This window comes from Procambarus clarkii, chromosome 1 (assembly GCF_040958095.1).
Source record: "Procambarus clarkii isolate CNS0578487 chromosome 1, FALCON_Pclarkii_2.0, whole genome shotgun sequence".
In the NCBI taxonomy this organism is placed as follows: Eukaryota; Metazoa; Arthropoda; class Malacostraca; order Decapoda; family Cambaridae; genus Procambarus; species Procambarus clarkii.
Window position 1 is genome coordinate 50,654,545 of NC_091150.1, and position 72,089 is coordinate 50,726,633.

The following is a 72,089-nucleotide window of genomic DNA, read 5'->3' on the forward strand; positions in this document are numbered from 1 at the left end:
AATGTCGCCGGCCTCGAGGACATCAGACAGGGAGATGACGACACTCCCAGCTCCAGGAAGCACATCGCCCCCAACAGGAAGCTCAGGCACCACCACCACAGCACCACCTACTACCACCTTGGAAGCACTCGGAGCGGGATGCACCTTCGCAGCCACCGACTGCCGAAAGCTTGAAGCAGGGACCTCCAGGCCCGCGGGGCTATCCGACAGGGCAGACAAATCAGGGCCAGACAGAGAGACAGGCACAACCACTGTAGGAACAACACCAGACATATCCACAGAGCGAAGACTCACCGGGAAATCCCCACGCACACGCAAGCGGGGAAAATCATTCTCATGAAAAACAGAAGGCTCCTCAGTTCGAGGAACACTGCACCCGGCTGCGACGTGGCTCTCCCCACCACACCGGAAACATGCCCTGATAAAATACCCGCACGGAGAGCCCACAAAACGAAACTCGAGAAGGAATAGTACAAGTTATCTGCATGCGAAGCATACGTGCACCAGACGGAGCCCCTGAAGCCGCCCAGCACGCAAAGTGGTGAACCGATTAACCTGCTCTCGGACGCAGGTTCGAATCCTCGTCACTGCCCTTATGGATTTGTTCGTCTGGTGAACCGATGCCCCAGCACCGCACCAAACCTTTTAAACTTCGAACAGAGCTCCATCTCGGGGAAGTTCACCGGCACACAGTGCACACTCACATATGTCAAGGAGCCCCACGGATCCGAGTCCGCCACTGACACAGCAGAATCAGGAAGGAGAGACGACCTATCAGCCCAGCGTTGCACAAACTCCAGGTTAACAAGTGACGTGGCAAACGTCACGTCACAAGGGTAGGCGAGAGCTTCTCCAGGCCCAGAAGATCGGCGACCTTCACAAGGAACACGTCCAGGAGCGCAACCTCTACTAGATGCCAATCCACAGGAGCAGAGAAGTCAAGCCGCACAGTATAAACACAGCGAATCCGGCCACCCCCAGCCGCCGTCCTTGCCAACGGGCGCAACACACCACCAACAGCGAACCACCACCTCGCAGCACCAAGCAACAACTGGCAGCTCAAGCCACGACGTCTGCCTCCTCTGGTGACAGGGCAGCGAATCCAAGGCAGGTTTTATTCCCACTTACTGTCTAGAGTGAGGGGTTTTATTCCCAATTTGTGGCAATAGTGGAGAGATTTCATTCCCACTAAAGCCAAAAGTGCGGTGGTTGTATCCCCCCATTAAGACCCATTTGTGGGCTATTTTTATTACCACACCATGACAATAATGGGCAGATTTTTTTTACCTATTACGTGCCAATAGGCCATTTTGGTGCTGTTGATTCGTAATCTTGTTCAGTGAAATGTCTCATTTACTATTTTCAATGCGTAAAAGTCTCGGAGGATGAATCGTTTTTAATGTCAACATTGTTTCTTATTAAGGATCACAAAGTTACTCATTATTTTATAGTTATGTATATAGTTATACAGTTATGTATAGCGGTATCAGTTATTGGGAAAATATATCCAGATGGTAAGTTTTTTTTTATGATTATGATATTTTCTTCGGTATGGTGCAGTCAAAATGAATGCAATTGTTAAATTTGCTTATGTAATCTCCCTCAAATGTTACTACTGCAAGGACGAGTGTAAGTTAATAAAATCAAAATAAACAAAGCTACAAAAATAGAACAACTCAGCTGCTGAATGAAGGTATTAGTTCAGTGTTGTGCTTTCTCAGTGGTCCTCAGATCCCTGAGCCACTCCAAGTAGTACAATGAGGAAGGTCCAGCCAGGTATGATTGCTCCCTCATTTACCTGCTGGTAAACTAAACTTTAGATTCTAACGGGAAGAATAAATATTAATTTAATGAAGCAACACTGGTGTATCTATTTCTGTCTGGCCCTGCTGCCTATGTTTCAAACATTATATTATTAAATTGTATACAGAGTGTAATCACACTATTGTGATGTATCAGTGAGAAAATCCGTAGAGCTGGGATGAGTATTCGAACTCATGTGGTGGGTGTTCTCACGCACACGCCCTAGTCAAATATGTATTATTCACTTATAACACGAGCCCACCTTAATTATCATTGATGTGAATTTATTGAAAAGCGTGTTACTTTATATTTTAACAATTGCAAAATATCACTGTTAAATAATAATTAACCTAGCTAGTTTAATTGTTATTTGGAAAGTATCTCTTACTTACTGAGATGGGCTCGAAAGCCCGCCTTAAGACGGATCTACAAAGGAAAAGAAAGTTATGGCGTAGCTAACAAGAAAATGTGTACAATCCAGTGACAGGCTCACCACACACTCCTTCCTAATTATTTTGTTGGGATGCAAACCCGGAGTGCCCAGTCTGGCATGTGTGAATACCAGACTTCCTTATTTCTGTTAGCCAATTGGAGTACTTTTTAATGTAGTTAACTGCTGATGAGCAATGGCGAGGTGTTGTGCCATTTGTTGCAGTATTTGCGTCAGTCGATGCTGGCAGCTATTGTGGTCCACGTCACTGTTCAGTTTTAAGATACTAGGCATACTTATATATTTAACTTTCTTCCCTCTAAGCAAAGTTCGTCTATAGCTATGTTATTTATTTTATTTTATTTGCACCACAGAATCCTCATGAGTGATTAATCAGCTTACTCTCGTGGCGTCAAGAGCCCACTGTTGATTTGACGACATGCATTGAATTTTGTAACTAGCTCATCAAGATTGTAACTTCCTTAGCTAAATGAATTGTGGGGCTCAGTCCCTGAGCCCATTATCTGCCTCTCTAACCCTTTCCACTAATTACTAGTGGAGGTGTATGGGGTACGCCCACAACTTACAAGATGGGTATGGGGTGCATAATAAATGAACTAAACTAACTAAAAAAAACTCTCGTATCGTGGTCTTGTTGTTGTTGTTGTTGTGGGCGAGACTCCTCTGACCAGCCTATAGATGGCAGCACATGTGGCCAGGTGACTGCTGCCCGTTCTCTTTAAACTCCTGATTATTTACTTTTTTACCTGATTTTACCAGAGTTGTCAGCTAACTACCTGAAATATTATTTAGTTTACACTGTTACGTAATGTATGCCAATTTGATATATTTATGTATCCTGATAAGAACCTTTACTATCGCCTCTGTTTTCTGGGTGGAGGTTATATAGTTGAGAATTTTCCCCTGATCAAGTAACCTCATTGTTCTAGGGATCACTTGGCTTGGGTCTAAAAATAGCCAGACATGGACCAAGTGCTCTGTTCTATTATGCAATTATAGGCTGTGTATAACTAATATATATGCTTTATTTTATCTTAGCATAGGTGTTTATTTTTACACAGTAGTATCGTCCTAGGGCCGTCAAAATGAACTCAATATCGTCATAGTGCCGTCAAAATGAACTCAATATCGTCATAGTGCCGTCAAAATGAACTCAATATCGTCAGAGTGCCGTCAAAATGAACTCCATACCGCCATGGTGCAGTCAAAATCAACGCAATATCGTCAAGATGCAGTTCTAATGAACGCATTGTGATGGAGCAGTCAACATGAATGCAATACCATCATGGAGAAGTCAAATGAGCTCAATATCAGCATGGAACTGTCAAAATTATTGCTATATCGTCTGGGAACTGTCATAATAAACGCGATTCTCGACACGGAGCACTCAAAATGAACGTAATATCGCCAAGGTGCAGTCAAAATAAAACGCAAAATCGTCATGGAGCTGTCAAAGTGACAACTAATTACAAACAACTAATTACAAACAAGAGGAGATTTAACAGCCCATGTTTTCTGCTCACTAGGTATACTGCTGATCCAAAGAGTGTATTCACAAGTCATTGCTTTGGCAAGCGTCATATATGGACCGGTTTTACGTAACCAGAAAGGATGTAGTTCCCCCCCCCCTCACCCGCCCTTCCTCCCTCCTAGCCAATCAAGACCACTGCTCGTTAGTTCCAAATCAACGGCAGTATTCCGGTGACTTCAGTTTCCACCAATCCCGGAGTTTTGACGCCGTTGTCAATAGCGTCAACAATATGCGTGCACGCTGAGCTGGGACATGCTGGTATGACGCACTGTGAGATGGGACATGCTGTTATGACGCACGGTGAGCTGGGACATATACTGTTATGACCCACTGTGAGCTGGGACATGCTGTTATGACCCACTGTGAGCTGGGACATGCTGTTATGACCCACTGTGAGCTGGGACATATGCTGTTATGACGCACTGTGAGTTGGGACATATGCTGTTATGACGCACTGTGAGCTGGGACATGCTTATAACGCACTGTGAGTTGGGACATGCTGTTATGACGCACTGTGAGCTGGGACATGCTGCTATGACGCACTGTGAGTTGGGACATATGCTGTTATGACGCACTGTGAGCTGGGACATGCTGCTATGACGCACTGTGAGCTGGGACATATACTGTTATGACGCACGGTGAGCTGGGACATGCTGTTATGACCCACTGTGAGCTGGGACATGCTGTTATGACCCACTGTGAGCTGGGACATATGCTGTTATGACGCACTGTGAGCTGGGACATATGCTGTTATGACCCACTGTGAGCTGGGACATGCTGTTATGACCCACTGTGAGCTGGGACATATGCTGTTATGACGCACTGTGAGCTGGGACATGCTGTTATGACGCACTGTGAGTTGGGACATATGCTGTTATGACGCACTGTGAGCTGGGACATGCTTATAACGCACTGTGAGTTGGGACATGCTGTTATGAAGCACTGTGAGCTGGGACATGCTGCTATGACGCACTGTGAGCTGGGACATATACTGTTATGACGCACGGTGAGCTGGGACATGCTGTTATGACCCACTGTGAGCTGGGACATGCTGTTATGACCCACTGTGAGCTGGGACATATGCTGTTATGACGCACTGTGAGCTGGGACATATGCTGTTATGACGCACTGTGAGTTGGGACATGCTGTTATGACGCACTGTGAGCTGGGACATGCTGCTATGACGCACTGTGAGCTGGGACATATACTGTTATGACGCACGGTAAGCTGGGACATGCTGTTATGACCCACTGTGAGCTGGGACATGCTGTTATGACGCACTGTGAGCTGGGACATATGCTGTTATGACGCACTGTGAGCTGGGACATGCTGTTATGACCCACTGTGAGCTGGGACATGCTGTTATGACCCACTGTGAGCTGGGACATGCTGGTATGACGCACTGTGAGCTGGGACATGCTGTTATGACCCACTGTGAGCTGGGACATGCTGTTATGACCCACTGTGAGCTGGGACATATGCTGTTATGACGCACTGTGAGTTGGGACATATGCTGTTATGACGCACTGTGAGCTGGGACATGCTTATAACGCACTGTGAGTTGGGACATATGCTGTTATGACGCACTGTGAGCTGGGACATGCTGCTATGACGCACTGTGAGCTGGGACATATACTGTTATGACGCACGGTGAGCTGGGACATGCTGTTATGACCCACTGTGAGCTGGGACATGCTGTTATGACCCACTGTGAGCTGGGACATATGCTGTTATGACGCACTATGAGCTGGGACATATGCTGTTATGACCCACTGTGAGCTGGGACATGCTGTTATGACCCACTGTGAGCTGGGACATATGCTGTTATGACGCACTGTGAGCTGGGACATGCTGTTATGACGCACTGTGAGTTGGGACATATGCTGTTATGACGCACTGTGAGCTGGGACATGCTTATAACGCACTGTGAGTTGGGACATGCTGTTATGACGCACTGTGAGCTGGGACATGCTGCTATGACGCACCGTGAGCTGGGACATATACTGTTATGACGCACGGTGAGCTGGGACATGCTGTTATGACCCACTGTGAGCTGGGACATGCTGTTATGACCCACTGTGAGCTGGGACATATGCTGTTATGACGCACTGTGAGCTGGGACATATGCTGTTATGACGCACTGTGAGCTGGGACATGCTGTTATGACCCACTGTGAGCTGGGACATGCTGTTATGACGCACTGTGAGCTGGGACATATGCTGTTATGACCCACTGTGAGCTGGGACATGCTGTTATGACCCCCATGTGAGCTGGGACATGCTGTTATGACGCACTGTGAGCTGGGACATATGCTGTTATGACGCACTGTGAGCTGGGACATGCTGTTATGACCCCACTGTGAGCTGGGACATGCTGTTATGACCCACTGTGAGCTGGGACATGCTGTTATGACCCACTGTGAGCTGGGACATTCTGTTATGACCCACTGTGAGCTGGGACATGCTGTTATGACCTACTGCTGCTGGGACATGCTGTTATGACCTACTGCTGCTGGGACATGCTGTTATGACCTACTGCTGCTGGGACATGCTGTTATGACCTACTGCTGCTGGGACATGCTGTTATGACGCACTGTGAGCTGGGGCATGCTGTTATGACCTACTGCTGCTGGGTACCGCAGTTCATGGCTGGTGAGATGGCGATAATCTTTTCTACACGAACTCACTCTCTCTGGATCAGCCAACCGAAAGGAAACTGAATCGCCTGAACAAGTTAAAATACATAAACACATGAATGATATGCACATATATTTTGGTGTTTTCCTCTCTCTCCCTCTCCCTCTCTCTCTCTCTCTCTCTCTCTCTCTCTCTCACTCTCTCTCTCTCTCTCTCTCTCTCTCTCTCTCTCTCTCTCTCTCTCTCTCTCTCTCTCTCTCTTTCTCTCACTTTCCCTTCTCCGTAGCCCGTTCTCCTTACTCTGTCCCATGTCCCCTAGTTCCCTGTCATTACACATGTCCGTTATGACAGCCGTAATCTCCCCAGACTAAACCAGCTTATCTTTTCCGGCTATCATCATTATCTGCAGCACCTTGCAATCTTCCTCCCTCCCTCCATCTATTCCATCGTGCTGCCCTCCTCATCCATCCCATCTTTTCCTGCTATTATCATTATCTCCTGCACCTTGCATCGCCCCTCTCGCCTCTCTCTCTCTATATATCTCTCCCTCCCACTTTCCCTTCCTTCATCCCACCCATCCCCTCTCTTTATTTTTCGCCCAGTGTCTAATATTTATCTTTATTATTCATTCATCCCTTTCTATCCTTACACTATCCCTCTCGCCGTTCATATCTATCTCTCTCTCTCTTTCCACTTCTCTCATACCTTACCCATTCGTTTTTTCTCTTTATTTCTATGTCTGTCTGCTGACAAACAGACAGACTGACTGACTGACTGACTGACAGACTCACTCACTCACTCATTGACTGACTTACTCACTCACACTCTCTCTCCTTCTCTCTCTCCTTCTCTCTCTCTCTCTCTCTCTCTCTCTCTCTCTCTCTCTCTCTCTCTCTCTCTCTCTCTCTCTCTCTCTCTCTCTCTCTCTCTCTCTCTCTCTCTCTCTCTCTCTCTCTCTCTCTCTCTCTCTCTCTCTCTCTCTCTCTCTCTCTCTCTCTCTCTCTCTCTCTCTCTCTCTCTCTCTGTCTCTCTGTCTCTCTGTCTCTCTCTCTCTCTCTGTCTCTCTCTCTCTCTCTCTCTCTCTCTCTCCTTCTCTCTCTCTCTCTCTCTCTCTCTCTCTCTCTCTCTCTCTCTCTCTCTCTCTCTCTCTCTCTCTCTCTCTCTCTCTCTCTCTCTCTCTCTCTCTCTGTCTCTCTGTCTCTCTCTCTCTCTCTGTCTCTCTCTCTCTCTCTCTCTCTCTCTCTCTCTCTCTCTCTCTCTCTCTCTCTCTCTCTCTCTCTCTCTCTCTCTGTATTCCACTTTATTCTTGAATGTGCTATCTTTCATTATCTTCCCCCCGCCGCTTACATATAAATCACTAGGCTTGTATCCTTACACAGAATCATCAGAGTGAGGGGACGTGAATAATGGTAATTTTCTAACTCATTCACACGTGAATGACTCAAACCAGTTAAAGTTTCTTTAATGGACCGATACAAGCGTTTCGCTTTAAGCGAACTATCGTACCAGCAACAACAAAATATTTGCATACGTGGAACAAAATAGATTATCATCACTAAGAAATAGACGAAGGCAAAGAGCTAGAATTTTGTCTATCTGTTCTTAATAATGGATAGACAAAGAATAACTTCACACACACCTGACACAAGTCTACTTCAGATAAACCTGACACATAAAGCACCCCCATAAACACCTGACATAGAGCTATTTCACAAACACATATCATTAAGTTACTTTACAAAGCCCAGACACTATGGTCCTTCACAAACACGTAACTTCATGCTTTTTTCAAACACATGTCATAAAGCAACTTCCCAAACACCTGACATATACTGTCGGAAAATCCGACACCATTTAATAATATCATACAGGCAGATAATATTGCTGTGTTGTATAAACAAGTTAACCCATAAAAAATGTAACTTGTAGTGGAATTTCCGTCTATAGAAAACGGGATATCATTACCACATACTATTATAAATTCACCACCTATTATGGTGGGAATTATTCTTAAATACATTAGTCTTTGGACTTTACCATCATAAAAACATCTCATATAAATTAACTTAATTATCAGAATTAAAATAGAGTAAATGTGACCCTTCTATCACTTACTGTCATCTGGACAATGTAGGCCAGTAGCGTCAGTGAGGAGGAAGTGGTCAGCCATTGTTTTGTACTTAGACCAGAGGCACGGGAGCAATTCGGCTCCTGTTAATTTTACTTGGACGAAGTGTTATGGAAACCAAAGGTGTACCATTATCAACACGCTGTCAACAAATACAAGCTAAGTGTTCTGCCGAAACCCATTTATCTATCATTTATGGCCATTAATGTCAGTAGATAGGGTGCCCGGTTAGAATACGAAATCGCCTCATACTAACGGTAATTAAGCCTAGGTCTTTATGGTTCAATGTACAGTGTTTTCTCTGATATAGCTGTCATATATTAGGATTCTGGCTTTATAGCTAGCGCCCTTTTGACAGGTCAAGACGAGGAAGCATGCTCTGTGTACCAGTTACTGGGTGATGGAAGCTACCTCAAAAAGGATAATTCGGTGTCTACATCCTAGTTATATCTGGTGGACTAAGGCCTGCTGTACAATAAGATAAGGAACCTCTTCAATGTTTAACAATATATGTAGTTTAATACTGTAGTTTGATTGGCTGCATATATATAAATTCAATATAAACCCCCCCTAATGTGTAGAGGATCGATTTGTGAGATTATTGCAGAAATACAGTCCACTTAACATCATACAAATTGCTATCGAAGTATACAAATTAACGTAAATATAAATTCTATATAAATTCATATAAATTAAATAAATATAAATCTCACAGGTCGGTTCCCACATATACCTACTTCTCAACCACCTGGCACATAGCTACTTTTGAAACTCCTGAAATAAGGCTACTTTATGAACATCTGGCATAAAATTACTTCACAAACACCTGACATAAAGCTACTTCACAATCATCTGACTTAAAACCGCTACACAAACACTTAACATGAAACCACTACATAAACACCTGACTAACAAACATACGAGATGCGAGTAGGAACATTTACATTAATCAGCTGCATCGATATTAATTTATTCAATAGCCATAAGATCTTCACATCAGGAGTATATTATATATTCTTGATATAAAGGCAACAACATATACATTAAATGCATTGATGATACGGTTGATGATCTTCAGCGTGCATGCCGAGCACAAACAAAACAAACAACACTCCTATCGGACAGAGAATGCAAAGGTCGTCAGGGGATGGGTAGATAACACACTTAAGATACTTATCAACAGAAAGCAAAGCAAATCTATATAATATATTGTAGCTCAAGCCATCAAAACACTTCAACTCAATGTAAAACAAAGTAAGGTAATTTTAGTGTGGAATGACCCCCCTAACGTGCATATAAACACGTATTTAAGCAACCTGCTATTGCAAATATATTTAAATTACTAATAAATTGTTTCCCGACAGGATTAACTGGCATTAAGTTCCAAAATCTGTAAATAATTGGATATATACAACATCAATAACACGATGTTTCCTCCCGGTACGAAAAAAACATATTTGTCCTTCTCCCTTCTCGTCATGAGTACATAGAGACATGTCGGTCTGTGACACATGCTGGTCAGCCCAAACGAATATTGTAATAACGATATACCGGAATTAACTTGTGTAGATTGTGAGAGAAATGTGTGTTGGACGGTGGGCGGTGGCGGCGAGTCTGGCTTAATGCAAATTGACAGGCTTTAACACCGCGTATTGTGGCAACAGACAATACAATTTACAACGCCAGAATTTGCATAATAGTTAACACGGACCATGACTTATATCTATCTACATTATTACATATATATATATATATATATATATATATATATATATATGTCGTACCTTGTAGCCAGAACTCACTTCTCAGCCTACTATGCAAGGCCAAATTTGCCTAGTAAGCCAAGTTTTCATGAATTAATTGTTTTTCGACTACCTAACCTACCTAACCTAACCTAACCTAACTTTTTCGGCTACCTAACCAAACCTAACCTATGAAGATAGGTTTGGTTAGGTTAGGTAGGGTTGGTTAGGTTCGGTCATATATCTACGTTAATTTTAACTCCAATAAAAAAAATTGACCTCATACATAATGAAATGGGTAGCTTTATCATTTCATAAGAAAAAAATTAGAAAAAATATATTAATTCAGGAAAACTTGGCTTATTAGGCAAATCGGGCCTTGAATAGTAGGCCAAAAAGTGAGTTCTGGCTACTAGGTACGACATATATATATATATATATATATATATATATATATATATATATATATATATATATATATATATATATATATATATATATATATATATATATATATATAAATATATATATATATATATATATATATATATATATATATATAAATATATATATATATATATATATATATATATATATATATATATATATATATATATATATATATAATCTATATAAATAAAAATGGAAATGTACGTTCGTTCAAAATCGCTAATCTCCAAAAGTTCTTCACCGATTGCTTTGAAATTTTTCACACAATGTTCCATTCGCATCCAGCCAGGCTTTTATATACGTACTATATAAATATCACGTCTGTGATGGTAAAAAACATGCTTTTTCTGAAAAACTGTGCTTCTCATGTGAGGGAAATCTTCGAAACCTCTCTACCGATTGCTTTGAAATTTTGACACAACGTTGCATTCGAATAGGCGCGTCTTTTTATATGCCTACTATACAGATGCCACACCTGTGACAGGTAAAAACATGCGTTTTTGAAAAACAGCGCCATCTGTTGCACATAATGGCAACATGCATGCTATACTAAATATGTCATGAATTCCATTTCAATGTTTCCAGTTGCATTGATAAATTTTATTTTCATAGATTTCAATGTATTTTATTTGTTATTGAATTATTTTGTGTGACATTGTGTTGGAATTGAGCTGTGTTGTTTACCGTACTGCTCATTTTGTAAGTATAAGTATAGATGCCACACCTGTGACAGGTAAAACTATGCTTTTCTTGACAAACAGCGCCATCTGTTGCCTGTAAGAGCAACACATATGCTATACTAAATATGTTACAATTCCATTTCAATGTTTCTGATTGCATTGATAAATTGAATTTTCATAGATTTTGATTTATTTACATTTTGATTTAATTATTTTGTGTGAATTGCATTGGAATTGAGCTGTGTTGTTTACCAGACCGTTCATTTCGTGAGTATAGTTAATTTTTTTATATTTTAATATTTTCATATATTTTTTTAACTGTTTCTCTTATATTTCAGTGATGGGATCATCAGATCACTTGATGTTCCCAATTTTCTGATGTGAACATCAAACCATTTGGGAAGGCATCGGGCGAGGGAGTGGGGAATGGTGGGGATGACGAGGGTCCGGAAGTGAGAGATTGTGGGGAGGACGAGGGGACAAGGGAAAGGATAATGGTGGGGAAGGACGAAGGGACGGGGGAGTTTGGGATGGTGGGGACGATGGGTTGGGGGAATGGAGAATGGTGGGGAGGACAAAGGGACAGGGGAGTTGGACATAGTGGGAAGGAAAAGGGGATGGTGGAGTGGGGAATGGTTGGGAGGACGCGGGGGACGGGGGAGGGGGGAATGGTGGGGAGGACTGCGGGACAAGGATAGTTGCTGTGGCTCAGCAACGCACATGCGTTGCTGAGCCAGGTACCGCTAGTATGTATATATATATATATATATATATATATATATATATATATATATATATGTCGTACCTAGTAGCCAGAACGCACTTCTCAGCCTACTATGCAAGGCCCGATTTGCCTAATAAGCCAAGTTTTCATGAATTAATTGTTTTTCGACTACCTAACCTACCTAACCTAACCTAGCTTTTTCGGCTACCTAACCTAACCTAACACATAAATATAGGTTAGGTTAGGTTAGGTAGGGTTGGTTAGGTTCGGTCATATATCTACGTTAATTTTAACTCCAATAAAAAAAAATTGACCTCATACATAATGAAATGGGTAGCTTTATCATTTCATAAGAAAAAAATTTGAGAAAATATATTAATTCAGGAAAACTTGGCTTATTAGGCAAATCGGGCCCTGAATTGTAGGCTGAGAAGTGCGTTCTGGCTACTAGGTACGACATATATATATATATATATATATATATATATATATATATATATATATATATATATATATATATATATATATATATATATATATATATATATATATATATATATATATATTGGTATTTGGTAGCAGTCTCTCTTGTAAACATTTGTTGTTAAATATGACCGTAAAGGTAAAATTAATAATTCTAACACAAATTTTCTCAATATTTCTTATGTTTTTCTTCACTGTCGGTGGTAATGAAAATATCAATTCTCCAAAATTCATTTTTTTTATTAATGGTCTGACGCTTAGAAACGTTTCGTAAGGGCTTCTTACATTCTCAAAGACTTCTTTGCACTTAACACTACACTTATGAACTACATTTATGATACACTCGATGTACTGTGTATGAAACATTTGACATAACCCTCGCTTTTTATTGGTTTGTGTGAGGCGAGTGATGGGTGAGGTGGGTACATGAGAATGGAAGTAACTGCAGAGGGCCTATTGGCCCATACGATGCATTGAAGTGGGTAGAATATAGTTGTGCATTAATTGACTATTGATTGCTGGTGTTGACTTTTTGATGTGTAGTGCCTCGCTGATGTCGAGCAGCCTGCTATCGCTGTACCTATCGATGATTTCTGTGTTGTTTGTTAAGATTTCTATGGTAATGGTCTGATTGTGAGAAGAGATTATATGTTCCTTGATGGCGCCTTGTTGCTTATGCATTGTTAATCGCCTGGAAAGAGACGTTGTTGTCTTGCCTATATACTAAGTTCTTTGGGGCTTACAGTCCCTAAGTGGGCATTTAAAGGCATAGACGACGTTGGTCTCCTTCAAAGCGTTCTGCTTGGTGTCTGGCGAGTTTTCATGAGTAGATTGGCTGTTTTTTTGGTTTTATAATAAATTATCAATTGTATTTTCAGATTTTTGTCTGTAGGGATGACGTTCCTATCAACAATATCTTTCAGGACCCTTTCCTCCGTTTTATGAGCCGTCAGCTCATAAAACGGCTGAAATCCATCACTGAAAAATAAGAACAGCTGCGAAACAAAATTAATAACAATGACAAAATAAAAAAATAAACTACACTCACGAAATGAACGGTATGGTAAACAACACAGCTCAATTCCAACGTAATGTCACAAAATAATTAAATCAAAATGAAAATTAATCAAAATCTATGAAAATTCCATTCTTCGATGAAATCAGAAACATTTAAATGGAATTGTAACATTATAGTGTGTGTTGTTTTTACGTGCAACAGATGGTGCTGTTTCTTAAAAATTTTTTTTTTTACCTGTCACAGGTGTGGCATCTATACTTATACTTACGAAGTGAAAGGTATGGTAAACAACACAGCTTAATTCCAACACAATCTCTCACAAAATACTTAAATAAAAAAAAATATAGAAAGCTAGGAAAATTCAATTTGTCAGTGCACTCAGAAACATTGAAATGGAATTGTAACATTATTAGTATAGCGTGTGTTATTCTTATGTGCAACAGATGGCGCTGTTTCTTATTTTTTTTTTACCTGTCACAGGTGTGGCATCTATACTTATACTTACGAAGTGAGAGGTATGGTAAACAACATAGCTCAATTCCAAACGCAATGTTACACAAAAAAATAAACCAAAATGAAAATAAATCGAAATCTATGAAAATTCAATTTATCAATGCAATCAGAACATTGAAATGGAATCGTAACATATTTACGATAACATGTGTAGCTATTACATGCAACAGATTGGCGCTGTCTTTCAAAAAAGCATGTTTTTACCTGTCACAGGTGTGGCATCTATATAGTAGGTATATAAAAACATGTACGTATTCGAATGGAATGTTGTGTCAAAATTTCAAAGCAATAGGTGAAGAACATTCGGAGATTACAGCGTGTTTTGTGCTTACGTCCAACAAATGGCGCTGCTTAAAAAAAAAATCCTGTCACAGGTGAGGCCTGTATATAGTAGGCATATAAAAACATGCGCCTTTTCGAATGCAACGTTGTGTCAAGATTTCAAACCAATCGGTAAAGAGGTTTCGAAGATTTTCCTCACATGAAAAACACAGTTTTTCAGAAAAAGCATGTTTTTTCATGTCACAGACATGACATCTTTATAGTATGCATATAAAAACCAGCTCAGATGCGAATGGAAAGTTGTGTGAAAATTCCAAAGCAATCGGTGAAATACATTCGAAGATTAGCGATTTTGAACAAACGAACATTTCCATTTTTATTTATATAGATATATATTCGCTTGGGGTGAGGTGATACAGAACATGATTGAGATGAACAGGAGGATCACTGAAACAATGGGTACGCCATTGCGTGTCCTATCTTCTTGCTTTTGTGTTGATTCGGGGTGTTGAATTGGGTAGAATGTAATTATGTGTTAATTGGCTGTTGATTGCTTTATATATATATATATATATATATATATATATATATATATATATATATATATATATATATATATATATATATATATATATATATATATATATATGTCGTACCTAGTAGCCAGAACGCACTTCTCAGCCTACTATGCAAGGCCCGATTTGCCTAATAAGCCAAGTTTTCATGAATTAATTGTTTTTCAACTACCTAACCTAACTTTTTCTGCTACCTAACCTAACCTAACCTATAGAGATAGGTTAGGTTAGGTTAGGTAGGGTTGGTTAGGTTCGGTCATATATCTACGTTAATTTTAACTCCAATAAAAAAAAATGACCTCATGCATAATGAAATGGGTAGCTTTATCATTTCATAAGAAAAAAATTAGAGAAAATATATTAATTCAAGAAAACTTGGCTTATTAGGCAAACCGGGCCTTGCATAGTAGGCCGAGAAGTGCGTTCTGGCTACTAGGTACGACATATATATATATATATATATATATATATATATATATATATATATATATATATATATATATATATATATATATATATATATATATATTGGACATTGTCTTCTGTGTTGGCATCGATATGTTCTTGTCTTGTCCTTACTCTCATGGTGGGTAGAGTAAATAGTTCCGTGATTTGGGTGTTCATGGTAGGTCGCTCTATTCTTATGTGAATTGCCTCAAGAATTTGTAATCTTCTTGAATCTTGGGTTTTGTCTATTATGCAAGTATTCTTGTTCAACATTTCTCTTGTTAGAGTAATGTCATGGGCTTGTCTCATGTGATTCCTAGGGGCACCAGATTGAAGATGGCATGTCAAACGCCTCGTCAGCTTGGTCGACGTCATACCTATGTACTTACATTGAAGGTTACATCCTTCGTGGGGGCAAGTGTACATGTATACAACGCTTGACTGCTGTAGAGGGTTCTCCGTCGGCTTCGGGCTGTTTTTGATAAGGAGTTCGGAAGTCTTCTTGGTTTTGTAGAATATTATCAGGTTTATGTTTTGGTTAGGAGTAGTGCTTTTTACTCCTTTATGGATTATTTCTTTCATTATTCTTTCCTCTTTTATATGTTCACTGTGCATGGTTGATTTGTAATATAATTTTATTGGGGGTGTTGTGGTTTCTGTTCTAGGTTCTGAATTATACCAACGGTCCAAGTGTCTTCTTATAGCAGCGTTTATTTCCGCGTTGCTATATCCGTTGTTCACCAATACCTGAGTTACTCTTTCAAACTCTCTACTCACGTTGCTCCATTCAGAGCAGTGGGTAAGCGCTCGACGAATATAAGCATTGAGAACACTGGCTTTGTATCTTTGGGGGCACTCACTTCTACCGTTCAGGCATAATCCTATGTTGGTGGGCTTGGTATATACGTTGGTGCTTAAAGAGGTTCCTGTTTTTGTTATTAGTACATCCAAGAATGGCAGACTGTTATTTTCACTATTTTCATGTGTAAATCGGAGTACTGACTCTCTCTCTAGGTGTCTTTTTAGGTCAATTAGTTCATCTGAGTCTTTTACTATTACGAATATGTCATCTACATAACGGCAGTATACAGTTGGTTTTTGCCTGCTACTGAAGACCCTATCTTCGATGGTTCCCATATAAAAATTAGCAAATAAAACTCCTAAGGGGGAGCCCATTGCTACTCCGTCTATTTGTAAATACATGTCTCCTTGTGGACTGATGAAAGGGGCTTCCTTTGTACATGCTTCGAGAAGACTTTTCAAGTGTGGCTCAGGTATGTCTAATTTGGGGGTGCTCTCGTCTCTGTATACTCTGTCCAGTATCATTCCTATGGTTGTGTCGACTGGGACGTTGGTAAAAAGGCGACTATGGCTTAGGATATGCCTACGGCAATGTTAAGACGCATAAACCAGGTAACCCACTACGCCCTATAATCAGCCAAATACCAACCCCAACTTATCACCTGGCAAAGAAACTCAATGAACTCCTAACTCCATACACTCCAAGTAAGTTTAGTCTACAATCATCAGCAGATTTCCTAGAATTGATCAAATCTACCCAGCCCGATGGAATCATCGCTTCCCTGGACGTTGAATCCCTTTTTACCAACGTCCCAGTCGACACAACCATAGGAATGATACTGGACAGAGTATACAGAGACGAGAGCACCCCCAAATTAGACATACCTGAGCCACACTTGAAAAGTCTTCTCGAAGCATGTACAAAGGAAGCCCCTTTCATCAGTCCACAAGGAGACATGTATTTACAAATAGACGGAGTAGCAATGGGCTCCCCCTTAGGAGTTTTATTTGCTAATTTTTATATGGGAACCATCGAAGATAGGGTCTTCAGTAGCAGGCAAAAACCAACTGTATACTGCCGTTATGTAGATGACATATTCGTAATAGTAAAAGACTCAGATGAACTAATTGACCTAAAAAGACACCTAGAGAGAGAGTCAGTACTCCGATTTACACATGAAAATAGTGAAAATAACAGTCTGCCATTCTTGGATGTACTAATAACAAAAACAGGAACCTCTTTAAGCACCAACGTATATACCAAGCCCACCAACATAGGATTATGCCTGAACGGTAGAAGTGAGTGCCCCCAAAGATACAAAGCCAGTGTTCTCAATGCTTATATTCGTCGAGCGCTTACCCACTGCTCTGAATGGAGCAACGTGAGTAGAGAGTTTGAAAGAGTAACTCAGGTATTGGTGAACAACGGATATAGCAACGCGGAAATAAACGCTGCTATAAGAAGACACTTGGACCGTTGGTATAATTCAGAACCTAGAACAGAAACCACAACACCCCCAATAAAATTATATTACAAATCAACCATGCACAGTGAACATATAAAAGAGGAAAGAATAATGAAAGAAATAATCCATAAAGGAGTAAAAAGCACTACTCCTAACCAAAACATAAACCTGATAATATTCTACAAAACCAAGAAGACTTCCGAACTCCTTATCAAAAACAGCCCGAAGCCGACGGAGAACCCTCTACAGCAGTCAAGCGTTGTATACATGTACACTTGCCCCCACGAAGGATGTAACCTTCAATGTAAGTACATAGGTATGACGTCGACCAAGCTGACGAGGCGTTTGACATGCCATCTTCAATCTGGTGCCCCTAGGAATCACATGAGACAAGCCCATGACATTACTCTAACAAGAGAAATGTTGAACAAGAATACTTGCATAATAGACAAAACCCAAGATTCAAGAAGATTACAAATTCTTGAGGCAATTCACATAAGAATAGAGCGACCTACCATGAACACCCAAATCACGGAACTATTTACTCTACCCACCATGAGAGTAAGGACAAGACAAGAACATATCGATGCCAACACAGAAGACAATGTCCAACATAACAGGCCAATTACACTGGATTAATATATATATATATATATTATACATAATATAAGAGGAGTATTGGAGTAATGGAGATGGAAACCTTTGCCTGTTACTGCTCTGTTGCCGGTGGTTTTATTTACTAATTTATTTATTTATTGGGTTGTGAGAGTACATAACACTGATGTCCAGACATTCTTGGAAAGCCACAAACACGCATAGCGCTATAAGCGACAAAGGAATGTGAGTTTTTTTCTTGATCGATTTTTCCTTATTTAGACACGAATTTGTGGTGCCAGAGATCGGGTAAACAGGTTACGGGTTTGCCCTTCGGGAGCAGGAATAGGGGATAGTGTAAACAATGTGAATGACATTACGGGTGGAAATGGAATGAAACCCGCTAGGTTATCAGTGCCGGTGGAAATGAAGTTGGACGAGTTAGGAGTGACGCACTGATACATAGGTTCAAGACAGTCATAGAATTAGTGAGGAGCAAGGGAGGGATTCTGAACATATGTGGCATTCTTCCAAAAAAGGGAATTGGAAGTGAATGGTTGTCTAGGGCACTTGATGTCAATTGCCGCCTGGACACATATTGCAAATCAAATGTAACATTGTCCATTGATAACTGGGAACACTTCTATGGAAGGATAGACATGTATGCTCAGGATGGGGTTCTTTTATCTAGGGCTAGGCTTGTTGCTGCTGCCAGTTCGTTAGAGTCTGTGTCAGTGGTTGGAGTGGTTTGTTTTGGTTTAAGCTGTTAGTTGATACTGTATGGGAATCGATCTAGGCAAAAGTTTCAATAGAAATGTATGTTGGAAAGGAAAACGTTTGGGTAAAAGGATCAGGGATAGAGAAAAGCCTGAAATAGCAATACCCTTAAGGTGTATTACACAAATAGTAAGAGTCCCATAAACAAAATAAATTATTTAAATGCTCTTTTCTATTGTTAAATAATGTAAAGAAGGGCCAATTGAACCCTTGTCTAACTTATTTAATGAATCATTAGAGTCAGACAGAGTACTAATAGCCCTGTAAGGTTACTAATGTGATTTCAATTTTTAAGAAAAGATATAGATCACTTGAGTTAAGCTATAGGAAAATTAACTTAACGTCTATTGTATAAAAACAAAGTTTTAATCGATAATTGCAAAAGCCAATCGTCTTTTGCACAATGAAATTACATTAATGTTATATATTACTGAGAAAATCAGTAGGAATAATGAAGAGGATTTGAACCTGTTCACTTGGTACTCCCAAGTATAAGGTAGCTTCACAACTTTTTTCCTCTCAGGATTCCTGAGGCTTCTTTCCATTTTAGTGTAAAGTCTGATGGCAGTATAAAAATATGAGAATATATATAATAGATTAAGTAGTATTTAACTTACTGCCAATGCAGCAGCCTCAAGTATAGACTGGTGCGTGATTTGTTGCAAAGATATAATGAAATAAAATGCTATATTGAAATATATTTATAACATTCCACCAAAGATTGTTACTAAACACCGTCATCCACCAGGTGAGGAAAGTAATGCTATTCGGTCTTTATCTTTCCTGCCCCGAGGCTAACTAGCTGGCCCAAGATGGTCCTAAGGATGCTTCTAAGGATGAAACAGAAGACCAGGAGAGCCAGGAGGACCACCAGGAGCACGTCCAGCATCAGGAACTCCAGCCAGGAGAGGTGGGCCGCGGGGTTCCTCAAGTGAGGTACCCCGGGGTGTCGGAGGACGTACTCCGTCCAGAACACCGCCAGTTCCCGGGGCGTGAGCATCTGGTCCCTCAGTGAGTGTGAAATCTTCGTCACGTTTTCTTTATACCTGAGCTCGAACACGAATATAAGTAATCAACAGCTACTACAAACAAAAGTATTAGCAATAATTAACCTGAGAATTAGCAGAAATTTAAGAAATCAACAACAATTACATAACTAAATTTAACCGAACCATGGGCAGAAATTTATCAATAACTTGTAGAGTCAATAAAATATACAATCCTGATTATAAGCAGAAATTAACGAACAACTGTTGCTGACAACGAAGTTAATTAACCTGATTATGAACAGAAATTTAAGTAATCAACAAATGTTGCAGAAAAAAGTAAAGTAACCACTACAGGTTATTTAAAACTACACAGCCTGCTTAAGGAATGTGTAACTCAGTGCAACACACCTGTTGCTGATATGAATACTGATTATTCAACTTATCTGTATCCGCATACAGCTAATGTATTTATCTATCTGTATTATGCAGCTAATTTAACTTCCTACACATTTTTGTTAAATTCTAATATTCTTAAGGTAAGTATAGATAGAGGCACGAGAGAGGCTTTAAAGGGTTCTACTATCTTGCCCTTCATGCTGGTAAAACGTGCACTTTATCAGGAAGTATATGGGAAAGTTTGATATGATTTTCTTGGCTTGAAACGACCAGCTTTAATAAAAATCTAAATATGTTTACCTGATCTACATATAACATATCACACAGAGTAAACAGAACAGTCTCACAGACGACTGACTTTGGGTTTGTGATAACATCAGTGAGGGCGCCGACGACCTTGTCCGGAGTGAGGGCGTCGTTCCAGGACAGCGTGAGACCCAGACCTTTGTCCCACACAAACTTGGCGTTCCTGGGCTGGTCGCTGAAGAGGGGCAGAACCAGCACGGGCTTGGCGTGGTAAACTGCCTCCTGCAGGCTCAGAAGGCCGCCGTGCGTGATGAACGCCTTCACACTATCTTGGGCTGGGATCACAAGTAGAATATTAATCATTAATATCAAGCGTCGAGTAACTACCAAAACGCATAATGTATTATCAGGTCAATAAAATAGTTTAAATGAACTTTTAGAGAGTTAATTTTTCTTTCCAAGTGATGAGGGAACGAATTAAAGTATTGACATGATACGTTCTAGAATCGAACCCTTTCGGGAATGTTGAATAATTTATGTCTACAATCATGACTGTTATATAAGATATAAATATATCTTTATATGCCAAACATATATATATATGAGAATATATAACCCAGCAGCATGACCAAGCCTTCCACCACAAGGCACTGCCTGAATAATATATCTAATTGCAACATTGTTTCTATACAGCTTTTGTATTCTATACGTTATTGCTATTTGTGTTCGTCTAATCAGATGTATACATGTTATGTTTAAATGTTTAAAATAGTGTGATTTATACTAAAAGAAGTTCTCAACATATTTCATAAAATTTATTTTGTAAAATAATATGTTCCTGATAATGCATATCCTCAGCAAATTATTGTATATTCAGGTTGGAATTATGAATACAAAATTACATTTATCAATCAATATTAATCGATCAATATTTCATAGAAAAACATACAACAATTCATCAACACAAACACATTTTTATAATCAATCCCTTTGATTTTGTAAAAAAATAGTTTTAATTACATTTGGCATCAGTGATCAAATATCATGATAATAGGAGGAAAAACATCATTATACAATGAAATTATCAGTGTCATACATAATATGCCAGTCACCAAAGGACATGTTAAGCTCACCAAGAATATCCTGCTGGGGAAGCCATTTTCTGACCAGCACATTGTCAGACAATCCCTCCAGCCGCCCGTCGTACTTCCAGATGACGCGTTGGGGCAGCCTGCGGAAGACCTCGACGAAGAGACCGACGTATTGGTCTGGCAGAGTATCGGTCTTGAAGACGGAGCCAAGACTGAAGTAAACGACCCCCGCCGACCCTGCGCCTGAGATCCACGAGTCCAGCTCCTGTAAGACAATGCTCTGTACCCAGGCTCTTATCAAGGTATCCCTTACGTGTTGACATAAGGTCGTAAGTGTTGACCCTATGTCAACACTTATGTCCAGTGTTGACATAAGAGCTATATGTCAACACTAGAACACGCCGTATGACGACACCAATACGCGCGATACAGCTTCACTAAGGAGAGTACGTGTGTTCACCTACGTGTAGACACGCTGCGTAAAACGCTATACTGACCCGAGGGAGAGAGTGACCTGGGCGGCAGTGCATGCCTCCCACGTCCACCTGTGAGGGCAGGAGAGGCAGGACGGGACCCATGGAGAAGTGCGTGTTGGCTAGAACCAGACTAACGTTCCTCTCCAGTTCGAGCAGCGGCGGCAGCCCCGGAAACTGTGCGGAGATCTGCGGATGGGGAGCAGACCTTCGCATTCGTATCATCTTTACTTCTCTAATCCTCTGCATCAACAACCATCTAATCCTCCATTGGAGGATTCCTCCAATGGAATAATTAATTGGACTCCTCCAATTAATCCTCCATTGGATCATCTAATCCTCTATTGCATCTACAGCCTCTACAGCCAGTAAGAGTTGTAATTATATTTTCACAATAATAATTTGGTATTTCGTTGATATATATATATATATATATATATATATATATATATATATATATATATATATATATATATATATATATATATATATATATATATGGCTGCATCGCTAATTGTATCATGAACGTTGAGCCTTGAGTCTGCTTTTGAGCCTGTTTTGATCATTTAAATGCTTCGCCACCAGCCAAGCAAAGAGCGGACAAAACATCTCACACAAAACATAACCTCAACGATATCTTAAGTTGTATATCAAAGTTATAAACGTTTTAATAACATAAAATATACCATTCAGGTTACGTTGTGTCTATAAATGTCTTACTTCTTTTTGCAGCTTAGGGATGACCTGCCAGTATCGCCAGTAAAAATCTAATCGCAAGCGTTGAACGAGCAGCGTGAGGCGGCCCCTCGCACGATCGAAATAGTTCGAATAGAGCTTGACGAAGTAGGCCGGGTTGAGGACGTTGCCCAGGATGGCACTCTGGCACAGATCCATGTCCCGAGTGGATAAGGTGATGAAGGGAATCTCGTGTAGAAATGGATAAACAATCTGTGGAGAGAGAGAGAGAGCGAGGGGGGGAAGGCAGTCATTAAGGTAATTCTCAGTCGAAAGTGGTAAGTCAGTGCAAATATTCAGCACTTGGCAGGGATATGCGGACATTGAGCTGGGATAGGGAACAAGAGCGTCCAACCGCTTGGGCCATCAGGAGAAAAGCCGACTTGCAACAGCCGAGGTCCTTGCTGCACCCACCAGACCAAATGTCTGGCAGCTATAGTTACGGTGATGAGATAGAGAGAGAGAGAGAGAGAGAGAGAGAGAGAGAGAGAGAGAGAGAGAGAGAGAGAGAGAGAGAGAGAGAGAGAGAGAGAGATAGAGAGATAGAGAGAGAGAGAGAGAGAGAGAGAGAGAGAGAGAGAGAGAGAGAGAGAGAGAGAGAGAGAGAGAGAGAGAGAGAGAGAGAGAGAGAGAGAGAGAAGGCGAGAGAGAGAGAGAGAGAGAGAGAGAGAGAGAGAGAGAGAGAGAGAGAGAGAGAGAGAGAGAGAGAGAGAGAGAGAGAGAGAGAGAGAGAGAGAGAGAGAGAGAGAGAGAAATAAAGTTGAACTTTACTTCTTTGCAACAAAATTAAAATAATAAACTCTTGGAAGATGAGGAAGTAGAAGAAGAAGAAGTAAAAGCAGAACATAAAACAAAGCGCTTAGCTGAAAAACCCCTTACTCAGCCCGTTAAGATGAACCAAATACGTGCATTGAAAAGAACTTACTTACCCCCTTTCTTCAGGAAACGGGTCGCGCACTTCGTAAAACAAGAAACAGGCAAGAATTACGAATGTCGTTAAACCAAAAACAATCAGAGTAACGAGCCTCTTTGAACAAGAAACAAGTACAGTACAGATAACTTCGTTCTTTGATTAACTAGCCTAGTTAATCAAATCCTAGTTATCCTAGTTAGCTAGCCATATTATATATATATATATATATATATATATATATATATATATATATATATATATATATATATATATATATATGCAGAAAAACCACATGTGAAAAATAGAGAATTCTTAACGCGTTTTCGGGTAATTCGTCTTCATCAGAGCAGGATAGAATGATTCATTCTACTTTGCTCTGATGAAGGAGAATTAGCCGAAAATGCGTTAAGCATTCTCTATTTTTCACATGTGGTTTTTCTGCATACTTGGATCAGTGTTTTTGTGATCATTGTTACATATATATATATATATATATATATATATATATATATATATATATTTAAAACGAACCTCGTCGAGCAAGAAATTAGCACAGATAACAAGCTTTGTTGAACAGGAAACAGGTACACACACAAATATAACGAATCTCGTTGAACAAAGAACTAATTACAGGCTCACCCACCTCGTTGTACCTCTGATTGATGATCACGAGGTCAAACTCCTTCCTCCTGTGGTAGAGATCCTTCACCACAGGAACCTGGTAAATCCTCTTGACCACAGTTAGGAGGATCTCGCCCAGCAACAAGAAAATCCCTATAGGATCATTTCTATCCTCGAAAAGGCTCCTGTTAAACATGCTTTCGATCGGGATCCCGTGATAAATCTCCTGGATGTTAGGATAGTCAACTAACTCCTGGTTGCTGGTAAGCATCACTACCTAAGAGAAGAGGGAAAAAAAGCAGACTGGTGAAATAATATATCAAAATGATATGCTCATCAGTGGTTAAAGATAACTATTATGTCTATAAGCACGAGTTATCATGAGCAAGAGCCTCGATTATATTTTTAGTTCCCTTATTAATACAGTTGAAAGAGTTGCAAATATATATATGAATCTATACAAAAAAATGACTGTCTGTCCTAAGTTGGTTACCAGACACTAGGGACTAGCCTCACCCAAATTTGCAGGGAGAGCGATCTGGGGTACGGGACGATCATAGGTTGCTCGGGGAAGGCCAAAATAAAATGCCTTAAGAAGAACTAGCAGTTATAAACACCCTCAGGCGTTTTTCAGGGGACCAAGAGAGAAACATTTAGTGTGATTTCAGTGAAGATTTTAGTAACCATAACAATATATTTTCTGAAAGACCCATGCAATTATTTTCAGTACTTATTAAAAATAAATCTTCTGAGAGAAGGGGGAGCGAGGGGTTGATGCAAGGGGCGGGGGGGGGGGGTGTTAACGGCTGCAAGGGGAGAGGAAGAGGGGAAAATCAGAAAAGAAAAAGAAAAAAAGATGAAAAGAAAACAAAAGAAAACCTGAGAGACTTATGCAGTTATTTCAGTGTTTCCTAATGATACATTTTCTGAGAGAAGGGAAGCCTATGGAAGACGGGGGGGGGGAGGAGTCCCGGGTGCAGCCGGTTACCAGTTCCATATTTTATAATGGAAATCTCTGTCTGTTCGAGATTGGAGAGTAGGCCGGGGTGGGTAGACAGGGGATGGCAGACAGGGGAGGGTAGACAGAAGAGGGTAGACAGAAGAGGGCAGACAGGGGAGGGTAGACAGGGGAGGGCATACAGAGGAGGGTAGACAGGGGAGGGAAGACAGGGGAGGGCAGACAGGGGGAGGGCAGACAGGGGAGGGCAGACAGGGGAGGGTAGACAGGGGAAGGCAGACAGGGGATGGTAGACAGGGGATGGTAGACAGGGGAAGGTAGACAGGGGAGGGTAGACAGGGGAGGGCAGACAGGGGAGGGCAGACAGGGGAGGGCAGACAGGGGAGGGTAGACAGGGGATGGCAGACAGGGGAGGGCAGACAGGGGAGGGCAGACTGGGGAGGGTAGACAGGAGATGGCAGACAGGGGAGGGCAGACTGGGGAAGGTAGACAGGAGATGGCAGACAGGGGAGGGTAGACAGGGGAGGGAAGACAGGGGAGGGCAGACAGGGGGAGGGCAGACAGGGGAGGGCAGACAGGGGAGGGTAGACAGGGGAAGGCAGACAGGGGATGGTAGACAGGGGATGGTAGACAGGGGAAGGTAGACAGGGGAGGGTAGACAGGGGAGGGCAGACAGGGGAGGGCAGACAGGGGAGGGCAGACAGGGGAGGGTAGACAGGGGATGGCAGACAGGGGAGGGCAGACAGGGGAGGGCAGACTGGGGAGGGTAGACAGGAGATGGCAGACAGGGGAGGGCAGACTGGGGAAGGTAGACAGGAGATGGCAGACAGGGGAGGGCAGACAGGGGAGGGCAGACAGGAGAGTGCAGACAGGGGAGGGCAGACAGGAGAGGGCAGACAGGGGAGGGCAAAGAGATGGCGGGTGAGCATGGGATAGGGGCGAGAGGGGGAGACAGGGGAGGGAAGATGAGAAGGAAGGAGGAAGAGTGGTAAAGAGGTGGAGGAAGATTGGTAAGAGGTGGGACTCTATCTATCTATCTTTCTATGCATCCGTCTATTTATCCGGCCATCCATCCATCTATCCATCAGTCCATCTATTTGTTTCTATCCATGCATTTAATTATATATTCATCCATCTATTTATGTTTCTGTCCGTACATGTATCTGTCCAGCTATCAATTCATGTGTCTTTTTCTTAATACATCCATGTATTGATCCATCTATTCATCCATCTATCCATTCTTTCGAATCTGTGGGTCGACCTTCAGTTTCCTATTGAAGGAGGAGGATGACGGTCAGAATTTAGTGTGCATGGGACTACAGCCCGAGTTTCAATAGCTTAAATGTTTTGTTATGTTTTTATTTCATTTTCAAGTTATTTTGGAAGGTGTTTTATTTTAAAGTTATTTTGGAAGGTGTTTTATTTTAAAGTTATTTTGGAAGGTGTTTTATTTTAAAGTTATTTTGGAAGGTGTTTTATTTTATTTTCAAGTTATTTTGGAAGGTGTTTTATTTTAAAGTTATTTTGGAAGGTGTTTTATTTTAAAAGTTATTTTGGAAGGTGTTTTATTTTAAAAGTTATTTAGGAAGGTGTTTTATTTTAAAAGTTATTTTGGAAGGTGTTTTATTTTATTTTCAAGTTATTTAGGAAGGTGTTTTGACACTATTTTGGTACTGCCAAAATGTTACTCCTGGCACACTGTTCCCTATTGAATTCTGCTGTTCTCGACTAGCCTATGTCCATCCCGTACCCCAGACCATTCCACTTGCAAATTTGGGTGAAGCTGTCTCCAGGTGTTTGGTTTCCAGCTTTGGACAGACGAACAAACATCCTCTTTTTAATAGTATAGATATATATATTTATCAATGAATTCAATTAGATTTTGAATGCTCTAACCACAGTATAATTGCAATTCTAGCTTATTAATACACTATTTTTCAGAGCCTTCATATATATTTAGTATTAATCAAACAAACCGACGTTGAATAAGTTACTTCATCAATGCATCAATGTTAAAACACTGAAACATTTAGGATAATGAATTACTGTCCAAGCTAATGAGGGCCCCACTGAATCACAAAGCTAATGAGGGCCCCACTGAATCATCAAGCTAATGAGGGCCCCACTGAATCACAAAGCTAATGAGGGCCCCACTGAATCACAAAGCTAATGAGGGCCCAACTTAATCACCAAGCTAATGAGGGCCCCACTGAATCATCAAGCTAATGAGGGCCCAACTGACTCATCAAGCTAATGAGGGCCCCACTGAATTACCAAGCTAATGAGGGCCCAACTGACTCATCAAGCTAATGAGGGCCCAACTGACTCATCAAGCTAATGAGGGCCCAACTGACTCACCAAGCTAATGAGAGCCCCACTGAATCATCAAGCTAATGAGGGCCCAACTGACTCATCAAGCTAATGAGGGCTCAACTGACTCATCAAGCTAATGAGGGCCCAACTGACTCACCAAGCTAATGAGGGCCCAACTGAATCACCAAGATAATGTGGGCAAAACTAAATGGACATTCAAATCAGGGCCCCACTGAATCGCCTTGGTAATGAAAGCCAAACTGCATCGCAAAGTTATCTAGTTGGGACCCCACTAGATAACGAATCTAATTAGGACCACCACCAAATAACGAATCTAATTAGAGCCCCACCAGATAACGAACTTATATAGGCCCTACTAGATAATGAATCTAATTAGGGCCCCACCAGATAATGATTCTAATTAGGTCCCCACCAGATAACGAATCTAATTAGGGCCCCACTAGATAACGAATCTAATTAGGGCCCCACTAGATAACGAATATAATTAGGGCCCACTAGATAACGAATCTAATTAGGGCCCCCACCAAATAACGAATGTAATTAGGTGCCCATTAGATAACGAATCTAATTATGGCCCCACCAGATAACGAATCTTTTAGGGCCCCCACTAGATAACGAATCTAATTAGGGCCCCACCGAATAACGAATCTAATTTGGGCCCCATTAGATAACGAATCTAATTATGGGCCCACCAGATAACGAAACTAATTATGTCCCCTCAAAATAACGAATCTAATTAGGGCCCCACCAGATAACGAATCTAATTAGGGCCCCCACTAGATAACGAATCTAATTAGGGCCCCCCCTAGATAACGAATCTAATTAGGGCCCCCACTAGATAACGAATCTAATTAGGGCCCCACTAGATAACTAATCTAATTAGAGCCCCCACTAGATAACGAATCTAATTAGGGCCCCACTAGGCAACGAATCTAATTAGAGCCCCACTAGGTAACGAATCTAATTACGGCCTCACTGGATTGCCAACATTATGAAGGTGCTCTCTGAATTGCAAAACTAATGAGGGAACCACTGGATCGCAATGCTAATGAGGGAACCACTGGATCGCAAACGTAATAACGACACAGTTGCTTTGGCAACCTAATGAGGTGCCCAATAAATCTCCAAGCCAATCAGAACCACATTTAATCACCAGCATAATGAGGTACTCTCATATTCGCCAGAATCATTGGCCAAAACTGAGGTCAAAGTCAACATGGCGCCTTACCTGATGGCCGCGGTCCGCCAGAGCCGTGGCCAGCGGCATGAACACATTTCTGTGGCTTATGCTGGCTATCGGAAGGAGCATGAGGATCCTGTAGGACCTGTGAGGGGGCGTGAGCACCCCGCCGGCGCCCCCTGCAGCCACCGCCAGCAGACACAAGATCGGCAGCTTCATCTTGGGGCAGGGAGATCAGGCAGGCACTGGTGGGAGGCGATGGGCGCGCTGGTATATGTGTGTGTATATATGTTATCGAGGTGGGCCTGATAGTAATGATGCTCAGGGAATTCTGTGGGGTGTCTAGGGTTGTTGTGGTGGTGGTGGTCTTGTAGGCGTCATGTATACACACGCACGCACGCATGCACAAAGCTAGGTGCTCCAGTGCTTAAGGGAGTATCTAAGCAACAGGAAACAGCGAGTAACTGTGAGGGGGGGGGGAGGGGGACATCAGAGTGGCGAGATGTCACCAGCGGAGTTCCACGGGGCTCTGTACTAGGACCCATCCTGTTTCTAATATATGTAAAATATTTTCCAGAGGGTATAGAATCAATCCTCTCAATGTTTGCTGAAGATGCAAAAATTATGAGAAGAATCAAATTAGATGAAGATAGAGACTACAGGACGACCTGGATAAACTAGAGAAATGGTCTAGAAAATGGCTACTAAAGTTCAACTCAGGAAAGTGTAAAGTAATGAAATTTGACGAAGGGAGCAGGAGGCTAAACACAAGGTACCATCTGGGAGGTGAAATCCTGCAAGAGTCAAATAGAGAGAAAGATCTGGGGGTTGATATCACACCGAACCTGTCCCCAGAAGCGCACACCAAAAGGATATCATCAGCGGCATATGCTAGAGGTGCCAACATAAGAACCGTCTTAAGAAACTTGTGTAAGGAATCGTTCAGGACCTTGGGTACCACTTATGTCAGACCAATCCTGGAGTACGCAGCTCCAGCCTGGATTCCATATCTAATTAAACACAAGACAAAGTTGCAGAAGATTCAGATGTACGCCACCAGACTGATCCCGGAACTGAGAGGTATGAGATACGAGGAAAGGCTACAAGAGCTAAACCTCACATCCCTGAAAGACAGAAGAATAAGGGAAGACATGATAACCCTCTACAAAATTCTTAGGGGAATTGACAGGGTGGACAAAGACAAACTATTTAGCACGGATGGAACACGAAGAAAGGGACACAGGTAGAAATTTAATACCCAGATGAGCCACAGAGACATTATAAAGATTCTTTTAGTGTTTAGTTAACAAATGGAATGCATTAGGTAGCGATGTGGTGGAGGCAGATTCCATACACAACTTCAACTGTAGATTTGATGGAGCCCAATAGGCTCAGGAATCTGTACACCAGTTGATTTATAGTTGAGAGGGGGGGGGGACCAAAGAGCCAAAACTCAACCCCCACAAGCACAACTTGGTGAGTACAACTAGGTGAGTACACACACACACAAACACACACACACACACACAAACACACACACACACACACACACACACACACACACACACACACACACACACACACACACACACACACACACACACACACACACACACACACACCTGGTAGCTGAGCGGACAGAGCGCAGTACTCGTAATTCTGTGGCCCGGGTTCGATTCCCGGACCAAGCAGAAACAAATGGGCAAAATTTCTTTCACCCTGATGTCCCTGCTATCTAGCAGTAAATAGGTACTTGGGAAGTCAGACAGCTGTTACGGAGCTGCTTCCCGGGTGTGTGTATGCCAGGAGAAAAAAAAAAGGAAAAATAAATTAGTAGGTTGTTAGTTACAGTTGACTGATTGACAGTTGAGAGGCGGGCCGAAAGAGCAGAGCTCAACCCTCGCAAGAACAACTAGGTGAATACACAAGGCCAGTATAGGAATAAGAGAAGACAGATTCTTCAACCAGAAAAGGTAAATGGCCTGGCAGTGGATATAACCCAAAATCAAGAAGTTAGATGTTAGAAGCCCACATTAGCAGAATAATATCAGCTGCATATGGCATACTGGCCACCATCCGTGTAGCCTTCAGAATCTTGGACAAAGCTGCTTTCCGGGCCCTATATACAGCAAAGGTGAGTCTCACTCCTGAATATGCATTAGTAGCCTGGAACCATTTCTTGAAAAAGGACAAGGGGACTCAAGAAATCATTCAAAGATTTGCAACAAGACTGGTTCCTGAGCTGAGAGGATTGAGCTATGAGGAAAGACTGAGAGAACTGGACCTTACCATACTGAAGGAAAGGGGAGATAGAGAGGACATAATAGGAACACGTAAGATTATAAAAGAAATTGACAAAATAGACAAAGAAGCTTTGATCAAAGCAAGAAACAGGGGGAACGAGGAGTCATAGATGTTTGGTGGAAACGCAAATGAGTCACAGAGACATTAGGAAGAAGTGTTGCAGTGTTAGAGTTGTCAATAAATGGAATAGATTTGATGGAGAAATCGTTTAAAGCTAATTCATCTGTCTGAAATTATATGTTCCAAATGATATCTGTCTTAAACGATATCTGTCTCAAACTGTATATCATAAAATATATACCTCTAGTGATATCTGTCATAGATGATACACGTGAGACTTACTGGATTGCCCTGTGCGTCTTTCGAGGGACGCTAAGCCCCGAAATCACCTCAAGATAACCTCTGTGTTAGCCGCCTTTTTTTTACTTATTTTGGTTCATTCTTCCAATACATTTTAATCCTTAGGACAAATATTAAATAATTATCGCATGATTTTAAACCGAATTATTATTATCTGGAGTTAATGCGCCTCCCGGGGAATTAGGTAAAATATATTATCCTCTTAATTTCACCTAGATTGCCTCCTGGTTTTCAGCATTTGGGTACGAAATTCTGATAAATGAAAGCGAGGGATTTTTTTAATCGTCTATCATTACAGAGTTCCGACTTCCTCGATTACAACCTTAACCTCAGTTCCTGTTGGCAAAGGTGTAACATTAGTTTCATAATTCACATTGGTTTAATCTTCAGATTTCATTATCCTTATCTGCAGGTCTTATCAGTTGATATTTGTCTGGTACTTCATATTGTGCTAATCTTCGGATTACGTCTCTCTAATCTTACCCTAATGTCCCTCGTCTCCAAGCTCCTGTTGGACTTTTCCAGTCGAAGCCAACGGCTGTATATATGGCGCTGTCAGCCATATATACATATGAAATTAACTCTTAAATTAGTTAAATTGCAGCAGGTCTGTCGGCCTGCATGAAGCAAGTCCTATTTATATAAAACCAAACTCATTCACATAGATATGTCTAACCTGCGCTTGAAGCAATCAAGTGATTCCACTTCTATTATGTCACCCGCTAATCTGTTCCACGGATCTACAAGGCTGAATAGACTTAAGCAGCCCTTGAATTAAACTCTGACCTCATTCTGATGTCATTCAGTGATCCATTATAAGTCTCTCTCAAACATATCTGAGGTATATAATAACTCTCACATCTGGTTTATCTCATTACGTCAAGAGACTAATTCATTATTTGTCAATTATTATTTTTTTAACCACTTGGACTGGACAGTAGAACGACGGTCTCGCTTCATGCAGGTCGGCGTTCAATCCCCGACCATTCAAGTTGTTGGTCACCATTCCTTCCCCTCGTCCCATCCCAAATCTTTAACCTGACCTCTTCCAAGTGGTATATAGTGGCTTGGCGCTTTCTCCTGATATTTCCCTTCCCCTCCCTTCCCTTCCCTTTAATAATTCCTGATTTAAAATATTAGTTTTATTTTGTTCCTCTAACACCACTGTCAAGTAAAATAAATCATCGTTATTACAACCACGTTTAGCTAAAGATAATAAAATAGATTTTAGAATTATCGACCTATGCGAGGCAGCTTCTATTTGCAACCATCCGTTCTTAATCATTCCGCGTTATCGTTTCTTGAAAACAAGTCTTCACTTAGTTCCATTAAAAACAATTGTCTTATATGTGGTTTTGCTCCTCGAGAGGAACTCACACTTATTTATTGTTTATTTTTGCTTTGCTTAATTGGCGAACGGTTTGATATATTTTGCTAGTTTCCAGGTCAGACTTTTGAGACTGTCCTTCCTAAGGCAATAAGTTAGAGCCCTGGAATTGATTACTCTAAACGAGCCAAGGACACTTGGAACACAAATATTAATTAATTTAGGTAATTTTTATATCTAATTTCAAGTATTTAAAAGTCATATTTTGTATGGCTGCGTGCAACACAAGGAGGTAAATACATAGTTTGGTAAGTTAACTGTTGAAGGAAGGAAGTGATCAAGACAAGTGTCCTCACAACTATTGCTGCCTGGCCTCATGTCCACACCTACACCTGGTGCCTGGCCTCATGTCCACACCTACACCTGCTGCCTGGCCTCATGTCCACACCTACACCTGGTGCCTGGCCTCATGTCCACACCTACACCTGGTGCCTGGCCTCATGTCCACACCTACACTTGCTGCCTGGCCTCATGTCCACACGTACCCCTGGTGCCTGGCCTCATGTCCACACCTACACCTGCTGCCTGGCCTCATGTCCACACCTACACTTGCTGCCTGGCCTCATGTCCACACCTACACCTGCTGCCTGGCCTCATGTTCCACGCCTAAACCTGCTGCCTGGCTTCATGTCCACACCTACACCTGCTGCCTGGCCTCATGTTCCACGCCTAAACCTGCTGCCTGGCCTCATGTCCACACCTACACTTGCTGCCTGGCCTCATGTCCACACCTGCACTTACTGCCTGGCCTCATGTCCACACCTACACTTGCTGCCTGGCCTCATGTCCACACCTACACTTGCTGCCTGGCCTCATGTCCACACCTACACTTGCTGCTTGGCCTCATGTCCACACCTACACTTGCTGCCTGGCCTCATGTCCACACCTGCACTTACTGCCTGGCCTCATGTCCACACCTACACTTGCTGCCTGGCCTCATGTCCACACCTACACTTGCTGCCTGGCCTCATGTCCACACCTATACCTGGTGCCTGGCCTCATGTCCACACCTACACTTAAATAAATAATTCACAAATAATTGATATCGTTTTATATGAAGTTAATCCCTCATCCAGCAGATTAGCTCTGTTCATAGGCGTTCATTGTAACACTGATAACTCCACCTTTCCTAGAAACATCACCGTGATTGCAGAGAAAATGTCCCCATGACATGGCTGAAACACATAACTAAACCCAAACATATTGCTTTTAATTACAGTGACAACGTTTCGGATCGTCTTAGACCTCTTCAGACTTGATAGAGGTTCGTGTAGGATTGAAACATCGTTACTTTTATATAATTCCAAATGTACGGAAGTGCGTGTTTGTTTATCAATGCTGGCTGGGTTTTGGAGTGGATATGGCTGGGTGTGTTGGCTGGGTCTTGGAGTGGATATTGCTGGGTGTGTTGGCTGGGTCTTGGAGTGGATATAGCTGGGTGTGTTGGTTGGGTCTTGGAGTGGATATGGCTGGGTGTGTTGGCTGGGTCTTGGAGTGGATATAGCTGGGTGTGTTGGTTGGGTCTTGGAGTGGATATGGCTGGGTGTGTTGGCTGGGTCTTGGAGTGGATATAGCTGGGTGTGTTGGCTGGGTCTTGGAGTGGATATAGCTGGGTGTGTTGGTTGGGTCTTGGAGTGGATATAGCTGGGTGTGTTGGTTGGGTCTTGGAGTGGATATGGCTGGGTGTGTTGGCTGGGTCTTGAAGTGGATATGGCTTGGTGTGTTGGCTGGGTCTTGGAGTGGATATGGCTGGGTGTGTTGGCTGGGTCTTGGAGTGGATATGGCTGAGTGTGTTGGCTGGGTCTTGGTGTGTTTATGGCTGAGTATGTTACCTGGGTCCTAATGTAGTTATGTATGAGTGTGTTGGCTGAGTGTTGGTGTGGTTATGTCTGAGTGTGTTGGCTGGGTGTTGGTGTGGTTATGTCTGAGTGTGTTGGCTGGGTGTTGGTGTGGTTATATCAGAGTATGTTGGCTGGGTCGTGATGTAGTTATGTCTGAGTGCGTTAGTTGGGTATTTTTCCTAGTGCGGTCATACCTAAAGTTCTTAGGATACAACTGAGGGATACGTAGTACAGTGTATTGTGAATACGCTTCTGTGAATAAATCATAGAGTCTTAAACACATACGTCTAGGTGAGTAATAATATTGTCATCACTGTTATCAGTGTAACTATTCATATTCTGAACGCTGTTGTCTTAATGAATCGTGATGTTTTGAATACATGGGCCTGAGTGAATATTGATGCCCTTTGCACCGTTTTCTAAGAGAGTCGTGATATTAATTCTCACCACAAGGGCCCCCAGCTTACTGACTCAACATGATAGTGTGTTTTTCCATAGAAAAGCAGCGTAGAGAGTCTACAAAATACCCTGAACGGACTACAGCATGTTATACATTGACGAAACAGCTAGTGATATGCAAGATCTCTTTGAATGTAGAGTCGCTGATTACCAACGTACCTGTGGATGAAACAATCGGCATGATAGCGGACAGAGTGTATCGTGATTCGGCTTGTACTCCTCTTGACATACCAGAAAACCTTCTAAGGAAACTACTCCAAGCCTGTACTAAAGAGGCACCCTTCTTGAGCCCAGATGGGCACATGTATAAGCTAGTAGATAGGGTCGCCATGGGTTCTCCCCTAGGTGTCCTGGTTGCAAACTTCTACATGGGTACCATAGAGCAGAGGGTCTTAGTTGACATGGACTTGAAACCCCGCTGTATACTGCAGGTATGTTGACGACATTTTTACACAGGTACCTGATGTCAGACGTCTGCAGGAGCTGAAGGAGGCATTTGAGCGGAATTCTGTGTTAAGTTTCACTTACAAGATGGAGAATGATGAGAAACTGCCTTTTCTAGATGTAACAGTCACGGAAAGGAACGGAGGCTTCCACACTGCAGTCAACACTAAGGAAACAAACATAGGAATGTGCCTAAATGCCAATAGTGGCTGCCCAGACAGGTACAAGAGGAGTGTTGTCAAAGCTTACGTCGATCTGACTCTCAGTCACAGCTCAGGATGGAAGCAAGGCGATGAAAAACTCTGTAGGGTAAGGCAGGTCCTAGTCAATAATGGCTTCTATAACGGTTTTGTTGAAGACATCATAACAAGAATGATGAAACGCCATGCAACCTCTGAAGAGTCAACTAACACAGCACTTGTACCCCCTAATAGACTATTTTACAGGAACTTCTTTTCGACGGCTCATAAAACGGATGAAAGTGTCCTAAAAGATATCATTAATAGGAAAGTTATCCCTGCAGACAAAAATCAGAAAAAATAATTGACAATTTACTACAAAAGAAAAAAACGGCCAATCTACTCATGAAAAACTCCCCAGACACCAAACAGAACGCCTTGGAGGAAACCAACGTCGTCTATGCCTTCACATGCCCACTTGGGACTGTAAGCCCCAAGGAACTCAGTATATAGGCAAGACAACAACGTCTCTTTCTAGTCGATTAACAATGCATAAACAACAGGGCTCATTCAAAGAACATATAATCTCTTCTCACAACCAGACCATCACCAGAGAAATCTTAACAAACAATACAAAAATCATCGATAGGTGCAGCGATAGCAGGCGGCTCGACATCAGCGAGGCACTATACATCAAAACGTCAACACCAGCAATCAACAGCCAATTAACACATAACTATTTTCTACCCACTTCAAGACCCCGAACCAACATAGGAGCAGCAAGAGAAAGAAAGGAACAATAGGCCTTCTGCAGTTACTTTCATTCTTATGCCTTTCATACCCAGTTAATACCCACCTCACCCAAAACAAATAGAGAGCATGATGTATGTTATGTGTAAATAAAGTCTTTGAAAATGTAAAAAGCCTTACGAAACGCTTTTAGGCGTCAGACCAAAAATAAAAGTGTAAATAAATAATTTGGAGAGTTAATATTTCAATTACCCTCGACAGTGAAGAAGAACGTAAGAAATATTGAGAAGATTCGTGTTAGAATTATTAATCTTACCCTTTCGGTCATATTCAACATATATATATATATATATATATATATATATATATATATATATATATATATATATATATATATATATATATATATATATATATATATATATAGAAGGGGTACCACCTCTGGTGCAGCCTAGAAGGGGGTACCACCTCTGGTGCACACACACACACACACACACACACTATATATATATATATATATATATATATATATATATATATATATATATATATATATATATATATATATTATATATATATATATATATATATATATATATATATATATATATATATATATATATATATATATATAATATTTATGAACGATGTTCCCTTCGGGAATCTTAATTTTAAGACGAATAGGAAACCAGGGATATACTAAACATCTTGTTTCAGATTCTTTACTTTAAAATGCATAACGTTTCGAATACTTCTCGTTTTCATCATCAGATCTAAAAGAAAAAACAGAAATCACAATCAAATAGCTGGTAAACAAAGAACTCATACTGAATATGATTGCCTATCAAAGAAAGAAAAATGATTAAAAAACAAAACACTTAAGCTTACTTAAAGTGATCAATACAAATAAAACTTATTAACTGTCACAGAGTAAAGCTAATTCAAAAATCCATTAAATTACAAGAAGAATTTTTTAACTACTAAAACAAACCATTGTATTAATCTTACTCGAAGTGATTAACAGGAGTGAAACTTGATAGCCAACACATAGATACTAAACACTATTAAAATATTCATATAATGACTACAAATCTACAAAAAATGTATATAAAATGCAAGCAGAATAAGCGACATTTATAAAGTACTAACCAAAATCTTATAAAAACTCAAATATTAAACAAATCTAAATACAAAAAATTGTAGTATAAATCCTAAATAAAAAGATTATACTAATGTACAATGTCAAGACTTAAAATAAGTAAGAAAAGGCAAAGACATGGTAAACTAAACAAAATTATAATAAAATTAAACTGCCAGAATGAACTATAAATCAAATTACAGGTCCCACTGTGCACTATACAGTGTACAATTGAACAGCTGAAAGGTTGCTATTTAACAGAGGCCGCAGCTCCTTTATATATAAGGATTCCATTACTCTCAAATCTGACTGGCCATTCATACAAGTGTCCAGAATTTTGAAATCAGATTCCAGCAGAGAATGATTAAACTCATAACAATGGTTTCTAATCTCCGAAAATGCTGGTTTAGACAATGGCAATCCAGTCCTAAAAGATACTACCCGGCGCTCAAGTACCCTAATCTTAAAGTTCCGGACGGAACTCCCGATATATCCAGCATTACAGCTGGAACAATTATACATATATACGACATTAGAGCACAGGGGGGTAGGCACTTTATCTTTAAATTTAAAATAAGAGCCTATGGTATTTGTGTTGACAAAAATAAATCTAAAGTCTACTTGAGGATAACAATGCTGTAACTAGTTTTTCTGTAAGGAGTCGTTTTAGGAGACTGTTGCAGCATTGTTATCCTCAAGTAGACTTTAGATTTATTTTTGTCAACACAAATACCATAGGCTCTTATTTTAAATTTAAAGATAAAGTGCCTACCCCCCTGTGCTCAAATGTCGTATATGTGTATAATTGTTCCAGCTGTAATGCTGGATATATCGGGAGTTCCATTCGGAACTTTAAGATTAGGATACTTGAGCGCCGGGGAGTATCTTTTAGGACTGGATTACCATTGTCTAAACCAGCATTTTCGGAGATTAGAAAACATTGTTATGAGTTTAATCATTCTCTGCTGGAATCTGATTTCAAAATTCTGGACACTTGTATGAATGGCCAGTCAGATTTGAGAGTAATGGAATCCTTATATATGAAGGAGCTGCGGCCTCTGTTAAATAGCAACCTTTCGGCAGTTCAATTGTACACTGTATAGTGCACAGTGGGACCTGTAATTTGATTTATAGTTCATTCTGGCAGTTTAATTTTATTATAATTTTGTTTAGTTTACCATGTTTTTGCCTTTTCTTACTTATTTTAAGTCTTGACATTGTACATTATTATAATCTTTTATTTAGAATATATAATACATTTTTTTGTATTTAGATTTGTTTAATATTTGAGTTTTTATAAGAATTTGGTTAGTACTTTATAAATGTCGCTTATTCTGCTTGCATTTTATATACATTTTTTGTAGATTTGTAGTCATTATATGAATATTTGTAATAGTGTTTAGTATCTATGTGTTGGCTATCAAGTTTCACTCCTGTTAATCACTTCGAGTAAGTTTAATACAATGGTTTGTTTTATTAGTTATAAAATTCCTCTTGTAATTTAATGGATTTTTGAATTAGTTTTAATCTATGTGACTTTAAAAGTTTTATTTGAATTGATCACTTTAAGTAAGCTTAAGTGTTTTGTTTTTTAATAATTTTCCTTTCTTTGATAGGCAATCATATTCAGTATGAGTTCTTTGTTTACCAGTTATTTGATTGTGATTTCTGTTTTTTCTTTTAGATCTGATGATGAATACGAGAAGTATTCGAAACGTTATGCATTTTAAAGTAAAGAATCTGAAACAAGATGTTCAGTATATCCCTGGTTTTCCCATTCATCTTATATATATATATATATATATATATATATATATATATATATAGTTGAATATGACCGAAAGAGTAAGATTAATTATTCTAACACGAATTTTCTCAATATTTCTTATGTTTTTTCTGCACTGTCGGTGGTTATAAAAATATCAATTCTCCAAAATTCATTTTTTAATTGACGCCTGAACGCGTTTCGTAATGCTTATTACATTTTCAATGACTTAATTTACACACAGATTCATCGAACTTATGCTCATTTTGGGTGAGGTGATATGGTACAAAGTTTTGGGTGAGGTAAACAAACTTATGACAAACACAAGACAGAACACGGAACAATGGGTATAAATTGGAAATGAGAACTGCAGAAGGCCTATTGGCCCATACATCCATATTGGTTCGGGGTTTTGAAGTGGGTAGAATATAGTTATGCATAAATTCGCTGTTGATTGCTGGTGTTGACTTTTTGATGTGTAGTGCCTCACTGATGTCGTGCCGCCTGCTATCATTGTACCTATCGATGATTTCTGTGTTGTTTGTTAAGATTTCTCTGGTGATATATATATATATATATATATATATATATATATATATATATATATATATATATATATATATATATATATATAAATATATATATATATATATAAATATATATATATATATCACTAAAAACTCTATTTGACCTGGCAAGGATTCGAACCCATGCCATGCAGGATCACCCCTAAACGTACACAGTACCGTGACCACCGCAACAATGACCTTCTGTCGTTACGATCAATGGTGCTGTGGTCACAGAACTGTGTACGTTTCGGGGTGATTCTGAACGGCATGGGTTCGAATCCTGGCTGGGGCAAACAAAGTATTTAGTGATCTATGGCTACCATCGAACCTTGAAGGTTCATTCTCAAGAGAGGAATGACAAGATATTGATTTGATTGATGAAGGTTAAGCCAGCCAAGAGTAGCCCGTAAATGATAGATGTTTGGAGTGAATGTTATCTTTGCTCGTGAGACGATATACTGTGTGCTGATTGATCATTTGAACCGTCAGTCCTTATTATGTGGCTGCTATCGCAAGGGGGGGGGGATACTGCTTGACAGTATTTATGAGTGTCCAGCTGTTGTTTATTGTTTTAGATTTAGCTACTTGGAACTAACATTTTCATGTAGCACGGGGTATAGTGAGCCCATAAATGGGTAGAAGTGATTATTGATGACGATTAAGGCACCCAAGAGGTGGCACGGGCATGAATAGCTCGTAAGTGGTAGATTTTTTTGAGTTAACGTGATCTTTGGCCGTGAAAAGATGTAGTGCACGCTCTGCTCGCATTTCAATCGTCAATCCTTACTATGTGGCTGCTATCGCGGGGAGAATACTGCTTGACAGTATTTATGAGGGTGTTCAGCTCCTGGGCACCTTTTTTTGACCAGAAGAGTGGCAGTGTGGACGGCTTAAGGGTGGTTACTGCAAGAGTCAGGGACCATTAAAACTCGCCTAATGCCGTTGGTTGCTTCACATTCCAGAATATCTGATAGTGAATTAGTGGCCTTTTTGTGATTGTTTGGCAGAGGATGAATTCCCTATGTCTAGATTCACTAATGTCCCTGTTGTATAATAGACCAAGATGTGAATGAACATCTGAGTTATAACACTGGGAAGTTTTTGCATTCAAAATTATGTCTGGTGAATGGCGGAAGGAATAAGAGTTGAGAGAAAGGGAGATGATGGGCCTATTAAATAAGCATACACAGTTATGTCAGGTGATACGGTAATGAGAACTCAGGTGACCATAGTGGACGTGGCGTTTTGGGCAGTGATTTCATCGTTGACTTGGTCCCGTTCTGGTCTTGCTTTCACTCTCATGGTCCGGAGAGTGAATAATTGTGTTATTTAAGTGTTTATGGTGAGTTGTTCGGCTTTTATGTGTATGGCTTCAATAATTTGTAATCACTTGGCTTAACCTAATGTCATGGGCTAGTCTCATGTGAGTTTTAAGGGCACCGGATTGAAGATGACAGGTCAAACGCCTCGTCAGATTGATCGACATCATACCTATGTTCTTAGATGGAAGGTTACATCCTTCATGGGGGCAGGTGTATATATATACCACGTTCATCCTTCATGAGGGCAGGTGTACATATATACCACGTTCATCCCTCATGGGGGCAGGTGTACATATATACCACGTTCATCCTTCATGAGGGCAGGTGTACATATATACCACGTTCATCCCTCATGGGGGCAGGTGTACATATATACCACGTTCATCCTTCATGGGGGCAGGTGTACATATATACCACGTTCATCCCTCGTGGGGGCAGGTGTACATATATACCACGTTCATCCCTCGTGGGGGCAGGTGTACATATATACCACGTTCATCCTTCATGAGGGCAGGTGTACATATATACCACGTTCATCCCTCATGGGGGCAGGTGTACATATATACCACGTTCATCCTTCATGAGGGCAGGTGTATATATATATACCACGTTCATCCCTCATGGGGGCAGGTGTACATATATACCACGTTCATCCTTCATGGGGGCAGGTGTATATATATACCACGTTCATCCCTCATGGGGGCAGGTGTACATATATACCACGTTCATCCTTCATGGGGGCAGGTGTACATATATACCACGTTCATCCCTCGTGGGGGCAGGTGTACATATATACCAGGTTCATCCTTCATGAGGGCAGGTGTACATATAGACCACGTTCATCCTTCATGGGGGCAGGTGTACATGTATACAACGTTCATCCTTCATGGGGGCAGGTGTACATATATAACACGTTCATCCTTCATGAGGGCAGGTGTACATGTATGCAACGTTCATCCTTCATGTGGGCAGGTGTACATATATACCACGTTCATCCTTCATGAGGGCAGGTGTACATATATACCACGTTCATCCTTCATGAGGGCAGGTGTACATATATACCACGTTCATCCCTCATGGGGGCAGGTGTACATATATACCACGTTCATCCTTCATGAGGGCAGGTGTATATATATATACCACGTTCATCCCTCATGGGGGCAGGTGTACATATATACCACGTTCATCCTTCATGGGGGCAGGTGTATATATATACCACGTTCATCCCTCATGGGGGCAGGTGTACATATATACCACGTTCATCCTTCATGGGGGCAGGTGTACATATATACCACGTTCATCCCTCGTGGGGGCAGGTGTACATATATACCAGGTTCATCCTTCATGAGGGCAGGTGTACATATAGACCACGTTCATCCTTCATGGGGGCAGGTGTACATGTATACAACGTTCATCCTTCATGGGGGCAGGTGTACATATATAACACGTTCATCCTTCATGAGGGCAGGTGTACATGTATGCAACGTTCATCCTTCATGTGGGCAGGTGTACATATATACCACGTTCATCCTTCATGAGGGCAGGTGTACATATATACCACGTTCATCCTTCATGGGGGCAGGTGTACATGTATACCACGTTCATCCTTCATGAGGGCAGGTGTACATATATACCACGTTCATCCTTCATGGGGGGCAGGTGTATATATATACCACGTTCATCCTTCATGGGGGCAGGTGTACATATATACCACGTTCATCCTTCATGGGGGCAGGTGTACATATATACCACGTTCATCCTTCATGGGGGCAGGTGTACATATATACCACGTTCATCCTTCATGGGGGCAGGTGTACATATATACCACGTTCATCCTTCATGGGGGCAGGTGTACATATATACCACGTTCATCCTTCATGGGGGCAGGTGTACATATATACCACGTTCATCCTTCATGGGGGCAGGTGTACATGTATACCACGTTCATCCCTCGTGGGGGCAGGTGTACATATATACCACGTTCATCCTTCATGGGGGCAGGTGTACATGTATACCACGTTCATCCTTCATGGGGGCAGGTGTACATATATACCACGTTCATCCTTCATGGGGGCAGGTGTACATATATACCACGTTCATCCTTCATGGGGGCAGGTGTACATATATACCACGTTCAACCTTCATGAGGGCAGGTGTACATATATACCACGTTCATCCTTCATGGGGGCAGGTGTACATATATACCACTTCATCCTTCATGGGGGCAGGTGTACATATATACCACGTTCATCCTTCATGGGGGGCAGGTGTACATGTATACCACGTTCATCCTTCATGGGGGCAGGTGTACATATATACCACGTTCATCCTTCATGGGGGCAGGTGTACATATATACCACGTTCATCCTTCATGGGGGCAGGTGTACATATATACCACGTTCATCCTTAATGGGGGCAGGTGTACATATATACTATGTTCATCTTTCATGGGGGCAGGTGTACATATATACCACGTTCATCCTTCATGGGGGCAGGTGTACATATATACCACGTTCATCCTTCATGGGGGCAGGTGTACATATATACCACGTTCATCCTTCATTGGGGCAGGTGTACATATATACCACGTTCATCCTTCATGGGGGCAGGTGTACATATATACCACGTTCATCCTTCATGGGTGCAGGTGTACATGTATACCACGTTCATCCTTCATGGGGGCAGGTGTACATATATACCACGTTCATCCTTCATGGGGGCAGGTGTACATATATACCACGTTCATCCTTCATGGGTGCAGGTGTACATGTATACCACGTTCATCCTTCATGGGGGCAGGTGTACATATATACCACGTTCATCCTTCATGGGGGCAGGTGTACATATATACCACGTTCATCCTTCATGGGGGCAGGTGTACATATATACCACGTTCATCCTTCATGGGTGCAGGTGTACATGTATACCACGTTCATCCTTCATGGGGGCAGGTGTACATATATACCACGTTCATCCTTCATGGGGGCAGGTGTACATATATACCACGTTCATCCTTCATGGGGGCAGGTGTACATATATACCACGTTCATCCTTCATGGGGGCAGGTGTACATATATACCACGTTCATCCTTCATGGGGGCAGGTGTACATATATACCACGTTCAACCTTCATGAGGGCAGGTGTACATATATACCACGTTCATCCTTCATGGGGGCAGGTGTACATATATACCACTTCATCCTTCATGGGGGCAGGTGTACATATATACCACGTTCATCCTTCATGGGGGGCAGGTGTACATGTATACCACGTTCATCCTTCATGGGGGCAGGTGTACATATATACCACGTTCATCCTTCATGGGGGCAGGTGTACATATATACCACGTTCATCCTTCATGGGGGCAGGTGTACATATATATATCACGTTCATCCTTCATGGGGGCAGGTGTACATATATACTATGTTCATCCTTCATGGGGGCAGGTGTACATATATACCACGTTCATCCTTCATGGGGGCAGGTGTACATATATACCACGTTCATCCTTCATGGGGGCAGGTGTACATATATACCACGTTCATCCTTCATTGGGGCAGGTGTACATATATACCACGTTCATCCTTCATGGGGGCAGGTGTACATTTATACCACGTTCATCCTTCATGGGGGCAGGTGTACATATATAACACGTTCATCCTTCATGGGGGCAGGTGTACATATATACCACGTTCATCCTTCATGGGGGCAGGTGTACATATATACCACGTTCATCCTTCATGGGTGCAGGTGTACATGTATACCACGTTCATCCTTCATGGGGGCAGGTGTACATATATACCACGTTCATCCTTCATGGGGGCAGGTGTACATATATACCACGTTCATCCTTCATGGGTGCAGGTGTACATGTATACCACGTTCATCCTTCATGGGGGCAGGTGTACATATATACCACGTTCATCCTTCATGGGGGCAGGTGTACATATATACCACGTTCATCCTTCATGGGGGCAGGTGTACATATATACCACGTTCATCCTTCATGGGTGCAGGTGTACATGTATACCACGTTCATCCTTCATGGGGGCAGGTGTACATATATACCACGTTCATCCTTCATGGGGGCAGGTGTACATATATACCACGTTCATCCTTCATGGGGGCAGGTGTACATATATACCACGTTCATCCTTCATGGGGGCAGGTGTACATATATACCACGTTCAACCTTCATGAGGGCAGGTGTACATATATACCACGTTCATCCTTCATGGGGGCAGGTGTACATATATACCACGTTCATCCTTCATGGGGGCAGGTGTACATATATACCACGTTCATCCTTCATGGGGGCAGGTGTACATATATACCACGTTCATCCTTCATGGGGGCAGGTGTACATATATACCATGTTCATCCTTCATGGGGGCAGGTGTACATATATACCACGTTCATCCTTCATGGGGGCAGGTGTACATATATACCACGTTCATCCTTCATGGGGGCAGGTGTACATATATACCACGTTCATCCTTCATTGGGGCAGGTGTACATATATACCACGTTCATCCTTCATGGGGGCAGGTGTACATATATACCACGTTCATCCTTCATGGGGGCAGGTGTACATATATACCACGTTCATCCTTCATGGGGGCAGGTGTACATGTATACCACGTTCATCCTTCATGGGGGCAGGTGTACATGTATACCACGTTCATCCTTCATGGGGGCAGGTGTACATATATACCACGTTCGACTGCTGTAAAGGGTTCTCGATTGGCTTCAGGCTGGTTTTAACGAGAGGGTTTGTGGTGTTACTTGTGTTATGGTATATGATGGTGTCTATGTTTTGGTTAGGGGGGGATTATTTACTACTGTATGGGTTATTTCTTTCGTTATTCTCTCCTCACTCGTGTATTAACTATAAATGGTGGATTTATAACATAATTTTAGTGGAGGTGTTGTAGTTTCTTCAGTCTTCCACTTCACCCCCTCGTCCCTATCCCCTCTTTCTCTCATCCTTCCCCCTTCCTTTGCCTATCCCCCCAATTACCCTACTTTCCAATCCCCTTGGTCTCCCTCCCCCCCACCAATATCGCCCCCTCTTCTCCTTCTCTCAGAAAATATGTGTCTCTCAACTCTTCCCCCCCCCCCCACTCCCCCACAACTTTCGTCACCCACCTTCGTCCTCCCCTCCCCCCTCTTCTGTTCCCTCTTCCCTTCACCCCCCCCCCCCCCCCTGCTCTCTCCTTCCTCCTCCAACCCCGTTTCTCTATCTCTCTGTATCCTACGATATTACTAATAGCATACTAAGTGCACGTATCACTATTTCTCTATAATAGTAAATGACATTCACACAGAATATATATTAAAATTTCACACTGAATTGAATTTCCTTTAGAATTTGCGGCTGTGTTTTTATTATTCTATGGGCGGTGAGAGGTTCAGAATTAATTTTACATGTTTTATGGGGCTTCATGTTATGTTAATAATAATATTCCCGAGATCAATGAATAATTGTATATATGAATTTGTTTCAAAATATTTTCAGTGGCAAAAATCGTCTTAGGGGTCTGAATGAGACCATGACACGCTGTTCTGTTTTGAACTGTGGCGACCCGGACCAGCCCATGTTCATCCCGTACGCCAGACCATTGCCTCTGCCTATTAGGGTGAGACTAGACCCAAGCATCTGGCCTCTAACAATGGACAGATACACAGATATATATTTTATCATATAGTATAGCTATATGCAGGTCACATATACATGTTTTGAGCTTGCATGGTATAAATCACATATTTATTGACGTGGCAAATAATATATAATATTCAGTTGAACAGGAACATAAAGGTCAATGACTATTGAATAAGGAGGAATTTACAGAAGTATTGATCGTAGACTCAAGAATTCTTAACGCGTTTTCTTTCTCACCTCGATCTGGGTAGACTATATAAGATCATTGTACAAGACGAGGGGGTGGGGGAAGGATCTATTTGTCATCTTCAGTATATCTTGGTCATCACGCAAGGCCGGGACGTCCCTTCCTTTCAAAGACATATTAATGGTAAAACTTGGTAACTCAGGTTCAACAGCTACTTGAAATCCGTCTATATCACCGATCTCGTTCGCGTTTTCAAAGACAGAAGAACAAGGCAAGGCTTGGTAACTATATACTCTTTCAATGTGATTTTGTACTTTGGAGGTCATTAGTTTCTTCAAGACGGGTGCCCACACTTCACCGACTCATTCTTAAACTTTTCATACCCTTAACATCCTTAAGTAAGGAAAAGCAGAAATATATCATCAACATAGAGTATCATTTACATAGAACATCATCAACAAAGATCACCACCAAGTCAGACCATCATCAACACATGCTGAAAGCTAAGGTGTACCTGATTTCTCTGCGTATATCCACCGTGAGTTACTGTTGTCTTGGACTATGTTCAGGACTAAATTATACTTCCTGGTTGGACAGAACTACAACTCATTCTCCCGGTTAGTTATGTGTTTATTCTCTCAGAGAATAAACACATAACTAACTGCTACATAAAGCAGATACTGGAGTCGAGCAAGAAACATTCCCTACAAGCCATAGCATCGCCAGGAGTAAAGGTAACGACAACAAGGTCTTTCTGAATGAAGTTCATATTATATCCTGTAAATAATTGTGGCAATAAAGTAGGAGTTGGGAAAAAAAACCCATTCTGAAACTTAGATTCGAAGATTGATAAATAGGAGTGTGCCTGACGTGTTGATAACACCACCAGCGTTTGTCACACACACACAGGAACCAGGTGCAACACCTAGCACCTCTGGCACTTCAGGGACAACAAACTCATCACCCCAGAAGAATCCATCATTAGGAGACAATGTGTATAGAGTAAGAAGGAGCAATATGAAAAAGTCAGTGCTACTCCAGTTTGTTAAATTAATGTTACTAAGTATATAAATTGTGAAACACATAATCCTTCGTATCACTGACCCATCCTCCCTCATGAGAGGAAAGATGGGTCTTGACATTTGTTGTAAGATGTCATTCATAGATCTCATTTGCGAAATTCTATAGCGCTATAACTCCCCATAAATAAATTGTGTGGCACAAACCCCCAAATTTTCACCCAATAGTGACTAATTGTGATTGGGGACCTGGTTGTGATTGGAGACCTGGTTGTGATTGTGAACCTGGTTGTGATTGGGGACTTGCTAATGATTGGGGACCTGGTGGTGATTGCGAACCTGGTTGTGATTGGGGGACCTGGTTGTAATTGGGGACCTAGTTGTGATTGCGGACCTGGTTAAGACTGAGAATTGGAAAAGAAGAACTCTTAACCAACAAATACAAGCCAGAAGTCGTCTCCTTCAACACCCCTTCAGTGAAGAAAGGTCACGAGACATGAGCAGTTTCGGCAGTAACATAAGCAGTAACACACAGATGTTACAGATGCTGAACTTTCTCAATTTCCCCTCATGATATATTGATAACTTCACTTGTTAATATGTTGGGTTGTAGCCGTACGATACGGTTGTAAATGTGGTACCTCCGTTATATGGCTAACTGAAGGAGGGAGAGTGGTGGTGTTTTCGGGTGGTGTCTGATGCCATAACTACCCAACATATTATCCGAGACAATTTTAAGATATATATATATATATATATATATATATATATATATATATATATATATATATATATATATATATAATATACATATATATATACATACCAAAAGAATAGGGGTGGTAGGAGAAGAAAATATCAAAGTGTTCAGTGAGGATCCACAAGGTCTTCTCTGAGTACGCTTTATTTTCTTCTCCGAGGCTATGGGTCCCTACACTTGCACCAGAGGTGGTACCCCTTCTAGGTTTATATATATATATATATATATATATATATATATATATATATATATATATATATATATATATATATATATATATATATATATATTGCTGCATTGTTTGCAGCGTAGGTAAGGCGCTCTGAGTGGATATAAATAGTAAGTGCCTCGTGTCAGTTACCTTAATACTTATGTTCTCATAACAATGAGTTCAGTCATCAACAATGGAGCTCTTACCTCCGGTATTAACTTCAAAAAGCCGTTGACGTAGATGATTCAGGGAAATGTCCCGATAACATTTCGCGGAGGATTGGTACGTTTCTTGTTAAACAACACAGTTGTATTTTTACGGAGTGGCAGATCGAGAAAGCAGACTGGATACTAAGTAAAGGGAAAAAAATGCATTAGAGCAAATTTCGATGTATGAGGAGCAGGTGAAGTGAACATAAAAGACAGGAGAAGCAAAATGTGAAGAGTAAGCTGGTAAAATATCTTTGGCGGGCGGACGAGGAATGCAAAAATTAAGAACACTTTAGATGCGACGCAGAGAGAGGATTGAGGGAGATAGAGAGAGGGTTGAGGGAGATAGAGAGAGAGGGGGCAGAGAGACGGAGAGAGGTGCAGAGGGAACACCACAGAGAAAGGGAGAGAGATGGACAGAGAGAGCTCTGGGAAGGATGCCCAATCTGTCCACACATTTAATGCGCCGTAATTTCAACACTATCGACCACAGCCTCAAAGTTCCGGTGTTTTAGCGACGAGTTCAACACGACAATATGAATGTTTCCGGGAAGCAATGATCATGGGACCACGATAGTTTCCCCTGGCCATCACGACCTCGCCCCACCAGACGTAACCCGTCCTAACGACGTTAAAAACGTCATATTCCAAATGGTTTTGACTAACCAGAAGCATACCAACCCAAATACCCCCACCCATCGCGTCCCAAGTCCAAGAAAAGCGTTCAAAAATCCCCCCTCATCCTTACGTTGACGCTCTGAGGACAGGAGAAGCCATGGTGAAAGTGCTTTAGTTATGATTAAGTTTTTTAAAACATTCTTGATGGAGGTCTCACCTCAACCCATCTCCCCAACTCATCTCCACCCATCCCCTCCCCCACCACCGGGCACTCATCACCCCATTCCCTTCCCCTCACATACCTCCCTCCCTCCCTCCCTCAACGCCCCGTCCCCTCCACGTCTCCTTCCCGGTTCCTGCATTATCATCCCTGTCAGTTCTTGCATTTAAATCACCTTTAATCGCGATCTTGCCACCATCCTCGTTTTTTACGGAGCTACTGAATCCATGGTTCAGGCTTGCCGAGCCCATGGGTCAGACTTACCAAACCCATGGTTCAGACTTACCAAACCCATGATTCAGACTTACCAAACCCATGGTTCAGACTTACCAAACCCATGATTCAGACTTACCAAACCCATGGTTCAGACTTACCAAACCCATGGTTCAGACTTACCAAACCCATGGTTCAGATTTACCAAACCCATGATTCAGATTTACCAAACCCATGGTTCAGACTTACCAAACCCATGGTTCAGATTTACCAAACCCATGGTTCAGACTTACCAAACCCATGGTTCAGACTTACCAAACCCATGGTTCAGATTTACCAAACCCATGGTTCAGACTTACCAAACCCATGGTTCAGACTTACCAAACCCATGGTTCAGATTTACCAAACCCATGGTTTAGACTTACCAAACCCATGGTACAGAATTACCAAACCCATGATTCAGACTTACCAAACCCATGGTTCAGACTTACCAAATCCATGGTTCAGACTTACCAAACCCATGGTTCAGATTTACCAAACCCATGGTTCAGACTTGCCAAACCCATGGTACAGAATTACCAAACCCATGATTCAGACTTACCAAACCCATGGTTCAGACTTACCAAACCCATGGTACAGAATTACCAAACCCATGATTCAGACTTACCAAACCCATGGGTCAGACTTACCAAACCCATGGTTCAGACTTACCAAACCCATGGTTCAGACTTACCAAACCCATGATTCAGACTTACCAAACCCATGGTTCAGACTTACCAAACCCATGGCTCAGACTTACTAAACCCATGGCTCAGACTTACCAAACCCATGGTTCAGACTTACCAAACTCATGGTTCAGACTTACCAAACCCATGGGTCAGACTTACCAAACCCATGGCTCAGACTTACTAAACCCATGGCTCAGACTTACCAAACCCATGGTTCAGACTTACCAAACCCATGGTTCAGACTTACCAAACCCATGGTTCAGACTTACCAAACCCATGGGTCAGACTTACCAAACCCATGGTTCAGACTTACCAAACCCATGGGTCAGACTTACCAAACCCATGGTTCAGACTTACCAAACCCATGGGTCAGACTTACCAAACCCATGGTTCAGACTTACCAAACCCATGGGTCAGACTTACCAAACCTCTGTTCAGACTTACCAAACCCATGGTTCAGACTTACCAAACCCATGGGTCAGACTTACCAAACACATGGTTCAGACTTACCAAACCCATGGTTCAGACTTACCAAACCCATGGTTCAGACTTACCAAACCTCTGTTCAGACTTACCAAACCCATGGTTCAGACTTACCAAACCCATGGTTCAGACTTACCAAACCCATGGTTCAGACTTACCAAACCCATGGTTCAGACTTACCAAACCCATGGTTCAGACTTACTAAACCCATGGTTCAGACTTACCAAACCCATGGTTCAGACTTACCAAACCCATGGTTCAGACTTACCAAACCCATGGGTCAAACTTACCAAACCCCATGGTTCAGACTTACCAAACCCCATGGTTCAGACTTACCAAACCCATGGTTCAGACTTCAGTGGGTGGTTCTTACGTGTCGTGCGGAGACCAGGAGCTGAACTGTTGTCTGCTTCCCATTCATGCTGAGTCCTTCCTGTTGTCTGCTTGCTTTTGTTTGCTAGTTTACTTCTCCCAGATGATGAGTGCCAGATGATGAGTGCCAGATGATGAGTGCCAGATGATGAGTGCCAGATGATGAGTGCCAGATGATGAGTGCCAGATGATGAGTGCCAGATGATGAGTGCCAGATGATGAGTGCCAGATGATGAGTGCCAGATGTTGTTTCCTGGTCATTGAGTGCCAGTTATTGTTTTTTAGTGCTTGAGTGCCTATATATTTATATATATATATATATATATATATATATATATATATATATATATATATATATATATATATATATATATATATATATATATATATACAAGAGTTCTTACATTTTTGTACAGTCACTAGTACGCATAGTGTTTCGGGCAAGTTCTTAATCCTAATTTCCACACACACACACACACATATATATCCCCAGGAAGCAGCCCGTAAGCAGCTGTCTAACTCCCAGGTACCTATTTACTGCTAGGTGAACAGACGCATCAGGGGTGAAAGAAACTCTGTCCATTTGTTTCCACCTCCGCCGGGGATCGAACCCGATAGTTAGTTCACTGACTAACCACGTTTTTTTTGTATAGTTACACTTAACTAGTCGTGTTGAGATAGTTATAAGGCACGTCTTTGCATTTCCTAACCTATTTTAGTGAAATCTAGCCTAACCTAACCTCACATAATCTAACCTTTCCTAACCCAACAAAACCTAACCTAACCTTTCTTAACTTAACCTAACCTAACCTTAACTAGTCAACGTATTAATAGATGAAGATATTTCTGACATATGTGGAACTTATCTGCATTTTTAGGTTCCATTTTATACCTCCGCCTCTATCCCTGATTTACTGTTCCTAGCTTCAGACACAGCATATAAAAGCCAGCCACATTAATAAGAGCCACACCACATTAAGTCCAGCCTCACTACATTAAAGCTTGCCTCACTAAATTAAGACCAGCCACACCATGTTAAGGCCAGCCACAACATGTTGAGGCCAGCCACACCATGTTGAGGCCAGCCACACCATGTTAAGGCCAGCCACACCATGTTGAGGCCAGCCACACCATGTTGAGGCCAGCCACACCATGTTGAGGCCAGCCACACCATGTTGAGGCCAGCCACACCATGTTGAGGCCAGCCACACCATGTTGAGGCCAGCCACACCATGTTGAGGCCAGCCACACCATGTTGAGGCCAGCCACACCATGTTGAGGCCAGCCACACCATGTTGAGGCCAGCCACACCATGTTAAGGCCAGCCACACCTTGTCAAGGCGAGCCACACCATGTTGAGGCCAGCCACACCATGTTGAGGCCAGCCACACCATGTTGAGGCCAGCCACACCATGTTGAGGCCAGCCACACCATGTTGAGGCCAGCCACACCATGTTAAGGCCAGCCACACCTTGTTAAGGCCAGCCACACCATGTTGAGGCCAGCCACACCATGTTGAGGCCAGCCACACCATGTTGAGGCCAGCCACACCATGTTAAGGCCAGCCACACCATGTTGAGGCCAGCCACACCATGTTGAGGCCAGCCACACCATGTTGAGGCCAGCCACACCATGTTGAGGCCAGCCACACCATGTTGAGGCCAGCCACACCATGTTGAGGCCAGCCACACCATGTTGAGGCCAGCCACACCATGTTAAGGCCAGCCACACCTTGTTAAGGCGAGCCACACCATGTTGAGGCCAGCCACACCATGTTGAGGCCAGCCACACCATGTTGAGGCCAGCCACACCATGTTGAGGCCAGCCACACCATGTTGAGGCCAGCCACACCATGTTGAGGCCAGCCACACCATGTTAAGGCCAGCCACACCTTGTTAAGGCGAGCCACACCATGTTGAGGCCAGCCACACCATGTTGAGGCCAGCCACACCATGTTGAGGCCAGCCACACCATGTTGAGGCCAGCCACACCATGTTCAGGCCAGCCACACCATGTTAAGGCCAGCCACACCATGTTGAGGCCAGCCACACCATGTTGAGGCCAGCCACACCACGTTGAGGCCAGCCACACCATGTTAAGGCCAGCCTCACCACGTTGAGGCCAGCCACACCACGTTGAGGCCAGCCACACCATGTTGAGGCCAGCCACACCACGTTGAGGCCAGCCACACCACGTTGAGGCCAGCCACACCATGTTGAGGCCAGCCACACCACGTTGAGGCCAGCCACACCATGTTGAGGCCAGCCACACCACGTTGAGGCCAGCCACACCACGTTGAGGCCAGCCACACCACGTTGAGGCCAGCCACACCATGGTGAGGCCAGCCACACCATGTTGAGGCCAGCCACACCACGTTGAGGCCAGCCACACCACGTTGAGGCCAGCCTCACCACGTTGAGGCCAGCTTCTCGCCCTCTGGAGAAAGCTGTTAGTGTGATCACTCGCGCTAATTGGAAGAGAGGTTCGGCTTTAATATTTAGCTCAGTGTAGGTCACGAGTCAACCTCACAGTTCCCTCTCTCTGCTCTTCATAGGTAATTTACTGAAGTAATTATAATAATATAGCAGAATTTATAATAATAATTATTGCAGCAGTTATTGAACTAATGATAATTGCAGCACTAATTTAACTAATGGTTACTGCAGCATTAATTGAAATACTGATGATAAATACTGATGATAAAGTATTAAAAACAATAATAATAATAATAAAACTTTTGAAATAATTACTGTGAAATGAAATTCACTGACGGTCATGCAATATTTTCATAAAATGAACAAAACATTATAAGTTTATATAAATGAAAGAGATTCCAAGGAATTAGGATAGAGGAAAAGAAAGACAGGAAGGAGAAAGAGACAGCAAGAAAGACAGGAAGGAGAAAGAGACAGCAAGGAAGACAGGAAGGAGAAAGAGACAGCAAGGAAGACAGGAAGGAGAAAGAGACAGCAAGGAAGACAGGAAGGAGAAAGAGACAGCAAGGAAGACAGGAAGGAGAAAGAGACAGCAAGGAAGACAGGAATAACAAGAACACTCACAAAGAAACCAGAAGTCACTCTCCAGGTTGAACCAACTGTTGGGGAATAAACAAAAAAAAAATTTAGTCAATGTCTGAGCTTGTACACTGTGTAGTCAATGTCTGAGTTTGTTCGCTGTGTAGTCAATGTCTGAGTTTGTTCGCTGTGTAGTCAATGTCTGAGCTTGTACACTGTGTAGTCAATGTCTGAGCTTGTACACTGTGTAGTCAATGTCTGAGCTTGTACACTGTGTAGTCAATGTCTGAGTTTGTTCGCTGTGTAGTCAATGTCTGAGTTTGTTCGCTGTGTAGTCAATGTCTGAGCTTATACACTGTGTAGTCAATGTCTGAGCTTGTACACTGTGTAGTCAATGTCTGAGCTTGTACACTGTGTAGTCAATGTCTGAGTTTGTTCGCTGTGTAGTCAATGTCTGAGCTTGTACACTGTGTAGTCAATGTCTGAGCTTGTACACTGTGTAGTCAGTGTCTGTGCTTGTACACTGTGTAGTCAATGTCTGAGCTTGTACACTGTGTAGTCAATGTCTGAGCTTGTACACTGTGTAGTCAATGTCTGAGCTTGTACACTGTGTAGTCAATGTCTGAGCTTGTACACTGTGTAGTCAATGTCTGAGCTTGTACACTGTGTAGTCAATGTCTGAGCTTGTACACTGTGTAGTCAGTGTCTGAGCTTGTACACTGTGTAGTCAATGTCTGAGCTTGTACACTGTGTAGTCAATGTCTGAGCTTGTACACTGTGTAGTCAATGTCTGAGCTTGTACACTGTGCAGTCAATGTCTGAGCTTGTACACTGTGTAGTCAATGTCTGAGCTTGTACACTGTGTAGTCAATGTCTGAGCTTGTACACTGTGTAGTCAATGTCTGAGCTTGTACACTGTGTAGTTAATGTCTGAGCTTGTACACTGTGTAGTCAATGTCTGAGCTTGTACACTGTGTAGTCAATGTCTGAGCTTGTACACTGTGTAGTCAATGTCTGAGCTTGTACACTGTGTAGTCAATGTCTGAGCTTGTACACTGTGTAGTCAGTGTCTGAGCTTGTACACTGTGTAGTCAATGTCTGAGCTTGTACACTGTGTAGTCAATGTCTGAGCTTGTACACTGTGTAGTTAATGTCTGAGCTTGTACACTGTGCAGTCAATGTCTGAGCTTGTACACTGTGTAGTCAATGTCTGAGCTTGTACACTGTGTAGTCAATGTCTGAGCTTGTACACTGTGTAGTCAATGTCTGAGCTTGTACACTGTGTAGTCAATGTCTGAGCTTGTACACTGTGTAGTCAGTGTCTGAGCTTGTACACTGTGTAGTCAATGTCTGAGCTTGTACACTGTGTAGTCAATGTCTGAGCTTGTACACTGTGTAGTCAATGTCTGAGCTTGTACACTGTGCAGTCAATGTCTGAGCTTGTACACTGTGTAGTCAATGTCTGAGCTTGTACACTGTGTAGTCAATGTCTGAGCTTGTACACTGTGTAGTCAATGTCTGAGCTTGTACACTGTGTAGTCAGTGTGTGAGCTTGTACACTGTGTAGTCAGTGTGTGAGCTTGTACACTGTGTAGTCAATGTCTGAGCTTGTACACTGTGTAGTCAATGTCTGAGCTTGTACACTGTGTAGTCAATGTCTGAGCTTGTACACTGTGTAGTCAATGTCTGAGTTTGTTCGCTGTGTAGTCAATGTCTGAGTTTGTTCGCTGTGTAGTCAATGTCTGAGTTTGTTCGCTGTGTAGTCAATGTCTGAGTTTGTTCGCTGTGTAGTCAATGTCTGAGCTTGTACACTGTGTAGTCAATGTCTGAGCTTGTACACTGTGTAGTCAATGTCTGAGCTTGTACACTGTGTAGTCAATGTTTGAGCTTGTACACTGTGTAGTCAATGTCTGAGTTTGTTCGCTGTGTAGTCAATGTTTGAGCTTGTACACTGTGTAGTCAATGTCTGAGTTTGTTCGCTGTGTAGTCAATGTCTGAGCTTGTACACTGTGTAGTCAATGTCTGAGCTTGTACACTGTGCAGTCAATGTCTGAGCTTGTACACTGTGTAGTCAATGTCTGAGCTTGTACACTGTGCAGTCAATGTCTGAGCTTGTACACTGTGTAGTCAATGTCTGAGCTTGTACACTGTGTAGTCAATGTCTGAGCTTGTACACTGTGTAGTCAATGTCTGAGTTTGTTCGCTGTGTAGTCAATGTCTGAGCTTGTACACTGTGTAGTCAATGTCTGAGCTTGTACACTGTGCAGTCAATGTCTGAGCTTGTACACTGTGTAGTCAATGTCTGAGCTTGTACACTGTGTAGTCAATGTCTGAGCTTGTACACTGTGTAGTCAATGTCTGAGCTTGTACACTGTGTAGTCAATGTCTGAGCTTGTACACTGTGTAGTCAATGTCTGAGCTTGTACACTGTGTAGTCAATGTCTGAGTTTGTTCGCTGTGTAGTCAATGTCTGAGTTTGTTCGCTGTGTAGTCAATGTCTGAGCTTGTACACTGTGTAGTCAATGTCTGAGCTTGTACACTGTGTAGTCAATGTCTGAGTTTGTTCGCTGTGTAGTCAATGTCTGAGTTTGTTCGCTGTGTAGTCAATGTCTGAGCTTGTACACTGTGTAGTCAATGTCTGAGCTTGTACACTGTGTAGTCAATGTCTGAGTTTGTTCGCTGTGTAGTCAATGTCTGAGCTTGTACACTGTGTAGTCAATGTCTGAGCTTGTACACTGTGTAGTCAATGTCTGAGCTTGTACACTGTGTAGTCAATGTCTGAGCTTGTACACTGTGTAGTCAATGTCTGAGCTTGTACACTGTGTAGTCAATGTCTGAGCTTGTTCACTGTGTAGTCAATGTCTGAGCTTGTACACTGTGCAGTCAATGTCTGAGCTTGTACACTGTGAACGGCGGAAATGTTCATCCCTCCACGTTTCCGCCTGGTCTCATGTCCAACACATCTACTCTTCAAGAAATAATGACAAATGAATAATATGTTTTTTGGTTTTAAGGGAATTATCCGTCCAGGAAACTGTGAACGCTCTTTTTTACTAGGTAATCGCTTTTCCCAAATCACTCAGACTCTATAAACAAATCAACTCTATAAGAAAATAGAGTTTACGAGTGTGCTATGTGTATAATGGTAAATACCAGGTCAAGGGTAGAACAAAATTTTATTAGTCAGCAGGGGGAAAAATAGAGTAAACCCTTGCTGGAAACTTTAGACATTATTTAGGAATTACTCTGATGAAGATTGTGAGGATTGTTGACTTACAATATATATCCACTCCGTGCTACACGAGCAGGGAGCTCAGTGTGGATTAATCCAACCATCTTTCCAATCTCGTGGATGTAAAATGCAGAAACTGTGCAAATTTCGATAACTTCTGTTAAATTTAGTGTTTTGGTTAATTATAAAATTTGATGGATTATGAATAAATTTTTTGAATATTATATATGTTATCTTCGTTAAAACTTGAACTATATTTTTAGTTTCAGTTTATTTAGTTTATTCAGTATTATATTATGATGGGCCTTGCTCTTTTAGTTATGCAATATAATATATTATTAAATGACATACTTGTTCTGTGATTTTCAAAAAAAGTAATAGAAGGAAGGAAACTTTCAGGGAGAAAGCGCCAAGCATTACGACTATATAGCACTTGGATGAGGTCAGGATAAGGATTTGGGTGATGGGACGGGGGAAGTTAAGAGTTTGTAAAAAAACGCAACTATTAATGTACTTGAAAACAACAACAAAATATTACAAGGTAATCAATATGAAAATTAAGAATTGAAGGTTTGTGTAAGATCAATAGAGAGCTCTCGCTAGAGGGCTCTTCGACCTCAATAAGAGCCCTCGCTAAATATGGATTTTCTTCGACGTCAATAAGAGCCCTCGCTAAATATGGATTCTCTTCGACGTCAATATGAGCCCTGGCTAAACTTTAACTTTCCCGACGTCAATAGAGCCCTAGCTGAACTTAAGTCCTCCCCGATGGCAATACTAAGCCCTCGCTAAACTTAGACTCTCGCCGTCGCAACTTATGTATCGACCGGCATGAAGCTCTGCGTCTTATAACAATCTCCTTACGAGTCGAAGGTTTTGATACTTAGGGCAAGTTTCCCGTCTAATAATGAATAAGTAGTGACCTAGACGAGGTGTTGGCAGCGATGCCAGACGGTGACGTCAGGAGTGTTCTTCACTATATAGGACGGACATCTACTCACCATCCGCGGGTCATGCAGTGGAGTTCACAACTTCATTCAGCTTACAGTAAGCTTGATGCGAACTTAATTGTCTAAATTGCTTAAGCTGTTCTTAAATCAAATTACGCTTGTCAGAATAAAGTGTTACTTTAAGTTTACCTGCATAAAAGTTTATTAATATATTGTTATTTTATCTATAAACTAGAATTCTGATAAAAAACTTTTTTAATATATATATATATATATATATATATATATATATATATATATATATATATATATATATATATATATATATATATATATATATATATATATATATATATATATATATATATATATATTTATATATATATATATATATATATATATATATATATATATATATATATATATATATATATATATATATATATATATATATATATATTACAACAGTTTTGGATGAGGTGAAAACAAACTTTCAACACAAGCCAGAACACGAAACAATGGGTATTGAAGGTAAGAATGGAAGTAATTGCAGAGGGCCTATTGGCCCATATTTCATGATGCTTCTATATTGGAGCGGAGTCTTGAAGTGGGTAGAATATAGTTGTGCATTAATTAGCTGTTGATTGCTGGTGTTGACTTCTTGATGTGTAGTGCCTCGCAGATGTTAAGCCGCCTGCTATCGCTGTATCTATCGATGATTTCTGTGTTGTTTGCTAAGATTTCTCTGGTGATGGTTTGGTTGTGGGAAGAGATTATATGTTGCTTAATGGAGCCCTGTTGCTTATGCATCGTTAAACGCCTGGAAAGAGATGTTGTTGTCTTGCCTATATACTGAGTTTTTTGAGGCTTACAGTCCCCAAGAGAGCATTTGAAGGCATAGACAACGTTGGTCTCTTTTAAAGCGTTCTGCTTTGTGTCTGGAGAGTTTCTCATGAGTAGGCTGGCCGTTTTCTTGGTTTTATAGTAAATCGTCAGTTGTATCTTCTGATTTTTGTCTGTAGGGATAACGTTTCTATTAACAATATCTTTCAGGACCCTTTCCTCCGTTTATGAGCTGTGGAAAAGAAGTTCCTGTAAAATAGTCTAATAGGGGGTATAGGTGTTGTGTAAGTTGTCTCTTCAGAGGTTGCATGGCGTTTCACTTTCCTTCTTATGATGTCTTCCACGAAACCATTGGAGAAGCCGTTGTTGACTAGGACCTGCCTTACCCTACAGAGTTCTTCGTCGACTTGCTTCCATTCTGAGCTGTGGCTGAGAGCACGGTCGACATAAGCGTTAACAACACTCCTCTTGTACCTGTCTGGGCAGTCACTATTGGCATTTAGGCACATTCCTATGTTTGTTTCCTTAGTGTAGACTGCAGTGTGGAAACCTCCGCTCTTTTCCATGACTGTTACATCTAGAAAGGGCAGCTTCCCATCCTTCTCCATCTCGTAAGTGAAACTCAACACAGAATTCTGCTCAAATGCCTCCTTCAGCTCCTGCAGATGTCTGACATCAGGTACCTGTGTAAAAATGTCGTCAACATACCTGCAGTATATGGCCGGTTTTAAGTTCATGTCGACCAAGACTTTTTGCTCGATGGTACCCATGTAGAAGTTTGCAAACAGGACACCTAGGGGAGAACCCATGGCGACCCCATCTACTTGCTTATACATGTGCCCATCTGGGCTCAAGAAGGGTGCCTCTTTAGTACAAGCTTGTTTGTACTATTGGACACCTCCAATATGTCCAACAGCTAAATATGTTCTTTGCTGTTTATTGACTTTTGAACTCGATACCTGTTCTTGATATTTAGTACCGATTTGTTCTTCTAGCACAAAACGTGCTTCGCAGCTTGTTTATTTCTAATTGTAATTTTTAATTATATTTTTTTCATTGCACATCATTTTTGTCATTGCACATCATTTTGTCATTGCACATCATTTTTGTCATTGCACATCATTTTTGTCATTGCATATCATTTTTGTCATTGCACATCATTTTTTCACCGCATGTCAACTCAGCAAACATGCATAATGTTCACCCAACCACAACAGCCATGCACACTGTACAGAAACGACAGCTACCATCCACAGTGAGCACCAACCACATTTAATGTTACCCCAACCACAGCAACCACACACCCAGTACACCTCCCACAGCAACCACACACACCCAGTACACCACCCATATCAACCACACACACCCAGTACACCACCCATATCAACCACACGCACCCAGAACACCACTCATAACAACCATACACCCAGTACACCACCCATATCAACCACACGCACCCAGAACACCACTCATAACAACCATACACCCAGTACACCACCCATATCAACCACACACACCCAGTACACCACCCATATCAACCACACACACCCAGTACACCACCCACAGCAACCATACACCCAGTACACCGCCCACAGCAACCATACACCCAGTACACCACCCACAGCAACCATACACCCAGTACACCGCCCACAGCAACCATACACCCAGTACACCACCCACAGCAACCATACACCCAGTACACCGCCCACAGCAACCATACACCCAGTACACCGCCCACAGCAACCATACAGTGCCAGTGTCTCCCGCACCATAGTCAGGTTCCGCTATGGTCCTCTGCGTCAGTCTTAGTGAAGCTTAGCTTTAATGGATCAGATTAAGGTTAATTTGGCCCGACGACATTAATTGAACCTTACGAGACTTGTAAGCCTAGTTCAGGGCCCTTACCTTACGAGACCCGTAGAGGTCAGGGCCCTTACCTTACGAGACCCGTAGAGTTCAGGGCCCTTACCTTACGAGACCCGTAGAGTTCAGGGCCCTTACCTTACGAGACCCGTAGAGTTCAGGGCCCTTACCTTACGAGACCCGTAGAGTTCAAGGCCCTTACCTTACGAGACCTACTGAGTTCAGGGTCTAACCTTACGAGACCCAACCACTTGGACGGTCAGGGATTGAACGCCGTCCTGCATGAAGCGAGACCGTCGCTCTACCGCCCAGCACTCTAGAACGAAAACGTAATATAAAGGATCTAAGAGTAACCACGTCAGAAGACCTTACCTCTAAAGAACACAATAAAGTAGCCGTCACGACTTCAAGAAGAATGACAGGTTGGATAACAAGGACCTTCCAAACAAGGTATGCCATTCCAGTGATGATACCTTTCAAGACACTAGTGCTCTCTAGGGTGGAATATAGCTGCACACTAACAACCCCATTCACAGTCGGACAAACTGCTAACCTAGAGAGCGTGCAAAGATCATTTACCGCTAGAATCTACTCTATAAGTCATCTTAATTATAGAGACAGATTAAAAGTTCTAAATCTGTATTCTCGAGAGCGCAGGCCAGAAAGATACATATTAATCTACACGCAGAAATATTAGGTGGACTGGTTTTAAGTCTGAACACAGAGATAACATCACATGGAACCAGTAGCAATGGCAGGGTGTGCAAAATAGCCACATTGAAAAGCAGAGGTGGAATAGGTACGCCGAGGGAGAACTCTATGAACATCAAGGGACCCAAGACTTTCCAACACTCTCCCGCTACACGGAAGAGCCAGCCTCTCACAGTGTTCAAGAGAGAACTCGACAAACACCTCCAAAGAATACCTGATCAACCAGGCTGGGATTCATAGGTCAGGTTGCGAGCAGCCGCGTCCAACAGTCTGGTTGACCAGGAGGTCTGGTCAGAAACCGGGCAGCGGGGACGTTGATCACAGGAACCTCCACAAGGTAGCCACAAGGTAGGCAAGTATTGATAATTTTATAGCTATTAACTTTTGCGTGAAAAATATTCATACTTTTAAAAATAGAAAGCTCTTCAATATTGACTCGTTGCACAAAACGCGTTAATACTGCTTTGCCAGTTCAGGCTGAACGTTCCTCAGTGTTCAAAAATACTTCATTACTAAACTCTTGTCAAGTGATAAGAACGGGAACGTGATGAATGGGTCCACTTTAAGAATACATTTTCCTGTTAGTGGAAGATTTGGCCTTCCTTAGAAGCCAGAGGACTTGCTGCCTTCTGAAGAATATTTAATCAATATTTCATATATATGAAGATTTATTTCAAAAATAAATTGAAGTACATTACTCATTCACAGTCAAGTTCTATCAAAACCTTTCTGTTTAATAAAAAAAAACTTGATGCATTTAATGATGGTTTTACGATGCAATTTGTCTAAACACCTGCGATCGTAAAAAAAAAATAAAAAAAAATAGGTAATTCGAAAGGGATTCACAAAATATTAATTGGGGTGGATTCTCTCTGACTCGTTCGTGCACATAAATATGCAAAATATATTAAACGGTATCAATATATGATTGCTATCTCGTCCAGTGTGGGTGGTGACGTGGTGACCGCTGGTCTTTGTGGTCACCACCACATGGCCTGCAGCTGTTGTTGTTTCCGCGGAGATATTCCTGCGCGGGCCTAAAGCCTCCGCCTTACCCACTAAGATTTACTCATATCTGTCCCATTCACCTGGGCTGTAAGGGTCTCGAACTGCGGACCCCACGCGTGTGGGGCCAAAGCTCTATAGACTGGGCTATGAGTTGTCTTAAAAAGGAAAGTTTTCAGAAGCAGCTTCCTGCTGCCAATCTGGACTTTTCGACTCTCCCTGACTACTACTGTAGCTCAGAGGAATTAGTGATCCACACCCACGTCATATAAACTGGCAGCAGGAAGCTGCTTCTGGAAACTTTCCTTTTTAAGACTACTTATAGCCCAGTCGATAGCTTCGGCCTCACACACACGAAGGGTCCGCGGTTCGAGTTTACTCGAGCCCAGGCGAATGTAATGTTTATTTCCACGAAAGTCAATGACAATTTATACTCATTTCTGTCCTACTTGGGCGGTGGAAGAGTATTTATGACTCTTATGGTGGCTTCAGTAAATTTATGTCCAATGTGTTTAACAACTTCTTCTGCATTGTTAAATCTAAGGGGGAAATCTTATTTGGTGTGTAACTGTGCACTTGATAACGTCTCAGTGTTCAGTCTGGCATATCTCCACAGTGCTGACATTTCCTCTCATCCTCTGGAACCTGTAGGCCTATTTCCCTTGCACATGGGTAGCCAAGCTTCATGTCATGTAAGAACACTTGTTTTTCTATTGCTTCCTTCATCAAAATAAGTGGCTCGTGGTTGCTTGAATTGATGTATCAACTCGCAGATCCTGATATTACAGCGGCTTCGTTGTGGTCACTGTGCATCTTCTGTATTGAACTAGTTCTAATTATTTTCCTGATCTATGCAACTTTCTATGGTATGTAAATGTTTCCAATCCTCAAACGTTTTCAACGTCATCTGCAATGGCATTCCTACAGTCATGATTTTGGTGACTACAAGTCCCGGTAGTGCTTACTACCAGGATATATATATATATATATATATATATATATATATATATATATATATATATATATATATATATATATATATGCAATTATAGGGACCCACAGCCTCAGAGAAGGGAACACAGAGCATTCAAGGAAAAACTTGCCATTTAACTCTGAATACGTAAGTGTGTTCGTTTCTCCTACCACCCCCCTTTTTTATGGTGTACACTTTATTATGCAAGGTTATACAGTTACATATCTGATTTTATACAAAAAATTAACATTAAGAGGACACAAAATAAAGTTCGCTTCCTAGAGGCTGTAGATTTCCTCGAACTCCTCCGACGCCGGGCAGGAACCGAGGATGCAGCGAGCATTCCCCCTCTGGATCGCGACACTGAGGCGCTGAAAGAGAAAACTTGCTACTCTAGGGTCTCTTGTGGTGTCAATGAGCTTGGAACCAAGATCCGTAAGAAACCTTCTTGCACTCTCTCCCCATGGGCCTAGGGTCTCAGACCCCATTGGAACGAAGTTGTATCGATGATCTAATTGCCTGTACTTGGCTGACTTGTTTCTTTCTCTGCGTGTCGCCGCGGCCCCTGCTGAGCCGGCAAAGAGGTTGATGTATGTGGTTGCCAAGGTGGATACACAAGTATAGTCCCATGCCAACTGTCTGCCACCCTTCCACGGTTGCAGTGTGATTCCATCTGGTCGGCCAGCAAAGCTAACAGTCACGGTTCAGTAGGTTGCGGGGCTCTCTCTCCGCTGGACACTGAGCAGAGGCAAGGCTTCTTTTAAAGATGAATGTAACAGACGGCTTCTTCTAATATATATATATATATATATATATATATATATATATATATATATATATATATATATATATATATATATATATATATATCGTATATCACAAGGTAAGATTGCAAGATATGAAGAAGTCAACGACATCATCAAGAGGAGCCTAGCCACGGTTCGCTGCCCAGCACAAAGAGAACCACACTTATTCAGACCTAACGACCCTCAGAAGCGCCCAGATGGGGTCACCTTGCTTCCTTGGAAGGATGGTAAGCAAGTGGTGTGGGACTACACGTGCGCTGCCACACTGGCCAGTACCTACCTCCACTACAGCACACGTGAAGGGGTGGTGCTGCTTCTTTCAGGGAATCACAGAAAATTATTAAATACAGAGGTCTGACACACTGCTACAACTTTGTTCCGGTCGGCTCGGAGACCCTCGGTTTGTGGGGAAAATGTGCATTGAAGTTCCTAAAGGAATTGGGGGACAAATTGATCAGCGCTACAAAAGATCAGAGAGCAAAAAGTTGCTTGTTCCAGGGCCTCAGTGTTGCGATTCAGAGGGGGAATGCCTGTTGCGTCTTGGGCACTAGTCCAACTTCAGAGGAATTCGAAGAAGTGTTTGACTTGCAACAATGATCGAACCCGTCTGTGACATTCATCAATGTTTCCCATTGTCGTGTTTTTCAAGAGATCCATAATCTTTAAATATATATATATATATATATATATATATATATATATATATATATATATATATATATATATATATATATATATATATATATATATATATATATATATATATATATACATACATACATACATATATATATACATATATATATATATATACATATATATATATATATATATATGTCGTACCTAGTAGCCAGAACTCACTTTTCAGCCTACAAAGCTAGGCCCAATTTGCCTAATAAGCCAAGTTTTCATGAATTAATATATTTTCTCTAATTTTTTCTTATGCAATGATAAAGCAACCTATTTCATTATGTAAGAGGTCAATTTTTTTTTATTGGAGTTAAAATTAACGTAGATATATGACCAAACCTAACCAACCCTACCTAACCTAACCTAACCTATCTTTATAGGCTAGGTTAGGTTAGGTAGCCGAAAAAGTTAGGTTAGGTTAGGTTAGGTAGGTTAGGTAGTCGAAAAGCAATTAATTCATGAAAACTTGGCTTATTAGGCAAATCGGGCCTTGCATAGTAGGCTCAGAAGTGAGTTCTGGCTACTAGGTACGACATATATATATATATATATATATATATATATATATATATATATATATATATATATATATATATATATATATATATATATGTATATAGTCTGTCCAAATGAATAGTAACTTTACGCAGCGTTTTCGCTCTCGCTGTTGGAACCGATGCTTCAAATAAAAAATGAATTACTCCATCACGGTTCCTCTACAGCTTCAGGACATCCATCATCTCACACCAAAAATACTGCCTCATATGCGCTGCCATTTTTTGGTCCAACTCCAGCATTTTCTCACTTTAAATCTCCAGCGTCACATTAGCCCTTTTTGACGTGGTCATAAATCCTATATAAAGAACATTTTTGTTGTATTTTACAGCTTGTTTAGGGTCTTGTTCATGTCTTAGCTCGGCATTGTAGCTGACAGAGGTGTTTAGTTTCCATTGTAGGGTCACACTTCTGTCTCTACCTCTGTCTGTCTGTCTGTCTGTCTGTCTGTCTGTCTGTCTGTCTGTCTGTCTGTCTGTCTGTCTGTCTGTCTGTCTGTCTCTCTCTCTCTCTCTCTCTCTCTCTCTCTCTCTCTCTCTCTCTCTCTCTCTCTCTCTCTCTCTCTCTCTCTCTCTCTTCCTTACTAAATATTAGTAACATGTGCACGACACAGATATTTTCTAAACCCACAAAACTCTTCAACTTGAGTCAAAATTCCTTAAGTAGTTTTCCTGATGGACATTATAGCTACAAAGTTGCGAGCAGAATATTGCTAAATATAATTAGATGGCAACAATGCAATTTTTTTACTTGAAATTTATGAAAATTGCTTTCATTGTTGCCAAGGAAACATTTTGAATTTTACACCACAGTATCATGTGATAAATATTACATTGTACTTTATTTTCACGTTGGGTACATTTTCGCTAAATTAATAGCGCGGTTAGCTAGAGGCAAGTGAAGTTCCTGCAAGATGAAGGCCTTAGTGTTTATTTGCTCTCTTATTAGCTCTTGGACCCCGACTTTCTTGCTGATCTATTCTTTCCTCTATTGTCTACTACATATATATATATATATATATATATATATATATATATATATATATATATATATATATATATATATATATATATATATATATATATATATATATATATATATATATATATATATATATATATAACAAACACACATTCCAAGGAAGCATCCAATATCAGCTGTCTAACTCTCAGGTACCTACTTACTGATAGGTGAACAGGTGATCAGGTGACATAAATTTTGTCCATTTGTTTCTGCCTCAGCAGGGAATCTACCCCGGGCCCATAGGACTACGACTCCCTAGCGTTGTCCACTCAGCCGCGAGGCTCTCTCTGTTTGTGTATGTACACACTTAAATGTACTCACCTAATGGTACTTCGGGGGTTGATTGTCGGCTCTTTGGTCCCGACTTTCAACCGCCAATCAACTAGTGTGCAGATTCCTGTGCCTATTGGGCTCTATCATATCTACACGTGAAACTGTATATGAAGTCAGCCTCCACCACATCACTTCCTAATGCATTTAATTTGTTAACTACTTTGACACTGAAAATGTTCCTGCTAATATCTTTATGGCTCATTTGAGAGCTCAGTTTCCACCTGTGTCCCATTGTGCGTGTGCCCCCGTGTGAAAAAACTGTCTTCATCTACCCTATCAATTCCTCAGTGAGAATCTTGTATGTGGTGATCATGTCTCCCCCAACTTTTGTACAGACGATGAATCACAATAACGTAGCTGAAGATATGATGACTAAACCACACATCAGAAGATGATTAAACGACGACGTTTCGGTCCGTAAAGGACCATTATCAAGTTTTGCGCCATCAGTGGGCGTTGTTGTTGTTGTTGTTGTTGTTAAAGATTCGCTACCTGGAACAAAAAGTTCCAAGTAGCACGGGCTATGGTGAGCCCGTATCAGTGGGCGGAGGTTCTATTCCCAGGAAGGGCATTTGGAATTTCCAAGTATTTAAAAGGAGGCCTGTGTACTATTCAAGTTTATCATTTGATATTTAATCATTTGGATCGAAGCTTCGTTGCAGGTTCCTTGCAGATGTTTCTAACAGCTGCCCTGGCAACAAGGCGCCGAAGTGTGTTACCCATGACAATGGGTCTGACTCCACCATCCTTCTTCTTAAGGGCACACAGGGATGATCCGAAGAAGAAGGGTTTAATTGTATCTGGGATCAGCCCAGAGAGGCAGTCGGTGACAAACGTCGTGACCTCTGACAATAGTGTCTCGGCAACTTCCCCGAGAACTGGGTTTGTCATCTCCTTGATGGCAGTTTTCAGGATCAGGCGAGTCGATTTTCCCTGGCTGGGGGGGAGACCGACTCACTCACTCACTCACTCACTCACTCACTCACTCACAGACATACACACACACACACACACACACACACACACACACACACACACACACACACACACTCACTCACTCACTCACTCACTCACTCACTCACTCACTCACTCACTCACTCGGCAAGACTCACCCGATGATATTTTACTTATTCTTAACTAATATGTTGTTTGTTCCATTAATAGTACGCCTGCATCAAGCACAGAATACAATAAACTAGTTCAGTAAGTTGTAATATCCTGCGTTGTTGTGATGTCTAGTGGACGGGCTCCTCCCTGGGCCTCTGTGAGCTACTCTTGCTCGACAACTTCTCTCTCACCTGTTGACTCCTGCGCTCTAGTGTCCGCTGGTGAATAGTTTCCCAGCGTTATCACCTCGTCCTGGCTAATACTTAGCTCACTAAACTGACCTTGCGATACCTCTGTATCATGCAGCTATTTCTTAAATTTCTGATTGGCATCGGTTCCTGATCACCGTCGTTTGAATCCTCACTGTTGTCGTAAGATTCTCAAATGTTGTCGTTCAGCTTGAATACTTCTCATAATATGTCTGCCACTTTACTCTAATATCACAGCTTTATCCCCTAGTGAATGGACTCTAAATAAGGGCGCTGAAGGCATCGCCTACACCGCCAGTATCTATGACCCACTGAACTAGTTACAACTGACCAAAAAACATGGATTCAAGTTAGATAACAAATCGGTCTCTGAGGTCCACGCTCGGTGCAAGTAGGAATTATATTGGTGGACATTAATAGCAGCAAGCTAAGTCAGGTAATTAATACTCTGGATTATGGATACATTGCAACTGGTCTTAACAGATATGATTTAGTGCCTGGTTATGGGTTTATTTTATTCATTGTAATCGTCGTGGTCATGATAGGTGATGTTAACATAATGAACATACGAGTTAAGGAAGCTGTAGAACACCTGTTAGCACATTGGTAGGCAGCTCCTATTTATGTTCACACATAAATGAGCATAGTCTGAGGACGGGAGGTTATCTTGAGGTTATCTTGAGATGATTTCGGGGCTTAGCGTCTCTGCGGCCCGGACTCCCAGATACCTACTTACTGCTAGGCGAACAGAAGCATCAGGGTGAAAGAAACTCTGGCCATTTCTTTCCGCCTCCACTGAGGATCGAACCCGGAACTTTAGGACTACGAATCCCGAACGCTGTCCACTGAGCTGTCAGGCCCCCTTACTATAAGTAAGCCATTTACTACATCCAACTATTTACCAATGTAACCGAAACGCGTAATCAAACTTAATCAAGTTGAAGTTCAAGTAAGTTTATTGGAACAATAAGTTACATCTCAAATGGATAGAGTAGCTCAGGCTATCTCTAACCTCCTCCAAACTTAATCTAGCCCCTGACTATCCACAAAATTGTGTTATTATTATATTATACATGAGAACAAACATTTTTTATATTACAGAGTGCATCAAAAATTCCAAATTACGGAACGTGTCTTGTTGGTAACTGGTGAAGAGTGGACGCAACCTGGGGGTTTGTGGGGAATATAATGACATTACCTGATGTCACTGGAGTACTCCGGGGAGGCGAGTTAGCGTTCTGGGGTCTCCCTCATTCCCTGGTTCGAATCCTGAGAGTACTACAAGTGTTTCCACACAACGATATCATGCTATCGTGATTTCCTGGTGTATTGTTATTATTATTGTCATTATTAGTATACCTAAGATACTTTTTGAGTATACAGTACTCGGCTCATACAAGACTCATACAAGCTGAGTCCCAGGTGAAGCACGTTGTATCTGTGAACAAAATCCATTCATTAGCTCTTATTGTTATGCATACTTTGTTACTACTTATGGTTATCTATTGTTATTTTACTGATTCTGATTATGTATTCTTTGTTACAGCTTGTAATAATGGGTGCTTTATTATTGCTTGTGATCATGCATACTTTATTACTGATTCCAATTATGTATGCATTATCAATGCTTCGAGTTTGAATACTTGATCAAATCTTGTGATTATAAATTCTTTATTACTGCTTGTGATTATAAATATTTTTATTCCTAATATTCCTATTATTTATTCCTATTCCTGAGTATGCATACTTTATTACTGCTCGTAAGTATAAGGAGGGAATTATCAGGAGGGAAAGCGCCAAGCCATTACGACTATATATAGCACTTGGAGGGGGTCAGGATAAGGATCTGGGATGGGACGGGGGGGAAGGAATGGTGCCCAACCACTTGGAGGACGGTCGGGGATTGAACTCCGATCTGCATGAAGCAAGACCGTCGCTCTACCGTCCAGCCCAAGTAGTTGGGCACTCGTAAGTATAAGAATACTATATTAAAGCATCCTTGTATGAAAAGGCTCTCTAGATTGTGTCAGGTTCGTATACTTTAAATTGGGAAAAAGCTGAAATTGACAAGAGAATCCAACGCCAAACATCACCTAAGTGCTCTCAAGCTTATGAGCTTAACTTCACTACCCAGTAAGGTCGTAATGAGCAAACAGTAAGCCTGAATGAGCTATTGAACAGCTGTGGCCAGCTACCACTTGGATCACTGAGGGATCGAACATTGACCTTAGCAAGAAGAGAGACCATTGCTATACAGACGTTTCCGAAGTGAAAATTGAATTGCGTGCTTCAAAACTGCAGCGTTTGGAGTTTTAGAGACTATCACTGTGCCTCTCTGGCGCTGGCGGCGGTCATCTTAGCAGACTAAACGAGCAGGTCGACGCCAGTGTGAATACCATAACAGCTCTCCTGTTTGCCCTCCCGGTGAAAATTAACAATGCAGGCAGGAGTTCCAGGGAATGGGACCCTCTGAGACCGTCTTCCAAAAGGGTGAACTTTTCGCTGTGTCTCGTCCGGATGGAACGTCAAGCACTCGA

The 72,089-nt window shown here is 41.6% G+C and overlaps 1 protein-coding gene across 1 annotated transcript; it reads right to left on the reverse strand.

Moving 5' to 3' along the window:
- Window positions 1-19,446: 19,446 nt before the first annotated feature.
- LOC123769343 (UDP-glucosyltransferase 2) lies at window positions 19,447-29,328 on the reverse strand. The gene is made up of 7 exons (XM_045760846.2): window positions 29,086-29,328; window positions 24,588-24,842; window positions 23,017-23,244; window positions 22,321-22,485; window positions 21,866-22,088; window positions 20,845-21,067; window positions 19,447-20,147 (listed from the first exon to the last, which is right to left on the reverse strand). The coding sequence occupies exons 1-7, from the start codon at window positions 29,254-29,256 to the stop codon at window positions 19,865-19,867; spliced, it is 1,548 nt and encodes a 515-aa protein (XP_045616802.2). The 5' UTR covers window positions 29,257-29,328; the 3' UTR covers window positions 19,447-19,864.
- Window positions 29,329-72,089: the final 42,761 nt, after the last annotated feature.

Excerpts from the sequence above, each read along its gene's own strand:
- LOC123769343 (XM_045760846.2), bottom strand. The coding sequence starts at position 29,256 with ATGAAGCTGCCGATCTTGTGTCTGCTGGCGGTGGCTGCAGGGGGCGCC. Across the intron at positions 23,245-24,587 it reads TCAATCAGAGGTACAACGAG|ATTGTTTATCCATTTCTACA; the intron begins GTGGGTGAGCCT and ends CTCTCTCCACAG. Across the intron at positions 20,148-20,844 it reads GATGTTATCACAAACCCAAA|GTATAAAGAAAACGTGACGA; the intron begins GTCAGTCGTCTG and ends GTTCGAGCTCAG.